This window comes from Papaver somniferum, chromosome 6 (assembly GCF_003573695.1).
Source record: "Papaver somniferum cultivar HN1 chromosome 6, ASM357369v1, whole genome shotgun sequence".
Classification (NCBI taxonomy): Eukaryota; Viridiplantae; Streptophyta; class Magnoliopsida; order Ranunculales; family Papaveraceae; genus Papaver; species Papaver somniferum.
Window position 1 is genome coordinate 131296854 of NC_039363.1, and position 72089 is coordinate 131368942.

The 72089-nt window shown below is 37.9% G+C and overlaps 2 protein-coding genes and 1 pseudogene across 3 annotated transcripts; 1 reads left to right on the plus strand and 2 right to left on the minus strand.

The window, feature by feature from the left end:
* Nucleotides 1–38155: 38155 nt before the first annotated feature.
* LOC113291501 (allene oxide synthase-like) lies at nucleotides 38156–45281 on the plus strand. Its single transcript, XM_026541026.1, has 6 exons — nucleotides 38156–38474; nucleotides 38562–38792; nucleotides 39097–39200; nucleotides 39449–39728; nucleotides 39870–39938; nucleotides 43362–45281. Exons 1-6 carry the CDS (start codon nucleotides 38280–38282, stop codon nucleotides 44937–44939), a joined length of 2457 nt encoding a protein of 818 aa, XP_026396811.1. The 5' UTR covers nucleotides 38156–38279; the 3' UTR covers nucleotides 44940–45281.
* On the minus strand, nucleotides 40561–42947 carry LOC113289327. 2 transcript variants are annotated; one of them, XM_026538560.1, is made up of 4 exons: nucleotides 42399–42947; nucleotides 41184–41524; nucleotides 40876–41098; nucleotides 40561–40666 (listed from the first exon to the last, which is right to left on the minus strand). In XM_026538560.1, exons 1-3 carry the CDS (start codon nucleotides 42859–42861, stop codon nucleotides 40880–40882), a joined length of 1023 nt encoding a protein of 340 aa, XP_026394345.1. In that variant the 5' UTR covers nucleotides 42862–42947; the 3' UTR covers nucleotides 40561–40666; nucleotides 40876–40879. The 2 variants fall into 2 exon arrangements, with proteins under 2 accessions (XP_026394345.1, XP_026394344.1); XM_026538559.1 differs by lacking the exon at nucleotides 40561–40666 and having other exon boundaries at nucleotides 40772–41098.
* Nucleotides 45282–50670: 5389 nt separating the features above from the next.
* Nucleotides 50671–50770, minus strand: LOC113292138 (annotated as a pseudogene).
* Between the last annotated feature and the right edge of the window lie 21319 nt (nucleotides 50771–72089).

Sequence of the window (72089 nt, forward strand, 5' to 3'; positions counted from 1 at the left end):
TGCGTACTCTACAAAAGGTTTGGTATTTATAGGTTACACAAGAACCAAATTTAAGGTTTCCAAGTTTGGTCCATTCCTGTGTGAAAATATACATGCACGTTCATAGACTTACCCTTATACCAAACGGTTGCGAAGAAGATATAGCACATATTTGCTTAATGAGTAAAAAACTCAGATCTAAAATAAATTTGTTCTCAAAAGAGAAAAATTTAGAGCACAACAGTTTGACACCCCTTTTTGGAAGAAAAAACCAAAACAAAAAAAATACTTATGCAACAAAAAGTGTTTGTAATTGATAAACCAACTAAGAACGATAAGAAGATAGCTGGAGATTCAGAAACACATTTTGTCATCAAGTATACTTGAAAAATATCTCACACAGTCAGGATTTTTATTGAGAGTGAGAATTCAACCTTGTGATTAATTGGCACAAGTATGAGCCTTGAGCTCATTAAATGAACGTTGCTTATGGTTAAGCCTCTTTTTCCTGATCTTTGGAGGAAAACCATTATGATGTGAAAAGTTATCATAAAACTTACTATCATCAAAGTATGACGCATAGTGTTGATTCTTACCTGAAGAATTTACAGAGGGACTTGTCAGCCTGTTGATGATATCTTTATATCCTTCATTATCCCTTTTAGATTGGCTTCCATTTTTCCATTGCTTCCTTCTTCTGGTACCTTTTTCACATCATGAACAACATAATATCCCTTCTTAATCGAAGAATATCCATAAGTTCTTCTTCGTCGATATGGCTTAGGAAGACTGTTATGTGTTTGAACATTTGAGGAACACACTGAACTGACTTTCCTGGTGGAGTACACAGGGTGAGTACTAAAACCAATAGGTTTAGACATACGAATGTAAGTTACACCTTTGAGAACTAAATCTAAGGTGTGTTGAAGACGAATAATAGAATTGTCATTCAACCTAGAATTTCTCTTTTGTTTACACGGCCCTTTTGAATTACAAAAGAGACACACTTTCTAATCACCTGAGTGATTAGCCAGAACAGTCTTAACACTATTTTCGGGAGAATTCTTCCTTTTGTGTGATGTGGGCTTCCATTTATTAAAAAAAGATACATGCACATCTTTTTCAATAGAAAGGGTTCCCAGTTTTGCTTCTGAACCAGTAATTTTTTCAGTTAAATCAGAAGCAGTTGGTATGGCGAACTCTTTTGAACACTCTTGAAATGAGAGTTTACTTAAGAGATGTTCAATTTTCAAAGAATCCTTTTGAGATTTTCCTCTTGAAGAATCTTTAAACGAGAGTCGCGCTCACATATCATACCAACAAGGACATTGACTTTGTGTTTCAACAGGTTGACATTATTAGCCTGGATTCTAAAAAGTTTTAGAATCACTTCACTCTCTTTGGCTGCATCCCTTTCAACTTCTGAGTCAGACTCGTCAGTAAGGTAGTCAGGGAAACACTTGTCAACGTATGTCTGTTTCTTTGGAACACTAGGTTCATCTATATTCAAGATTCACAAATCTTTCTCTTTAATAGACTTCATATAAACAAATTTTTTATTTCTAGCGATGCGTTTATCAGAGACAATATCGTCCATCCTCAGATCGCTACAAACATAGACTTATAAGGTCTTTAATGTGTTTGCCTGCTCTGATACCAATTGAAAGTGCGGGGGTCTAAAAACCACAGCCAATAATTCGTTTGGCAATCTGAGAGGACTTAATCCAATACACTTTCTAGAAAATCAACTAGACAGTCAGACTCAATCTAGAATAAAGTGTATCAAAGAGTTTAATATCTCTAACTCTTAATTCAATCCGCAATCAATAAATAGAAATATGCGACCCCGATTGCATATAAGAGTAATTACTTGAACGGTACCAAATACCAATGTTCAAGTGTCAATCAATGTAAATCAACAACCAAAGGTTGGATATTCTAATTGATTGATCTTAACGTACAACCTGTGATATTTCAATTATATAACAAAATATAATGCAGAAAAGAAATAACACAAACACCAGAATATTGTTAACGAGGAAACCGCAAATGCAGAAGAACCCCGGGACCTAGTCCAGATTGAACACTACATTGTATTAAGCCGCTACAGACACTAGCCTACTACCAATTAACTTAGGACTGGACTGTAGTTGATCCCTAATCAATCTCACACTGATTTAAGGGACAGTTGCGCTCCTTACGTCTCTGATCCCAGCAGTATACTACGCACTTGATTCCCTAAGCTAATCTCACCCACAACTAAGAGTTGCTACGACCCAAAGTCGAAGACTTGATAAACAAATCTGTCTCACACAGAAAAGTCTATAGGATTGAATAAATCTGTCTCCCACAGAAATACCCAAAAGTTTTTGTTCCTTATTTTGATAAATCAAGGTGAACATGAACCAATTGATAAACCAGACTTATATTCCCGAATAACAGCCTAGTATTATCAATCACCTCACAATAAACTTAATCGACTAGCGAAACAAGTTATTATGGAATCACAAACGATGAGACGAATGTGTTTGTGATTACTTTTATATCTTGCCTATCAGAGATATAAATCTCAAGCCAATTTTAAAATTGCACTCAATCACGATAGAAACAGCAAGATCATATCACGCAACTACAAAGAGAATAGTTGGGTCTGGCTTCACAATCCCAATGAAGTCTTGAAGTCGTTAACCTACAGGGTCTCGAGAAAAAACCTAAGGTTAAAGGAGAATCGACTCTAGTTATGCAAGTAGTAATACAAGGGAGGTGTAGGGATTAGGTTTCCCAGTTGCTAGAGTTCTCCTTTATATAGTTTTCAAATCAGGGTTTGCGATCCAAGTTACCTTGGTAACAAAGCCTTCAATATTCACAGTTAGATGAAAAACCTGATTCAACCAAGCTAATATCTTTCAACCGTTAGATCGAACTTAGCTTGTTACACACAAATGAAATATACCCTTATTTAGGTTTATGTAACCGTACCCAAACGTGTACACCATGTTGGTTCACAAATAGTTAATCGAGGTTAGCCATACGATTACTCTCATATCAACCTTATTCATCTTAACCATAACTAGTTCAAATGACTCAAATGAAACTAGTTAAAGAGTTTTTCAATTGCTATATTCTCATGGATTTATACAAGAACACAATTGAAGAAAAATCGGTTTGATTCACTCGAATTAATACATGAACATTATATCGACAGTTTGCAAAGATTGCATTCCTTATTGATAAATGTTTTAGGTTCATGTACAACCGATTTTAAAAAGTAACCACTAAAGTATGCGTACGGGTATGCGTCCTTAAGCAACCGGATTTGAGTTTGTTTTAGTTTTCAAACTCAGCAGGAATTCACGGACGTGAACTTTCCTCTAGTATGCGTACGAGTACGCGTACTTTAGGTAACCGGGTGAGTTTGGTTTTGGTTTTCAAACTCAGAGAAAATTCACGGACGTAAATTTCCGCCAGTATGCATACGGGTACGCATACTTACCCAGTCTCCTACAACCTTTTTGTATACACACAAGTATGCATACTTTAGGCTCCCGATTTTGGACTTATACACTAATGTGTGAACACACTATGCTTATATCCAAATATGGTTACAAGATTCTAAAATCTTTATTTCAATCATTGAAACATTCTTCTATAATGACAATAGCCATTTTCGCACATTATTAAAATCAAAACAATTTTCAAGATATTGAAATAATCATTATCGAAACATTCCAAGTATTGCACCAAATAATTGTATCACACAAACCATGTAAGATGTTACTTGGCAATTTTCTCATGATACAATATGAACTTGGTCGAAGCGAAATCTTTCTCATGATATATACTAGTCCAAGACATCTATAAATAGGCTAGAAATCAAGATTTATAGTTTTAATCACTAACATTGAAAAAGATGAGATAGAAACGCATGCGAGTTCGACTGAGCAGTGCTCTAACAAGTATAACGTCTATCTTTTGAAATTCGTATATAAGGCATCGACAAAATCGCATGATTGTGATTATGTATGCGTATGTGTGAAGATTTCGTCCTAGGAAACAATGTTTTATATTCGTTTAAAGGAAGTACAATTCATAAACTTATTTTATGAATCGAAAGGGAAATCACTAAGCTTATTGGTATTGTTATTCATTGCAAATCGTTGGTTTACCAATATGTGTGTTTAGTATAACCGTTCATAACTTATTTATGTATCCTGGTAAAACTATTCACACGGCCTGACTTTTGTATTGGTATGACTTTTATTAGTGAAACCGATCTTAAGTAATCACCTGAGATGGTATGATCGATTTAGTGTAATTGGTATGACCAACTCTAGACATTGGGGAACCGATACTAAGAGATGCAACCGATCACATGTAAGAGGGAATCGATCCTTGTAAGAGGTGCAACAAGTTTTTAGTAATTGGGGAACCGATGCTATGACTCATGCAACCGAATACAAGTTAGATACCATAAATATGTGGTAACTGATCCTAGTACCTAGTCAACCAAGTTTTGGAAAGCTAGTGTGACTAATCCTAGTACCCACATGGAGGTAGAATCGAAACTTGTTTTGGTAGAACCGTGAAACCCATTAATGGTGATTTGATAGGATAATCAATCACATAGTTCTTGGAAGTCAGATGAACTAATTCTAAACTTGTTTGGAAGTGTGGCAAATCGGTTCCAAGATTGAAAATATGAAAAAGGATTTCCAAAGTAAAGATGTCGACATACTTTGAACATGTGCAGTAACTCTTATCTTTTATTGTTCAAAGATATTCCTTAATAGCTAAAGGAGAATCCCGAATCGAAATAAATTGAGAATCTTTTAATTAAGGTTTTTAGTATTATATGCTTTTAATTTCCAGCAATTAACATGCATATCTTTAGAAAATAAAAATTGGTAATGTGCATTTACTAATTAGAGATTTTCTACTGATATTTCGGCCAATATTTGGACAAAGCATTTCCAGGAATTATGGAAACCGAAAATTTGGAAATATATTGCATATCTTGAGAGTATTTTCGGTTTTGAAAATTCCTTGGTGTCCAAACTTCCTTGATCTATAAATATTGAAGTTTGCATTTCGAGTAAACTAATCCTTAGAGCCAGCAAAACTACCTAGCTGTGTTGTTACTGGTGGAGTCGTCTATTCGGATTGGGAAGCTCTACGAGTACCGTTGGTGGGAAACTAGATAATTTTAGTTTATTATTAGTTTTCGATTGATTTGATTGACTAACAGTTTTTGAAGTTTGATTGCACCTAGTTTGTTTATGCTGGAGAATCTTCTCTTCTGATATAAGATTCGCTCAAACTTGATCGAATTATCGACGAGGATCGTAAGACTGTTTGTAGATCTAAAGACGTCTTGTGATAATCCATTGTTAACAGACTCCGTTCTATGTGTGTTTGATCACAAGAGATTCAAGTTGATTGTGTGGAGATGTTTATTGAAGATCTAAGAAGATTTGAATACGAAGAAGATTTCTGATTTGGGTTCATAATCTTTGGTGTGCACAAAACTTGATCGGCTGGTGATAAGTGCCTAAAATACATCAATTGAATATCGATTTCTTATGTTTTTCTTAGCTATTTTCCTTGTATTTTTGTATATTACCTTTGTTTTCTATTTTGTAGGTACTTTGGAGTCATGCGACAAGAAAGAAGGCGAAAAAAAAGGGTTCAATTTGCTATTTGGGAACCTTAAGCGTTGTCGCAGTCGAAGCATAGAAAGATGTACAACTCTAATCCGTCGAAAAGGTGAAATTAGTGAAGGCAGATGCATGAATTCCTACATGCATGCACTGGAACTACAACTACAGTAACTGAAAGCACCTATCATTCTATTCAGGGCCACCTCCCTCTAGGGCTGTTCATGGTCGGTTTTGGTTCGGTTTCTAGCGAAACCAAAACCGAAACCAATATTATTGGTTTCTAAAAATATAAACCAAACCAATCCATTAACCATTGGTTCGGTTTCCAAATGGTTCCAGTTGGTTTCGGTTTGTCCCAGTGGTTTTTGGTTAACCAATAATTATGTCAAACAAAAAAAAATACACAAATTTACAGATAAAAAAATCGTAGCTGCCGATAGTATTGGTTTACACAAATATACAGACAAAAAAAAAATCAAGAATAGTGTAAGCTTACTCTGATTCTAGAGATCAAAAGAAGATATATAATATATCTTAATTTAGTTATTGACAAATAAAAAAGAAGGAAGACGGGAAGAAAAAAGTCGAGTAGCAGCAGTTGTTGTTGGGGGTGGAGAAGGGAGGCGGCTGAGAGAAGGAGAAATAGAAAGAGGGAGAGTATCATAATGAAATATTAGATTTAGGGTTTCTATTTATCCTCTAAATCAATGGGTAGAATCTAATACTTTTAAATCGACGGTAGAAACTAAGTTTAAAAATTAATCGGTTCCCCAATGGTTTTTGGTTCGGTTTTCAGGTCAAACCAAAACCAAATCAGTAATGTCGGTTTTTCAACTTTTTTTACCAAACCAATCCAAATCTAAATGGTTTGGTTCGGTTTCTTACTTATTGGTCTGGTTCGGTCGGTTTCCAACGGTTAACCGACACCATGTTCAGCCCTACCTCCCTCCTTATAAAGCTAGATGCTGAAACTTGGGTTTAGTAATTCATTCCTATAGTTCACGACAACCATCTGGTCCATCTCCTTTCCAAGTCTTGCCATCATCTAGGATGTGTTCCGGTGGGTCTATTTGAGATGTTAGAACAGGTCATCGAAGTTAAGAAGGAAATGGAGCAGGTAATACGAAGTTGAAGTGGTTTTGAGTTTGTTTTCTACCGGGAAATCAGAGAAGGAAGTAAAATCTGTTGCCGCTCAAATTCAGGATGGAAGAGGAGATCAAAGAAAGGATAACAAGTCTGCCAAGAATGAGTTTTGCTCGAATTTAACTCTCGAGTGTTTGACAGAGTTTGAGGAAGAAATGACGCAGAGAAAATGAAGTTTTTCTGCCAATAAAAGAAGACATTGCTGCCATTGATCTCTGGTAGTGAATTCGAGTTCTTGTGAATGATTATAAATAAATGAATGGGTTTGCGTCAGATTCGTATTGTGCAGGTAAAGAGATGTGTATGGGATTAGGATTCAACAACAACTCAAATCTGTGTTATCAGTTTCAGGAAGATAAGGTGTTTGTGAAAACTTCTGAACCACTATTTCTTCTCATCTTCAACCGAACCACTACCAGTTTAGTATCATCAGGTGTGCTGAGTCTTTTCAATGGGTTACGGCAGTAGTTTCGAGTCAAGAGAAACACTGATGTTTGAGTTTTCTAATTTGTGCAATTCTGGCAGCGAGAAAGCAGTGAAGACCACCAGTTTTTTCTTGATTCTGTGCATCTCATGGCATTGGTTCAATGGCTATGTTTGAGGAGTTTCTGGAAAGGCTAGGACTTATATTTAGAAGTTGAGACATTAAACTGAGTTTGGGTCACGCGTTATTAGGGATTGAGTTCAGTTTTGAGCGACAAGTCAGGGAAAGAAGTGAGCTGGTTACGATTGATCTTGAGAAATGAATAGCATAGATTGAGACTTGTTTTAGAAGTGCAGATAAACAAGGAAAGTTGGTTGTCATCCGATTCGAAATTGCAGGTCTTGGAGAAGGTATAAAAGGGGATAAACCTAAAGCTACAGGAATCATCTCATACCCCCTGCTCGCACCCTTAGTTTCAGCGAGCTTTTGCTCGCTGAACAACCTCCATTCCATCCACCAGTTATGTATCCCGATTACCACCTGAATACATACATCATCTCTCCATCACCACCTGCATACAACCATCTCCCTCATCATCCACATCATATCATTACCACCTGTACCACCTGCATACCACCGCCAATCACTGCTGCAGTTCAGTTCCATCTTTCATTCACTACAACAACCTCCACCTGTTCACAGCAAATCCAACTCGCACCAACAACAGTATAACAGTACCACCTCCACAGTTCCAGTCCATACGCCGCCTCCGTATCATCCAGTCCACAATACCATTCCACCACCTGTTGCTGTTGCTGTTTTGGTTTTATGTTACAGTTTCATATTTTTATTTTATATCACCATGAACTCCAGTAGCTAAGAATCCTGATTAGGGACAACTTCAACGCCCGAAACTTGAATTCAAATTGATATTTAAAGTGTCTGTTTTCTTGCAATTTACCTTGTTATTGCTTATTCTCTACGGTACTAATATTATTTACGAATTAATTGTTACCATATCTCGGAATATCACCATATCACTTTCTGTTTTTATTTTTGCAAATTTTTTGTTCTCTGAGTGATTTGGTGGTCACTAACATCGAATTGTTATTACTGGTAGGATGAAATAGAGGATTGAGTTACTAAAAAAAAAAGACCAGACCAATCAGACCAACCGGAGTATATATGCATGGAAAAAAATTGAAAAAAAAAAATATGACACTTGGATAGCAATATGTGTGGGTTCTCCTTGTCTCTGTTGCATAAACAAGCGTGGAACGCAGGATCCACGGGAATTACCATGTAATCTGCGGACAAGAAACATGCGCTTGGATCCAAAAGATATAATCATGTTGTCGATTCAAAAAGAAAAAAAAAAGTGAGTGAAATATTTTTTTTTTATTGTTCAATTAATAAATCGACCGCTGGTTCCCTGGTATTTGCCAGCCGATTTGATCTAGAATTAAGATTGTCGACCGCTGGTTCCCGTATATATGCTAGCTGAGTTGATATTAGAATTCAGACCAGTATCTCAATCCATTATGATGCATAACTTCATCTTGGCGGTGACCTTCAGACATATATGGGAAACACCGTTCACTTTAGTCAACATCACAACCATCTATCTCTATATCCATCTTCTTAATCTATCCATGTGTGATTGTGGTTAGTTAGATTTCGAGTATTGTGGTTCGTTCGACTTTCTGGGTGGAGCTTTGTTTACTTATATATAATTTGGATTCGCATGTGGGTACTTCCTCCTGTAGTCATTTTGGATTTGTTCATAAATTCTTCACAGATAGTTGGAATTTGGAGTAAAAGGTTTTGTAGGTGCACCTCTTGTAAACCTTCACGAGACTATAACTCGTCCACTAGGGACATCTAGGGGTTTAAAGGCTTGTCATTTATGCTAAGAGTAACCGTAGCCTCGACGAAACGGAGTTGTTGTATTTTTGTTTTGTTTTGTTTTGTTTGCTCGAGGACAAGGAAAGATTAAGTGTGTGGGAATTTAATAAGTGCCTAAAATACATCAATTGAATATCGATTTCTTATGTTTTTCTTAGCTATTTTTCTTGTATTTTTGTATATTACCCTTGTTTTCTATTTTGTAGATACTTTGCAGTCATGCGACAAGAAAGAAGGCAACAAAGAAAAAAGGTTCAATTTGCTATTTGGGAACCTTAAGCGTTGGCTCAGTCAAAGCATAGAAAGATGTACAACTCTAATCCGTCGAAAAAGTGAAATTAGTGAAGGCAGATGCATGAATTCCTACAGGCATGCACTGGAACTACAACTGCAGTAACTGAAAGCACCTATCATTCTACTCAGGGCCACCTCCCTCCTTATAAAGCTAGCTGCTCAAACTTGGGTTTAGTAATTCATTCCTACAGTTCACCGCAACCAGCTCCTTGCCAAGACTTGCCATCAGCTAGACCGTGTTCCGGTGGGTCTATTCGAGATGTTAGAACATGTCATCGAAGTTAAGAAGGAGATGGAGCAGGTAATACGAAGTTGAAGTGGTTTTGAGTTTGTTTTCTACCGGGAAATCAGAGAAGGAAGTAAAATCTGTTGCCGTTCAAATTCAGGATGGAAGAGGAGATCAAAGAAAGGATAACAAGTCTGCCAAGAATGAGTTTTGCTCGAATTTAACTCTCGAGTGTTTGACAGAGTTTGAGAGGAAGAAATGACGTAGAGAAGATGAAGTTTTTCTGCCAATAAAAGAACACATTGCTGCCATTGATCTCTGGTAGTGAATTTGAGTTCTTGTGAATGATTATAAATAAATGAATGGGTTTGCGTTAGATTCATATTGTGCAGGGAAGGAGATGTGTATGGGATTAGGAATCAACAACAACTCAAATCTGTGTTATCATTTCAAGAAGATAAGGTGTTTGTGAAAAGCTCTGAACCACTATTTCTTCTCATATTCAACCGAACCACTACCAGTTTAATATCATCAGGTGTGCTGAGTCTTTGCAATGGGTTAGGGCAGTGGTTTCGAGTCAAGAGAAACACGGATGTTTGAGTTTTCGAATTTGTGCAATTTTGGCAGCGAGAAAGCAATGAAGACCACCAGTTTTTCCTTGATTCTGTGCAGCTCCTGGCATTGATTCAATGGCTATGTTTGAGGAGTTTCTGGCAAAGCTAGGACACATATTTAGAAGTCGAGACATTAAACTTTGGGTCGCAAGTTATTAGGGATTGAGTTCAGTTTTGAGCGACAAGTCAGGGAAAGAAGGTGAGCTGGTTACGATTGATCTTGAGCAATAAATGGCGTATATTGAGACTTGTTTTAGAAGTGCAGATAAACAAGGAAAGTTGGTTGTCATCCGATTCGAAATTGCAGGTCTTGGAGAAGGTATAAAAGGGGCTAAACCTAAAGCTACAAGAATCATCTCATACGCCCTGCTCGCAACCCTAGTTTCAGCGAGCTGAACAACCTCCATTCCATCCACCAGTTCTGTATCCCCATTACCACCTGCATACATACATCATATCTCCATCACCACCTGCATACATCCATCTCCCTCACCATCCAAAACATATCATTACCACCTGTACCACCTGCACCACCTGCATACCACCGCCAATCGCTGCTGCAGTTCAGTTGCATCTTTCATTCACTACAACAACCTCCACCTGTTCGCAGCAACTCCAACTCGCACCAACAGTAGTACAACAGTACCACCTCCACAGTTCCAGTCCATACGCCGCCTCCGTATCATCCAGTCCACAATACCATTCCACCACCTGTTGTTGTTGTTGCTGTTTTGGTTTGCTGTTACAGTTTCATATTTTTATTTTATATCACCATGAACTCCAGTAGCTAAGAATCCTAATTAGGGACAACTTCAACGTCCGAAACTTGAATTCAAATTGATATTTAAAGCCTGTTTTCTTGCAATTTACCTTGTTATTGTTTATTCTCTAAGTTACCAATATTGTTTACGAATTATTTCTCAATCGTTTAAGTTGCAAATTGAATGGTTGTTTGGTGATTTATAATGCTAGTTGAGACCTCTTCGACCCGTAATTGTCTAGAGAATCTTGATACAAGTAGCAATACGTGGATGTTGATGATGGGATTTTGTTAAATATTCATCTGTAGAGATTGACACTAGTAGATGAGTCGAGCCTATGTATTTGTCACTAGGAATAGCCTATTTCAAAGAACTTAAACCATTTGTTTAAGTCACACCTAGAGTGTGTACTTCTAAGAAACTTGGCAAGTAGAATCCGGTAGTCGAGCGCTTCCGTGTCCGGTGAACTTAGGAGATATAACGGAATAGTTGAGTGTACTAATTATTCTAGGGTTATTAGTAATGGGTACTTTGCAGAAACATAGCTATGTCATTAAGATTCCAGTTTCTTGACTGAGAAATAGTCCTTGATCATTCTTATCCTCATATTTGCATTAATATTCAGAAATTGAATTAACAACTTTAGCTCCATTCTCCCTTAGGAACGAACCTGCTTGTCATTGTACTACTAGTTAGTGTAAGAGAAGTAAGGAATTTATTTTTGCGAGTTCGACACCTCGTCAGCTGGGGATCCAACTATAATCGAATTATCTTTGTGATAACCTTGATTGATTAGTTGAGTGATCGGCATCAATACGTTTCTTTGTGATTCGAAGTATTGATTGCATAGTCTAAACAATTACTTTGGTAATTGTTAAGAGATTGATCTAAGAACCTGACAATGGAGTTTATTGGGATAAATGGAAGAGACTTTTGTCAAACTCATATCACTTGTTTAAAAAGAATTGTTACCGAACAAATTTGTTGTTCCTTTACTGTTTGGAATACGAACCAAAGGAATTGTTCCAAGTGCGTGACTTATTGAAAGTTGGAGGCGCAGGGATACATATGGAACTAGGTGAACTATAGGTTTAGTTGCTTGTTCTCAACTATACGAAGTTGGTTTAGATTTTGTATAGCGGCTTAATCCTGAGAGTATTCAATTCTGGATAAGGTCCCGAGGTTTTTCTGCATTTGCGGTTTCCTCGTTAACAAAATCTTGCTGTGTCTTTTATTTTTCTATTTCCGCAATTATAATTGTTTTTATTATAATTAGAAGTAAAATACGCAAATGTTAGTTCCTATTTACTTGATAGAAATCCTATTGTGTTTGGTTAAGTACGAACCTATTATCAAGTAAACATACTTCGTTGTTGTATTGTCTCGATCTTGTATCTATAGTAAATCACACAAGGTATCTTGTTGTCGTATTGTCTCGATCTTGTATACATAGACGATCACATGAAGTATGAACCGATTAGTTGTATTGTCTCGACTCAGTCCATAGACAATCATTTTCGGAGAAAGGACTTATAGGTGGAATTTTTTTAGATTGAGGTATATTTGGGTACCCTCGTCTTTTCAATTGGTATCAGAGCAGGAAAACACGAAAAAGTTCTAACAATCTGTGTTTAGTGCGGTCCAACCTATAAGAATTGATTCTATGTCTGATTCAGTTAACGTTATGCAAGAGTTTGAATACTCAAAAGTTGAAGATGTTACCAATTAGTTGACCCATGATCCAGGAGTTACGAATATCAAGAGTACATCTGAGTCGTTCTCTGATGGAAAAGAAGATGCTGATAAAAGTTGGTAAAACTCCTAAAGCCTATAAAGTCTCTGTCTACAAAAGTGCTGATATTAAAGACAGAGTCAAATCTTCTTAAAAATGAGATCAGAGATAAAGAAATTCAACTGAATATTCTATGCAAAGAGAATATGGATCTCACTGTCAAATTAGAAGCTCTTAAGTCTCTTACTCAAGATAAAGAGACACATCCTATGACTCTGACTAATGAGTCTGTTATAATTTCTTCTGATGAAGAAACCAAAGGTCCTTGTTCGACTTTGAGAGATTGTGATAACAAAACTTGTTTGATCACATCCGAAATATATCATGATGATGGTAGTTCACCCAACTACATCAAGTCAGAAGATGATGAGAAATCAGCTTCTACATCTAGTGATGATCAGACGAAATCTTGTTCAAAGGAAACTTTGAACCGATTCCGTGAACGTGATCTTAAGGAATACAACTTTCAGTCACTTGACATGAAACTTATACTTCTTCAAAATACGATGGTAAAGATATTGAAAGAAGTTTCTTGTCTTACAAAACTGAAAGATCATTCCTCAGTAGAAAGACAGAATATATCACAACCCGACAAGGTCAACTCAAAAGAATCAGAAGAAAGAGTTTATAATCGCTTATGGAAAAAGGTTCCTCCTCACCCATATCGAAACAATTCTTGTTTTGATGAAGAACGGCTCCAGGAGAAAGGGAAAGAGAGAATCTCTGCCAAAGGAAACAATCAGAAATTTCCGATAATTGTTTCAGACAATCATACTGATGTGCATCATAAGGAAATCCTTAGAATGAGAAAATCTTATGAAAATCTCATTGATAGAATTAAGAGAGATTTATCTATCCCTGAAAATTCTCACACATATTATCCACATGATCATATCTCTAGAGTTAGAAAAAATCATTATCCTGGGATAAAATATTTTGGGCAGAAATTCCAAAAGAGAAGCACGAACTATACTTCTGATACACGATGTGAGCTAGAAAAAGCTTACTTCGGTACAACCTAGTTGTATGGAGATTGTTCAAACCCATCCTATTCGTGCTCATAATTTTAGATGGGAAAAGCATATAAAAATCAAGGGAACATGTTCATGGTAGCTTCTATTACCAGTAATAAGAGATATTTAAAGAATATCTCTATTTCAATAAAAAGAGAAGTTCGAAAAATATTTTGTGTAGTTTCGGAAACCCTGTTTTTATGAACTAAATATATTCTTATCAAAATAAGAAAAATCTTCTCTTAGGTATTTTTTCTTCCCTTGGTAAAACTTTTTTATAAGCATGTCTCCTATAACTCGCAGTGTTACAAGGAGTAATAAAAGGGAAGCACGAAAGATGAGAAACTGTCAAGGATTCGTCTCAAAACGAAGAATCAGGAAGATTATCTCTAGAATCGTATCTAATCATAACTCTGATAGATCTCAAGAAGAGTCATGTCTTTTTGCTTTCAATAATTCAGATCTTACCAAGTGGTTTCCCACAGATGGTATGTGTGAAGTTATGCATGGGTTTGAAGAACTCATAGGAAATCTTTATACTTTGGTTCAAGATCGTGATGGACTAAAAGTTAAAATAAAAGAGATGAAAAATGAGCTTGCAGTCTTGAAGCTTCAAAGTGAAAATCTTAAGAAACATGAAGTGGTTGCAGAAAAGTCTCTTAAGACATGCTTAAAAAGTTCGAACACTGAAGAAACCTCAGTGAACAACAAGAGCACCACTAGAGATTAAGTTATATGCTGTAATACTCAATCCAGGAAAATAGACATCATTTTTTGATTTCTTTCAATAAATTGTATAAGGTCTATTATGAATAAAACTATCTTAATTATGAATAAAATTATTAGTTTATAATTTTTCTTGTGATAGTTTTTCGATTACATAGCCTGTGCTTGAATGCTTTATTTTATTGCTATGTATGTTTATGGGATGTTTGATTTCGGTTTTCATAACCTTGGTATTCGATCTTATATGATGTGTGAGCCCTTATGGTTTGGGTGACTTTCTGGTTTAGCAGGATTAAGTTCTATCCCATGTTGGTTTGCATTATCAAAGGATCATAAGGGGTTCGTATTGAAACTAATATGTGAAAAAGTCACAATATGTTGAATCGTTTTTGGTTTAGCATAATAGCATATGTGTTTCGGGGTTTCAACTTTTGCATTGCAATAGTTAAAACCGATTTTCAACCTTTCTCTGGTAAAGGTTGATCCTTGTTGTTGTTCTTTTGTCTTGCGAGAGGATGACAACACAACGGGGGAGAGTTCTAAATTGAACTTTCGCTTAATGATATATCTTTCTGGGGTGAAGAGGATGCGGAGCTTGAGGTAAAAAATTTGTTAGTTAATCGTTTTCCTGTTTAAGAAAAGCCTGATTTTATTGCATATATTTATTGCTTTTGCTTAACAAAATTTCAGTACAATTGATGTTTATTCCATTATTTGTGTATGGATGTGTGTGTGATTCAATTTTTTCCGGTTAAGAAAAACTATTGTTATCTTGCTTTATTGTTTGGTATCAATTTTTTAGGCTTATAAAATTTCGGTGTTATTGCGGTACTATAATGTCTATGTTTGTGTCAACTACTTCCGGTTGAGGTAAATAATTATGCAAGTTGATTTATTTGGTTTGTATGAATTGTTTATGGATTAACAAAAAGGTTTTCGGGTTGAATTGTTTAGTCCAATTTGGTTCCGGATAAGAGAAACTAAGTTAATTCTGATCTTAGTTAGACTTATCAAAGTGGAGGTTTCGGTTATTCAAGTCTAATCGAATGCCTTAACAAGAAATGCTAGTTAACTAACCTAGTACTTGTCTTGTTTAAAAGTGAAAGGTCTAAGTTATTATTTGAATAATTAGAACCTGATGAGAAAAATAGATTTAATTCTGATCTTTATTTTGGTCTTATCGAACAAGCATTGTATTTGTGCAATCGGTTTAGCAAAGAACTAAGGTGCTTAGTCGATTTTTGATTTGCTAAACTATTAGGGAAAATTGCTTCGGGAAATTGTTTCCTTGGTAACATATCAAAACAAAATTACTTTGTAGTTTCGATTTTGATATTGGTTATCTAAAATGGTGTGAGGAACCCTCGTGCTTAACTCTTATAGGTTTTGCAAGTCTTTTGAGATTTGTAAGATCCTTTCGGTTTACTTTATTCTCGTACTTTTGTCATTTTGTGACAAAAAGGGGAGAAATATATGGAGTAAACAAGTGATTTGGTATCACTAAGGAAAGGACATTGGTGCTTAAACGTTATATCTAACGAAAGAGTAAAGAATAGACTAAGGGGGAGTAACATATCATATTGACACTTGTGGTTATCTTAACTACAAAGGGAATAACGAAGACGTGCGGATTAAAAATCTACCTATCTTATCTTTAGGGGGAGTATTAACTTTGTTATTATAATGTCAACGACGGCATTTATGGATTGAATTTATACAAGGTATTCTGTTGTTGAAACTTGGAATCAAGCGTATGTGTAATGAATTCTTGTAATTTGTTTATCCATATGTTGTAAGTTTTTGTCACTAAAATGGACAAAGGGGGAGATTGTTAGAATATTGCTCGGTTGAACCCACCAAGCGTTGGTATGTCAAGTTTGGTTGTCATATTTTAGTGAATCAAAACTCATTTAAAGAGTCGCTTGATTATTTACTAGAGTCAGCTTCGTATAGGTTAGCTGGAAAGTATTAGGATATGAGACTTACAAGTATTACGTGAAGACTTGAAGAATGAGAAGAAGTAAAGATCTACAACGACGACATCATCATTCCTCTTGAGGTTAGTGATATTTGACTTGAACTGTTTCATTCCCTAACATATCTTTCAAGTCGTGCATATTAAAAACATAACTGCTAAGCTGCGAATGATTATACTCTAGTTACACATAGTATTAAGGAATTACAATACAAAGTATAACGTCTATCTTTTGAACTTCGTATATAAGACATCGACATAATCATATGAATGCTATTGTGATTATGTATGGGTATGGGTGAATATTTCGTCCTAGGAAACAATGTTTTACATTCTTTTAAAGGAAGTACAATTCATAAACTTGTTTATGAATCGAAAAGGAAATCGATAGGATTATTGGTATTGTTATTCAATTGCAAATCTTTGGATTACCAATATGTGTGTTTAGTATAACCGTTCATAACTTGTTTATGTATCTTGGTAAAACTATTCACAAGGCCTGAATTTTGTATTGGTGTGACCTTTATTAGTGAAACCGATCTTAAGTAATCGCCTAAGATGGTATGATCGATTTGGTGTAATTGGTATGACCAACTCTAGACATTGGGGAACCGATCCTAGTAATAGGTGCAACCGATCACATGTAAGAGGGAATCGATCCTTGTAAGAGGTGCAACAAGCTTTTAGTAATTGGGGAACCGATCCTATGACTTGTGCAACCGAATACAAGTTAGATACCATAAATATGTGGTAACTAATCCTAGTACCCAGTCAACCAATTTTTGGAAAGCTAGTGTGACTAATCCTTGTACCCACATGGAGGTAGAACCGAAACTTGTTTTGGTAGAACCAGTAAAACCCATTAATGGTGATTAGATAGGATAATCAATCACATAGTTCTTGGAAGTCAGATGAACCAATTCTAAACTTGTTTGGAAGTGTCGAAAATCGGTTCGAAGATTGTAAATATGAAAAAGGATTTACAAAGTAAAGATGTCAACATACTTTGAACATGTGCAGTAACTCTTATCTTTTATTGTTCAAAGATATTCCTTAATAGCTAAAGGAGGATCCCGGATCGAAATAAATTGAGAATCTTTTAATTAATGTTTTTAGTTTTATATGCTTTTAATTTCCAGCAATTAAAATACATATCTTTAGAAAATAAAAATTGGTAATGTGCATTTACTAATTGGAGATTTTCTACTGAGATTTCGGTCAATATTTGGACAAAGCATTTCCAGGAATTATGGAAACCGAAAATTTGTAAATATATTGCATATCTGGAGAACATTTTCGGTTTTGGAAATTCCTTGGTTTCCAAACTTCCTTCGTATTTAAATATTGAAGTTTGCATTTCGAGTAAACTAATCCCCAGAGCCAGCAAAACTACCTAGTTGTGTTGTTACTGATGGAGCCGTCTATTCGGAGAGGAAAGTACCCTAATTAGGCGAAATCTCTTACGAGCGCTCATTTTAAATACTTCTCTCGGATTGGGAAGCTCTACGAGTACCGTTGGTGGGAAACTAGATAATTGCAGTTTATTATTAGTTTTAGATTGATTTGATTGGCTAACAATTTTTGAACTTTGATTGCACCTAGTTTGTTTATGCTTGAGAATCTTCTAATCTGATATAATTTACTCAAACTAGATCAAAATATCGACGGGGATCATTAGAATGTTTATAGATCTAAAGACGTCTTGTGATAATCCATTGTTAACAGACTACGTTCTGTGTATGATTGATCACAAGAGATTCAAGTTGATTGTGTGCAGGTGTTTATTGAAGATCTAAGAAGATTTGAAGACGAAAAAGATTTTTTATTTGGGTACATAATCTTTGGCGTGCAGAAAACTTGATTTGCTGGGGATCCAGCTATAATCGAATTATCTTTGTGATAACCTTGATTGATTAGTTGAGTAGATCGGAATCAATACGGTTTTTTGTGATTGGAAGTATTGATTGCATAGTATAAAAAATTACTTTGGTAATTGTTAAGAGATTGATCTAAGAACCTGACAAAGGAGTTTATTGGGATAAACGGAAGAGACTTTTATCAAACTCATATCACTTGTTTAAAAATAGTTGTTACCGAACAGATTTGTTGTTCCTTTACTGTTTGGAATACGAACCAAAGGAATTGTTCCAAGTGCGTGACTTATTGAAAGTTGGAGGCGCAGGGATACATATGGAACTAGGTGAACTATAGGTTTAGTTGCTTGTTCTCAACTATACGAAGTTGATTTAGATTTTGTATAGCGGCTTAATCCTGAGAGTATTCAATTCTGGATAAGGTCCCGAGGTTTTTCTGCATTTGCGGTTTCCTCGTTAACAAAATCTTGCTGTGTCTTTTATTTTTCTATTTCCGCAATTATAATTGTTTTTATTATAATTAGAAGTAAAATACGCAAATGTTAGTTCCTATTTACTTGATAGAAATCCTATTGTGTTTGGTTAAGTACGAACCTATTATCAAGTAAACATACTTCGTTGTTGTATTGTCTCGATCTTGTATCTATAGTAAATCACACAAGGTATCTTGTTGTCGTATTGTCTCGATCTGTATACATAGACGATCACATGAAGTATGAACCGATTAGTTGTATTGTCTCGACTCAGTCCATAGACAATCATTTTCGGAGAAAGGACTTATAGGTGGAATTTTTTAGATTGAGGTATATTTGGGTACCCTCGTCTTTTCAATTGGTATCAGAGCAGGAAAACACGAAAAAGTTCTAACAATCTGTGTTTAGTGCGGTCCAACCTATAAGAATTGATTCTATGTCTGATTCAGTTAACGTTATGCAAGAGTTTGAATACTCAAAAGTTGAAGATGTTACCAATTAGTTGACCCATGATCCAGGAGTTACGAATATCAAGAGTACATCTGAGTCGTTCTCTGATGGAAAAGAAGATGCTGATAAAAGTTGGTAAAACTCCTAAAGCCTATAAAGTCTCTGTCTACAAAAGTGCTGATATTAAAGACAGAGTCAAATCTTCTTAAAAATGAGATCAGAGATAAAGAATTCAACTGAATATTCTATGCAAAGAGAATATGGATCTCACTGTCAAATTAGAAGCTCTTAAGTCTCTTACTCAAGATAAAGAGACACATCCTATGACTCTGACTAATGAGTCTGTTATAATTTCTTCTGATGAAGAAACCAAAGGTCCTTGTTCGACTTTGAGAGATTGTGATAACAAAACTTGTTTGATCACATCCGAAATATCATGATGATGGTAGTTCACCCAACTACATCAAGTCAGAAGATGATGAGAAATCAGCTTCTACATCTAGTGATGATCAGACGAAATCTTGTTCAAAGGAAACTTTGAACCGATTCCGTGAACGTGATCTTAAGGAATACAACTTTCAGTCACTTGACATGAAACTTATACTTCTTCAAAATACGATGGTAAAGATATTGAAAGAAGTTTCTTGTCTTACAAAACTGAAAGATCATTCCTCAGTAGAAAGACAGAATATATCACAACCCGACAAGGTCAACTCAAAAGAATCAGAAGAAAGAGTTTATAATCGCTTATGGAAAAAGTTTCCTCCTCACCCATATCGAAACAATTCTTGTTTTGATGAAGAACGACTCCAGGAGAAAGGGAAAGAGAGAATCTCTGCCAAAGGAAACAATCAGAAATTTCCGATAATTGTTTCAGACAATCATACTGATGTGCATCATAAGGAAATCCTTAGAATGAGAAAATCTTATGAAAATCTCATTGATAGAATTAAGAGAGATTTATCTATCCCTGAAAATTCTCACATCGGTACATATTATCCACATGATCATATCTCTAGAGTTAGAAAAAATCATTATCCTGGGATAAAATATTTTGGGCAGAAATTCCAAAAGAGAAGCACGAACTATGCTTCTGATACACGATGTGAGCTAGAAAAAGCTTACTTCGGTACAACCTAGCTGTATGGAGATTGTTCAAACCCATCCTATTCGTGCTCATAATTTTAGATGGGAAAAGCATATAAAAATCAAGGGAACATGTTCATGGTAGCTTCTATTACCAGTAATAAGAGATATTTAAAGAATATCTCTATTTCAATAAAAAGAGAAGTTCGAAAAATATTTTGTGTAGTTTCGGAAACCCTGTTTTTATGAACTAAATATTCTTATCAAAATAAGAAAAATCTTCTCTTAGGTATTTTTCTTCCCTTGGTAAAACTTTTTATAAGCATGTCTCCTATAACTCGCAGTGTTACAAGGAGTAATAAAAGGGAAGCACGAAAGATGAGAAACTGTCAAGGATTCGTCTCAAAACGAAGAATCAGGAAGATTATCTCTAGAATCGTATCTAATCATAACTCTGATAGATCTCAAGAAGAGTCATGTCTTTTTGCTTTCAATAATTCAGATCTTACCAAGTGGTTTCCCACAGATGGTATGTGTGAAGTTATGCATGGGTTTGAAGAACTCATAGGAAATCTTTTTACTTTGGTTCAAGATCGTGATGGACTAAAAGTTAAAATAAAAGAGATGAAAAATGAGCTTGCAGTCTTGAAGCTTCAAAGTGAAAATCTTAAGAAACATGAAGTGGTTGCAGAAAAGTCTCTTAAGGCATGCTTAAAAAGTTCGAACACTGAAGAAACCTCAGTGAACAACAAGAGCACCACTAGAGATTAAGTTATATGCTGTAATACTCAATCCAGGAAAATAGACATCATTTTTTGATTTCTTTCAATAAATTGTATAAGGTCTATTATGAATAAAACTATCTTAATTATGAATAAAATTATTAGTTTATAATTTTTCTTGTGATAGTTTTTCGATTACATAGCCTGTGCTTGAATGCGTTATTTTATTGCTATGTATGTTTATGGGATGTTTGATTTCGGTTTTCATAACCTTGGTATTCGATCTTATATGATGTGTGAGCCCTTATGGTTTGGGTGACTTTCTGGTTTAGCAGGATTAAGTTCTAGCCCATGTTGGTTTGCATTATCAAAGGATCATAAGGGGTTCGTATTGAAACTAATATGTGAAAAAGTCACAATATGTTGAATCGTTTTTGGTTTAGCATAATGGCATATGTGTTTCGGGGTTTCAACTTTTGCATTGCAATAGTTAAAACCGATTTTCAACCTTTCTCTGGTAAAGGTTGATCCTTGTTGTTGTTCTTTTGTCTTGCGAGAGGATGACAACACAACGGGGGAGAGTTCTAAATTGAACTTTCGCTTAATGATATATCTTTCTGGGGTGAAGAGGATGCGGAGCTTGAGGTAAAAAATTTGTTAGTTAATCGTTTTCCTGTTTAAGAAAAGCCTGATTTTATTGCATATATTTATTGCTTTTGCTTAACAAAATTTCAGTACAATTGATGTTTATTCCATTATTTGTGTATGGATGTGTGTGTGATTCAATTTTTTCCGGTTAAGAAAAACTATTGTTATCTTGCTTTATTGTTTGGTATCAATTTTTTAGGCTTATAAAATTTCGGTGTTATTGCGGTACTATAATGTCTATGTTTGTGTCAACTACTTCCGGTTGAGGTAAATAATTATGCAAGTTGATTTATTTGGTTTGTATGAATTGTTTATGGATTAACAAAAAGGCTTTCGGGTTGAATTGTTTAGTCCAATTTGGTTCCGGATAAGAGAAACTAAGTTAATTCTGATCTTAGTTAGACTTATCAAAGTGGAGGTTTCGGTTATTCAAGTCTAATCGAATGCCTTAACAAGAAATGCTAGTTAACTAACCTAGTACTTGTCTTGTTTAAAAGTGAAAGGTCTAAGTTATTATTTGAATAATTAGAACCTGATGAGAAAAATAGATTTAATTCTGATCTTTATTTTGGTCTTATCGAACAAGCAATTGTATTTGTGCAATCGGTTTAGCAAAGAACTAAGGTGCTTAGTCGATTTTTGATTTGCTAAACTATTAGGGAAAATTGCTTCGGGAAATTGTTTCCTTAGTAACATATCAAAACAAAATTACTTTGTAGTTTCGATTTTGATATTGGTTATCTAAAATGGTGTGAGGAACCCTCGTGCTTAACTCTTATAGGTTTTGCAAGTCTTTTGAGATTTGTAAGATCCTTTCGGTTTATACTTTATTTTCTCGTACTTTTGTCATTTTGTGACAAAAAGGGGAGAAATATATGGAGTAAACAAGTGATTTGGTATCACTAAGGAAAGGACATTGGTGCTTAAACGTTATATCTAACGAAAGAGTAAAGAATAGACTAAGGGGGAGTAACATATCATATTGACACTTGTGGTTATCTTAACTACAAAGGGAATAACGAAGACGTGCGGATTAAAAATCTACCTATCTTATCTTTAGGGGGAGTATTAACTTTGTTATTATAATGTCAACGACGGCATTTATGGATTGAATTTATACAAGGTATTCTGTTGTTGAAACTTGGAATCAAGCGTATGTGTAATGAATTCTTGTAATTTGTTTATCCATATGTTGTAAGATTTTTGTCACTAAAATGGACAAAGGGGGAGATTGTTAGAATATTGCTCGGTTGAACCCACCAAGCGTTGGTATGTCAAGTTTGGTTGTCATATTTTAGTGAATCAAAACTCATTTAAAGAGTCGCTTGATTATTTACTAGAGTCAGCTTCGTATAGGTTAGCTGGAAAGTATTAGGATATGAGACTTACAAGTATTACGTGAAGACTTGAAGAATGAGAAGAAGTAAAGATCTACAACGACGACATCATCATTCCTCTTGAGGTTAGTGATATTTGACTTGAACTGTTTCATTCCCTAACGTATCTTTCAAGTCGTGCATATTAAAAACATAACTGCTAAGCTGAGAATGATTATACTCTAGTTACACATAGTATTAAGGAATTACAATACAAAGTATAACGTCTATCTTTTGAACTTCGTATATAAGACATCGACATAATCATATGAATGCTATTGTGATTATGTATGGGTATGGGTGAATATTTCGTCCTAGGAAACAATGTTTTACATTCTTTTAAAGGAAGTACAATTCATAAACTTGTTTATGAATCGAAAAGGAAATCGATAGGATTATTGGTATTGTTATTCAATTGCAAATCTTTGGATTACCAATATGTGTGTTTAGTATAACCGTTCATAACTTGTTTATGTATCTTGGTAAAACTATTCACAAGGCCTGAATTTTGTATTGGTGTGACCTTTATTAGTGAAACCGATCTTAAGTAATCGCCTAAGATGGTATGATCGATTTGGTGTAATTGGTATGACCAACTCTAGACATTGGGGAACCGATCCTAGTAATAGGTGCAACCGATCACATGTAAGAGGGAATCGATCCTTGTAAGAGGTGCAACAAGCTTTTAGTAATTGGGGAACCGATCCTATGACTTGTGCAACCGAATACAAGTTAGATACCATAAATATGTGGTAACTAATCCTAGTACCCAGTCAACCAATTTTTGGAAAGCTAGTGTGACTAATCCTAGTACCCACATGGAGGTAGAACCGAAACTTGTTTTGGTAGAACCAGTAAAACCCATTAATGGTGATTAGATAGGATAATCAATCACATAGTTCTTGGAAGTCAGATGAACCAATTCTAAACTTGTTTGGAAGTGTCGAAAATCGGTTCCAAGATTGTAAATATGAAAAAGGATTTACAAAGTAAAGATGTCAACATACTTTGAACATGTGCAGTAACTCTTATCTTTTATTGTTCAAAGATATTCCTTAATAGCTAAAGGAGGATCCCGGATTGAAATAAATTGAGAATCTTTTAATTAATGTTTTTAGTTTTATATGCTTTTAATTTCCAGCAATTAAAATACATATCTTTAGAAAATAAAAATTGGTAATGTGCATTTACTAATTGGAGATTTTCTACTGAGATTTCGGTCAATATTTGGACAAAGCATTTCCAGGAATTATGGAAACCGAAAATTTGTAAATATATTGCATAGCTGGAGAACATTTTCGGTTTTGGAAATTCCTTGGTTTCCAAACTTCCTTCGTATTTAAATATTGAAGTTTGCATTTCGAGTAAACTAATCCCCAGAGCCAGCAAAACTACCTAGTTGTGTTGTTACTGATGGAGCCGTCTATTCGGAGAGGAAAGTACCCTAATTAGGCGAAATCTCTTACGAGCGCTCATTTTAAATACTTCTCTCGGATTGGGAAGCTCTACGAGTACCGTTGGTGGGAAACTAGATAATTGCAGTTTATTATTAGTTTTAGATTGATTTGATTGGCTAACAATTTTTGAACTTTGATTGCACCTAGTTTGTTTATGCTTGAGAATCTTCTAATCTGATATAATATTTACTCAAACTAGATCAAAATATCGACGGGGATCATTAGAATGTTTATAGATCTAAAGACGTCTTGTGATAATCCATTGTTAACAGACTACGTTCTGTGTATGATTGATCACAAGAGATTCAAGTTGATTGTGTGCAGGTGTTTATTGAAGATCTAAGAAGATTTGAAGACGAAAAAGATTTTTTATTTGGGTACATAATCTTTGGCGTGCAGAAAACTTGATTTGCTGGGGATCCAGCTATAATCGAATTATCTTTGTGATAACCTTGATTGATTAGTTGAGTAGATCGGAATCAATACGGTTTTTTGTGATTGGAAGTATTGATTGCATAGTATAAAAAATTACTTTGGTAATTGTTAAGAGATTGATCTAAGAACCTGACAAAGGAGTTTATTGGGATAAACGGAAGAGACTTTTATCAAACTCATATCACTTGTTTAAAAATAGTTGTTACCGAACAGATTTGTTGTTCCTTTACTGTTTGGAATACGAACCAAAGGAATTGTTCCACGTGCGTGACTTATTGCAAGTTGTGGGCATATGGATACAGATGGAACTAGATGAACTACAGGTTTAGTTGCTTGGTCTCAACTATACGAAGTTGGTTTAGATTTTGTATAGCGGCTTAATCCTGAGAGTATTCAATTCTGGACAAGGTCCCGAGGTTTTTCTGCATTTGCGGTTTCCTCGTTAACAAAATCTTGATGTGTCTTTTACTTTTCTATTTCCGCAATTATAATTGTTTTTATTAATTAGAAGTAAAATACACAAACGCTAATTCATATTTACTTGATAGCAATCCTATTGTGTTTGGTTAAGTCCAAACCTATTATCAAGTAAACATACTTCGTTGTTGTATTTTATCGATCTTGTATCCATAGTCAATCACACAAGTTATCTTGTTGTTGTATTGTCTCGATCTCGTATCCACAGACGATCACACAAAGTGTGAACCGATTAGTTGTATTGTCTCGACTCAGTACATAGACAATCACTTTCGGAGAAAAGACCTATAGGTGGAATTTTTTTAGATTGAGGTATATTTGGGTACCCCCGTCTTTTCATTATCTTTGGGAGGCAGATTGGTTTAAAGTCTTCAATTGAGTTGAAGCGACTCTTAGGATGTAAAGGACGTCATCTAAGGGAATCAATTGCGCTGAGACCAGTTGGGATTGAAGAGGCGTAAGGAGCGCGACTGCAACCGAATTGCTATGACGATTTAATTCGGTCTCAACTACATTCTGGTTCGAAGTTCTGATAGGATTCTAGAGTCTGTAGCGGTTTTCTTGCATGCACCAAGATTATAGCTTGTCCAAGTGTGTTTTCTTCCAGTAAATCCCATATCGTCAAGTCCCATAGTTTGAATAATAGAATTGACACAACCATCTCTTGGAAAAGAAGTATAAGTAATAAGATGAATATTCAGATCACCTAAAAGAATCCATGGCTGATGTATATTCTTACCTAACTCCTTTATTAATTTCCACTGAGCTTTCTTTTTTTGTAGGATCGCAGTAACCATTCAGGCTAACTTGGATCACTTTGAATTAGAGGATGTATTATCTTCACAACCAAGAATTTCTCAGCTAAAACCATCTTTCCACATTAAATCTAGACCACCAGAGAGACCCTCAGCTTGTAAATATCTTATGTTAGGAGAACTGTAAGAAACTAATAATATCCTTAATTTAGTCTCATTTAGTTTTTTTTCACATAAGAAAATAATATATGGATTTCAAGTTCTGTCTAAATATCTTAGATGGTCTTGTGTTGGTATTTTAAGACCTTGAGCATTCCAAGAAATAATCTTCATGTTGTTATGACTACTAAGGATCAGAAGACAAAATATGATCAAAAAGTGACTAGCGCACCTCCTAATGCAAACAAGTTTTATAAATCTAATAATAAATATATGAGAACTAGAGGAAAAATGAAGCAAGAGTTTTAACAGGATGAGTAAATATGCGGTTTGATGATTCACAGTTGAAAACATAAATTTAGCAAAGAAAGTTTGACAGTAAGCGGAAGTAAAAACTACTTAAAAAATACACGAAAATGCAAGAATTGACTAAATAAATTAAATTGTAAATGTAGGATGAAAGAATGAATACCTGATTCTCCTTGTCTGTATAAGCTGTTTTATTATCTATAGAAGTGACCTTGTGAGTTTTTTGGATGGATGCATTGGTACCGAAGATGTTATTGTGAGAAGAGGTTTCAGCATCAGAGGAGGAATCATTCACTTCATCATTAATTCTGTGTCTTTTCCCTAGCCTATAGTCTTCACAAAATTTTTCATAGCATTTTTGAGAAAGAAGTCCATATTAATATGTATGCCATCTTTAGGAGGTACAAAGTCTGTATTTTTAACAAACTTCTTTTGATTCTTTTTGCAGGCAGGTACAACATTGGTGGAGATAGTTGTAATGTTCTCTCTAATATTATTGATGTTTCCAAAAAAGTATGGCTTCTCATGAGTCTAGAGCAAGAAATTTGCAGCATATTTACAAGCACCTTTAGAGTGGCTGATCACATAATATTCTGGACAGATACTTCTAGGTTGTCTTTCATAAAAAGAATTCTATCATTTGGTAATACCTCTATTGGTTATCCACTTAACACCTTTTCTTAATGGCATTGAAAGATAAATGTTGACACACACTTTAACAGGATCGCTGCCCACTGGTATTGTATCCTTAGGCTCAATCCCCGTAATTAATCTCATAGCTTCACAAATCTTAGTTACAGACGCTACATACATGTATTCTGGCAAAAACTACTTAAGCTGAATCCAAAATTGCTGAAATCCCCAGTGCTTATCAGTATAAATCATACCTGAGATGTAGTCATGAACAACAAGAAGATGTTTATTAATACTCCAGAGTCTTTCTTCGATCACTTTGTTTAGGAGATCCCACTTGCTAAATTTGAAAATCATCATGTTTGGTTCAACTTCGACGATCTTCTCCTCTTCTGCTGTCACGAATGGCCAAATAAAAGTGATAAAATTCTCAACCATCTGGTAGTTCATCCTTCATCTATAATAACTTTGCATATAACACTATCTTCTCAGTTAGATTCTTCTTCATCTACGCTGTTGTTATCTTGCTGAAAAACCACAACCTTATTAGAGTCACCAAGATACAAAGTAGCCTGTTTAAACTTATTGATCCCAACTTGATTGGAATTTTCTTCTGCTATTTTTTGATGTTGAAAGTTTTTCTGTGACAATGGTAATATAACTAAAGAATATATTTCACACAGGAATAAGATTTAAGGTTTTGAGAAGATAATTGATATGAATACAATAAGATTTTTGACTATTATCACATAAACTAATTGATTGAGTATTTTTGTTTGTTTGCCAAGTAACACAACTGGCTAATAACTAACTCACAAGAATTAGGGAACTAACTTTCCGTTTGAAACTGAAATTTTGAAATTTGAATTTTTTTTAGTTACCTGGATAGTGAGATTTCCTATTTATTTGACTCGACGAGTTGAAAAAATGATGTAACCTCTTCCTCAAAAGATCACAGATACCATTGATACCAATATAGACCAAAACATTTAGCTAAAGCTTGAAGACATACTCAGCAAACGCTTCGATCACTACATAATAGAAGGAAAACACCATTGGAGATAAATCAAATTGCATACACATAATAGAGAGGCAAGAAACGCATAATAGAAGGAAAACACCATTGGAGATAAATCAAATTGCATACACATAATAGAGAGGCAAGAAACGCTAAGCTTTCATAGAAAAATGAAAAACAGGTTTATAAAATGATGAAAATTTGATTTACGAAACTCTAAAGATGATTTAAAAGGATTAGAAATGAAAATACTTACTAAAAGTAATTAAAATGTGGAGAGAATCAAAAACAAGTAACAAAAATTAACAAGATATTAAGAAAAGAGGGAGTATATAGTATGTTGGCTGGTATTGCCTACCCTTGGTTTTAGGTTGAGGCTAACTTTCATCGAGCCATGGCATAACCCCTAATTCTGTACATGCTCATAACTCATGACTGCTGATATGGAGTACCAGTTTACTGGTAAGAGTACCAAAATTCATATAAAACAAACTAGAAAATCTTCTGTCTTATATGAATTTTGGTGCCCTTCAAACGATCCGACGCCCCACTAACAATGCTGCTCATAACTACTCAATAATGTTTCAAATTGGAAACAAAAGATTAGTTCGAGACTCCGAGATGACATTGAACTACATTGAGCTATGTACGACTCCATCTTTCTCTTCCCCACCAAGTCTTTCTGCCTCTCTTGAATTTTCCCGTCCACTTCTAGCCGTTCTTCTTGTCTTCTTGCCCTCAACAGCTCCATTAACGGCTAGTTCTTGCCGGCCTTACCGGATTTCCATGCCGGACATCACCCTATTCTAGTTCTCTTCTTCTCTTTGCTTCTGTTTGTTCTTTCATCATGAATTACACTACTGTCTCAAGTTTTTCAGGAATTACGAACACCACAGATATCACTAACATCTCCGAAATCACAAAAATCACAAACATTACAAGCATACCAAGACTCCCTATCATTACAGCTAACATCATGGTCTCAACAATTCACTACGATCCCTGTTATTGGCTTCATCTTCAATGACTATGGGAGGAGAATCTCCTATCAATCTTTTGATAATCAGATATCCAACATCATAATCACAGGGCTTCACACAACACTCATTCTTATCTACTCCTGGATGGAAACCAGAGATTCTACCCTTTCCTTCTTCTCTTGTATTCACACATCTAAGCTTAACCATATATCTTACACTCTACTCAACCATCTAATTCCTACACCCAATTTCTACAAACCCAATTTCATCATCACAACCTTCAACATTTTCAAATCAACAAAAATTCCATTCAAACAAAACAACCCAACGCCAGAACAATCATAAGAGCTAACCATAAATACCATTTCAATAGAAAAATCCATAAACAGAACCAAATTTGTCTAAGTAAACATCCAACCATCAAACAACAAATTCCTTGCACTCAGAGATGCAATATCCAGAACATAAACGAAACCATAACCAAATGTCATCTAATTACCAAAAAAAAACCCATGGATTAGACAAAGAAGAAGAAGGATGGATCAATCGCTTACTGAGGAGAGCTTTGAGTCATTCTCTGAGTTCCTTGACTATCGCTCCGAGTCAAATAAAATCTAGGTGCAACACTCTTCTTTACAGGCTCTGGAGATTGGAATTCATCTTTGTCAGCATTATCACCAGCAACATCCCCTTCTGGATCATCTATCGAAGCTTCAAGTGCAGTTGTAGATGCACTCCTTTCAGGTACAAAATCAGATTGAATTGGATGAGCATCTGGACTGGTGGCCGGTCTGGTACCTGGATCTCCAAATCCTGCAAAAATAGCACGCCCTATTCTTCCAGTAGCAGGACACAGAGCATCCATAACCGGAAACCGCATGGGCTCATCTTTATGCAAAGGCTGACCAGCTAAATGACGAACAATTCTCCTTTCTCTAGCATCAAGAGTAATGGATTGATACCCAATCCGACTAACCCCAGATACCAGGAATCGATCAGCCACTACAGAAACACCTTCATGAACTTCAAAGGGTCCATATATGGGATGAAAAGCATACAACACCCAATGTTCATATACACCCATTCGAGGATGTGTTGCAGACTTGGGCATACCAGTTACATAAAAATCATAAGTACTCTCCTTCCCTATCGAAATTCCTTGAATTGCATTCTCTGCTGCATGTTGAGCACTTCTGCCAAATCCAAAATTGGAATGCACATCTGCAAATGGGCTACTTGTATCTTGACCAATGGGTGCAGGTTTGGGTTGATTGAAATGTCGACGAAGACGATCCACTGGAGAATCCATCAGCAATTCATGCATAATAACACCTGGTGGCCTATCTTCTCGCAAATTCTCCTCCAACTTCACTTCAATATTGTGTTGTAAATCCTCAAAATACCAGGAGAAATCTGCTTCATACTCAGGAGATTCACATCCCTGCGGAAAAGGAATTCCATACGACAACCGGGTTATACAATGCTCTCGAGGATACCAATGGATTTTTGGCTTTCCCTCAACCTCGAGCAATTTTCGTTTTCCCTTTCGATCATCACCAGTTCCTATATTAGCCATTGTGATTGGAAGAATCAACGAATTAAAAATTCTGGAATTGCAGTGAAAGGAAGATCAACAAAGCAAATGGAAAAACCGTTATCTTCAACAAAGGAAACTATAAAGAATAAAGGGGACAATTTTTTGGGGTCTATTATCAATAACTGGCGACGGTTTCCAAAACGAAACCTCTTCCGTATCCAACACTTCTAACCCTATACTTGTCGCTTCTTTTTTCCCCATTCAAGAGCACCAGTACCTACAGCGTACGAAATTCATTCTCTTTAAGTTTAGGCCAACTAACCCATTCTGTGAATATCCGACAGATGAAAACTGGAAGGAGGATCATTTTACACTTGGCAACATGGAAAATTCGGCGCCAATATCTGCTCTCCTCTACTTCTCACGTACCAATCACTCGAGTACGACCCAGCTAGCAGTATTCCCGACTCAGCTAGCAATATGCCTGACTCAAAACTTTCTCAAGGCTGACTTGCGTCTCTCAAAAAAGGTTTCCATTGGCCACGAACCACCCTGCAAAAGATATAGACAACCCGCGTATGTCAGGCTAAGTATCTTCTTCTCTCTAATAATACACACTAGCTTCCAAATGCCTACGCATGCTCACCATGCAAATTTTGATTATATTGAGCAACCTGTGCAATCCAATAAAAAGTACAGGAAATTTTTTTACCTTAAATTTAATACGATATGCTCTAGTACTTTTTGCTTCGTCAGGTCACTCTCACAAGGCTTACCAGTAGTCAGCTACACCAAATATCTCAGTCAAGATAACCAGAACAAGCATTGGACTCTCTGGGATAGCACATGGATCATGTACTTCTCCTCAGAATGGATTAGGACTCTACAGCCTCATCAGTATTCCACCCAACAAAGAATCCAAAGACATATAAATTTTAAATCCTACTCCACAGAGATTCACACTTATCACCTTCTACAAAACCACAAAAAGTACTTTCAGAGCATCATACACATATATCACAAAATTCAAATTAAAGTGCTGATATCTAGTACTTCTATTACCATCACTCTATTCTTCACCTTCACAACCACTCTCATTGCTAAACCTCATCCCATGGCCTCCTCTTCAGGAACTAAACCTTCTGATCTAGTTCCTAACCTGGTTGATCAAATGAATTCATCCCTGAATATCCCTGAAGACCTCTTTCCTAAAGTCTTTATCAATGCTGAGAATACTCTTCCAAAAAAAAAGAAGGCTGGAAATGGGTCTTTATTGGCAGATACTGTAGTAAGATCTCTCATGATACTAGAACAATTTCAAGATTCATCAATTCAAACTGGGAGCTTAGAAGAAATGCTGAAGTTAATCTTTGGAAGAAAAGAAGAAACTACTACTCAATCAAGCTTTGAAGCATAGAGGACTATAAAGTTTTTAGGAAAGGAGGAACTAGAGGAATATTTGACAAACTCATTATGCTAAAAGAAGTACCTCCATCTAGTCCTGACTTCATTGATGAAGCAAAATTCTACAAGGTTTGGATTTGGGCTTTAGTAAAAAGAATCCCAAAGCACATAATACCTGACATCAAAAATATCATGAAACCTGCTGGAATTTACCAAGATTCAAGGAAATCTTATGAAAGAGATGATGATGAAAAGAATCTGGAAGTCCTCCTAACCATTGATGTCACCAGAGCTCTGAAATATGGTATTGATGCTTATGAGAACCCTACTACATCCTACTGGCTTGAAATGGCCTATGCTCTTCATGGTATTTCTTTATGCAAAGTTTGCAGAATTCTTGATCATCCTGGCCCCTTTTTTGAGGAAAAAGAAATGCAACCTCAAAACATCCCTCAGCATAACCATCCTTCAAATCTTAACAACCAATACCCCTCAACCTCAAATTCCCCTAACGACTGTCACACACCCAACAATTCCATCACCAGTAGCCCCCAAACTCCCATCAAGACTAGACACTACTCTGACAAGGATGTTCCAGATACATTTTCCATCAAAATGAGGATAGCCCAAAGACAGATTCTTCTTAAAAACAGCTGTGAAGAACTTGATGGTCCTGAGGACTATATCATCTTCAAAGCTGGCCTGCACCAACCTATTAGTGGAGAAATTCCTACTACTAATTCTGAAGTCCTTTCTTGCCAAAAGAAACACAAAAACCTCATTGAAAGCAATAAACACAAAGAGAGATTGCAGAAGAAAAAACGCATCCATATCAAAACTGCAGCTAGAAAGCTGAACTATCCTAATGCTGCTGGAGTGGAATCCTCCTTTACTCCTGAATACTCCTTCCTAAAAGTTAATAATCCACATCAATACCCAATCTTAAATGTTTCTTTCCCAAATGCCTTTGACAATGGTCCCTCCTTATCTGAAATTCAACAACAAATCAATGAGGACTTCAACAAACAGAAACAACTGCTTTGGGAAAGAAAAGAAAAGGAGTTCAAACTCAAGGATGTGGATACAAACCTACATCCTCAATTAATTGACCCAAAAAGGAAACTTCTGCATCCAGAGAATACTTCTGGAAATCATCTTCTTACCTGAGAACAAACTCAGCCTTCAAAAAGGAGCAATACTCAATTGATGCAAATGGAAGAGGGCCAACAAAAAGACTTGACTACTGGTAGCCTTGAGGGAGCAAATTCTTTCACTCCAATCCAGGTATACTACTCAAAGCTCAACTTCAGCTACCAAAATATACAAGTGTTTTACATAAAAACTTCCATTGCTAGGCATGTTTTCATCATCATTAGCCAAATCACGCACATCTGCATTATCCTAATTAGTAACCTCTATAAAAGTTACACCATCATCATATTCACATATCCAAATGTTTCATACTTCTGGCAATTTCATTCTGCTCTAGCTTGGAACTGTCAAGGTCTAGGACAACCACATACCATAAAAAACCTGAATAATATGTTAAATCAGTATAACCTGACATAATTTTACTTTCAAAAACTAAACAACAATCCAAGAAACTAAAAACTACCCTTAGAAAAATAGGAGTCACAAATTTTTGGTTTGTATAACCTAGAGGAAAATCCAATACTGCTGGATGGCTTGTGTTAGCTTAAAAAACTAATCTAAATGTCACTATAGAGGATTTCTCTAATTATACCATATTAATGCTACTGTTGTTCCTATAGATGGAGAACCCTGGCTTTTCACAGGTTATTATGGCAGCCCTTATACCACTTTAAATAAATTAAACTCTTGGAAAATGATAGAAAACGCTCATTCTCATAATGCTCTCCCTTGGTTGATAATGGGTGACATGAATTTTGTTTTGCATGATTTTAATTCAGCCAACACTCTATTGATTCAACTGAGGCTAACACTTTTCTGGAAAAAATAGAGGAAGCTAATCTTACTGATCTAGGTTTTACTGAATGTCCTTTCACCTGGAAAGACAGAAGAGTTGGCAACCAGTTAACTGAACAAAGATTAGACAGAGGCCTTGCTTATGAAAGATGGCTTGATATCCACCCAAACTCAACCATCTCAAATTTCCCTGCCATTGACTCTGACCATAACCCCATTCTTCTCAATACCAACCCTACTTGGAAACAAGGTCACATCCCCTTCAAATTTTTTGGTCCTTGGCTTGATCACAAAGATTGCAAAGAAATCATAGCTGAATGCTGGAAGGCTCACCAAAAAGGGTCCCTAGCTATTAAAATTGCTAGAAAATTTATAGATGTAAAAATCAAGCTAAAGAGATGGAACAAAGAGGTTTATGGCAATATCAAGACCCAACTTGAAGAAAGCATCAAGCAGTTGGATTGGATTACCAAAAATATCTTCACCAACAATAGAGGAAATGCTATAAGAGAAGCTAAAAATCAGGTGGAACATTGGCAAGACATTCAAGAAAAGTTCTGGAAGACTAAAAGCAGGGACCAACTCATCAATATTGGGGACAAAAACACCAATTTTTTCCACCTTTCTTCCAAGAAAAGATATAGAAGAAACAAAATTGTCTCCATCCAACATGAAAATGGTACCTGGCTTCATAACAGTAAAGATGTTCATCTCTGTTTCACAAACCACTTTGCCAATATGGCTACAGCTGAACCAATAACTATCAACAATTCCCTTATAGACCTCATACCTACTACCATCACCACCAATGAGAATACCAACCTTCTAAAAATTCATGATGCCATGGAAATAAAAAACATTCTCTTCAGTATGGATGGAGAAAAATCCCCAGGACCCAATGGTTTTCCGCCAAACTTCTTTCAAGCTAACTGGGAGGTTATAGGGGAAGACATCACCAACATGTTTCAAACTTTCTTCACTTCTGGTTTCATTCTTAAAGAGATGAACTCCACATTTATTTCCCTCATTCCTAAAATTGATAACCCTACTAATCCTGCTCAGTTCAGACCTATCTCCCTATGTTACACCACCTACAAAATTATATCCAAACTGCTTGCTCAAAGGCTCAAACCTCTTCTACCTAAGCTCATTTCTCCCTTTCAATCTGCTTTTATCCATGACAGACAAATCTCTGACAATATTCCCATTGCTCATGAACTTATACATCATATGAACACCAGGCAAGTGAAAAAAGGAGAAAATGGTACCATGAGAATTAAAAAAGATATGGCTAAAGCTTTTGACATAGTTAACTGGGACTTCCTGATCCAGGTGATGAAACAGATTGGATTCAGCAACCAATTGTGTAACCTCATCCACCAATGCATCTCTACTACCAGTCTTGCTATCCTCATTAATAGCACTTCAGGAAATTTCTTCAAAGCTACTAGAGGGCTCAGGCAAGGAGATCCCTTATCCCCCTACCTTTTTCTCTTATGTATGGTTGCACTTTCTAGGTATCTAATCTCAGCTGAAACTCAAGGTCTCATACATGGAATCAAACTATGTAATAATGCTCCTGCTATCAACCATCTCCTCTTTGCTGATGACTGTGTGATCTTTTGCAAAGCTAACTTGTCAGAATGCAACAATCTTATCAAGATTTTCCAAGATTTTGGACAATCCTCTGGGCAACTAATCAACTTTTCAAAATCTGGGATTTTCTTCAGTAAAAACACCTTTCCAAATATGGTTGTTGCTATTAGTGAAGCCATGCAGGTTCAAAGAATTAGCAGCACTGACAAGTATTTGGGCTCACCTCTCTTCACCAACAGAAGCAAGATTCAAGCTTTTAAACCTTGTGTGGATAAACTCAGACAAAAGTTTGCTGGATGGAAAACCAATCTTTTAACAGTTGGCAAAGTTACCTTAATCCAAACAGTTACTTCCACTTCAAGTGTTTACCAAATGAACTATTTCAAGATTCCAAAAGGTACCTGCAAAGAGCTAAATGCTATCCAAAGGGATTTCTTATGGAACAAGGAACAAATAAATCTAAAGGATTATTCTACATTGCTTGGGATGCTGTCAACAAACCTAAGGAGCTAGGTGTCTTAGGCTTCAAAAACATGGAATTCTTCAACCTAGCTATGATCTCAAGAATAGCATGGAGATTAGTCACAGAGCCAAACTCTCTCTGGAGCAATACTATGAAAGCTTCTCACTATCCTAACCAAGAGATCATCAGAATAGACACCAAACCAAAAGAAACTGACTCTTGGATATGGAAAGGAATCCTAGAAGGCATATCCTGCATTCAGAAAAATTACATTTGGAGGATAGGAAATGGAACAAAAATCCATATCTGGGAGGACAGATGGATTGAAGGCTCACATGGCATTCTTCAAAAGCCTCCCCTTTTCCCACCTGATCTCATAACTGTCAATCAACTTTTCAATATGCATGGAGAGTGGGATCTAAATCTCCTAGCTCTTTGGTTCACTCATGATACCCAAAACTTTATTATCAACACCCATCATAAACCTGATACTAAAGATACCATAACTTGGAGTCTGACTAATATAGGGAAATTTTCTGTCAAATCCCTGTATGATAAGCAAATCAATGATAAGTATGAAAATGATGCCATAATTGCCCCTTGGATGCAGATATGGAACTTAGGAACTACTCCAGCTATTCATCTTTTCACCTGGAAGTGCGCTCATGACATTCTGCCTACTAATGCTAAGACTGCCAGCATCTTGCATTACATAGATCATATCTTCTCCTTATGCAAAAACTCCTCTGAAGATATCACTCATGTCCTTCTCGCTTGCCCTGCGGCCTCTGATGTCTGGGCTCACCTCTTCGGGGAGAATCACCAACTCTTCACAAATTATAGATCCTTTCATGAGTGGTTCAACAGCTGGTTCTCTCAAAATAACCCCATAGCTAACTGGAATGCTACCTTTGCTACCATTTGCTGGTTCATCTGGAAAGCTAGATGTGATCAAATCTTTAGGAATATTCAACCTTCTGCTTCTAAAACGGTTATGAAGATCACCCAACATCTTTGTACCTATAACAGGGTTCATCACAATCCTGGTCATATCCTAAATGATCTCTTCTACCATATGGAGCAAAATGTTCAGAACACAAGCTCCACCAGCCAGAACAAAAATCTTGAGGGAAATCTTGGCATCACTATTAGCATACATATTCTACATGTAAAAAATGAGTTAGCTAATAGTGATATACAACCATATACTAACTTCGCTCTCTTGGCTCTATCCTTTACAGGTCAATGCATGGGAGCTGGGAATATCAAAGACACCACAACAGGTCTCAACATCTCAGACAAAGCAGGCAGATGAGCTCAACTAGCACTGAACTGGGGAAAAGAGCCGCACCAACAACATGTAGATTATGCAGAAGAAGAAGAAGAAATTCTACAAAACATTCAATCACTCTATCAAACTCAAGTGCAGGAAAGATTCCAAGAAAATCATCTTCAAAATACTGACAGAAGAATCGAACCAATTGACTTTGTCTTGGGGAGGTTAACCAAGAGAACCTCTCAACAAAATACAACTACAGCCAATTTAGCTAGGATAGCTAGTAACTCTACTTATTTCCAAAATTTCAACTGGAAAGACACTAATCTTCAGTCTCTTTTTACTGCTTTACAGTATCCTACAAACAACTCTACTACTATGGATCACTGCAATCTTCGCAACAATAATAACATTAGTAATCTCCTTTTGTTGGATCATCCTGCTACCAGTCCTGGTACGGATGATGCCATAGTTGTAACGCGGGGTGGATAGCTCGATTGAGCCCTCTACTCTTTTTTTCTATAAAAAAAAAAAGTTTGAGACTCGAGTCAATATGAACTCATAACTTAGTAGACTTTAGTAGAGTAGTTCTATTTTCCTCCTCCTGCAGTCTTTTCTTATCTGCAAAAAAAAGAAAAGAAAAATAAATATCTTAAATTCAGTTTCAATTTTACAGAACCTGAAAATAATCATTCATGGCGACCCGCTTAGCAGCAAATCCAATCGGACTTAACAGAACCCGCCCATTTTATCAAGTTCAGCCCCCATCATCTCAAGCAACTCTACAGCGAAGCAACTTTCTTCATCTACAATCTAACACCACAAATCACACTCGTGTACTTCGAAGATTAGCTTGTCAGAAAAATCCAAACCCTAATCCAATCGAATCGGTTAGTTTTCTGCCCAGAACTGAGTAATCAATTACAACCATTTTTTTGTAGTCTTAATTATTTTGTTTATTTCCATCCATTATGTAGGAAAATCCAGTTGATGGGCCGAAATCAGTGGAGGAGAGTAAAGTCAACGAAGCCACGAGCTCGAAAGCTGAAAATTCAGGTTCTGTTGAATTTCCAAACAAGGGAATTAATAGACGGATAGCTGCAGTGACTAGTGTTGCAGCACTGGGATTTTTTGTATCAGGAAGACTAGATGTTGGTGGTGCTGGCACCTTAAAGGACCTTTCAAAGGCTGCCATACCTTATGAAACGGTTAGTTGATCGTTTGTCAGTTGATTAAAACATTCATTGTGAATATTTTAGCTTAATGCAGTTATATTGTTGTTGTGCTGTTGAGTTAAAGATTAGGTTAGTTAGTTGGCTACTATTTGAAATTTGGAACATATAAATTGGCTGAGAGTTCTTAAGCAACAGCACATTTGTTATTGTGATTTTTTTAGCATGAGTAAATATTTCGTAGTAGCCTCATTAGACCGTACATCTCTCTCAAAGCATCAGTAGGTTTGCTTATATTGCAAACTGAGGGTTGGCATCAATTTGTTGACTTGTTTTTTAGGCTATCTCGAATGGGATGCCTACGGTTGTTGAGTTCTATGCTGATTGGTGTGAAGTCTGCAGAGAACTAGCTCCAGATGTGTACAAAGTTGAGCAGCAGTACAAGTAATGTGCTTCTAACTCGTGTAATTTCTAGTAATAATGTCCGTACTGTTTTTGTTTTGAGAATCAAAATGGTGTTGCCTCTTGAAGCATTGGTTATAATGGTCTGCAGACAAATCTGTGGATGAATTACTAGTTTTTAGGAGGAAGTTGTGGATGGAGTACTACTTCAGATATTAACATGGTATTTTAGTATGAAGTTGTGATTTGAGTACTGCTTTAGATATTAACATGGTATTGTTTTTGTACAGGGATCGTGTAAATTTTGTTATGTTGAATGTGGATAACACTAAATGGGAACAGGAGCTAGACGAGTTTGGGGTTGAGGGTATTCCCCATTTTGCATTTTTGGATAGAAATGGAAATGAAGAGGGCAATGTTGTGGGAAAGCTACCAAGACAATATTTGGTTGACAATGTTGATGCTCTTGCTAAAGGGGAAGCTTCAATACCCCATGCTAGGGCTGTAGGACAGTTCTCTAGTGCTGAAGCAAGGAAGGTGCATCGAATTTCTGATCCTAGAAGCCATGGTTAAACGGAATACTAGCCATAGGCCTTACTGTCGCGGGTGATTACATGTATAAAGGTACTAATACTATGCCTCTCTATCTCTCTCTATTGGGCTCATGAATTCAGCTAAATTGGGGTCTCTACTTAAATGTCTTTTCCGCAGGTTGATGATCGATTCTTTGGGAATTCAGCTGCTGATTGTAGTTTGCTGGCCTTGGAGGATACACACCATGTGTTTCATCTCGATGTCATGCTTTCTCAATGAGATTTAGTCCGACGTTGTAATTACATATACTTGGGAGATATTCTTTCTGCTGTAACTCCTCTCGAGCATTAATATACATGAGAGAAGTCTTGGTGGTACCTCAGTAATTGTTATCAACATCTGCTGTTTACATACATGTATAAGAAACTGAAATTATTTCCTTCGAATTTTATTTTTTTCTTGAACCAAAAACATCATTAAGTTGTTACTACAGTTTTTTTTGGCTTCGACTTCATTGGCGTTCTAGTTTTTGCTCAACTTTCAATGGCAAAACTTTTTATCACAGTTTTTCTACCCACCAACTTATTGTAATCGACTTCAAATCTGTAATGTAACTTACATCCCATAGTTTTTCTACTGAATATGTTTTACATTACTTTCCGAAGTGTGGAACAGAGAAGATTGGGACTGGCCAAACTGACTAGATCTGTTTAGGCGAGTGTGGCCAAAAACTTCGTGGCTGAAATCTCAATTGTAAAAATAGGTGCCTAAGCTCAAACTCTGACATGAATTCCGAGCATATTCAAATTTCATGGTTGGAGCTGCCAAAGCCAACAACATGGCGGCATGGGAGGACACTCACTGATGGAAGAAAGATTTGAGAGACCCGTTCCATGCTGGCTCCCCTTTATTGCAAATTGGAGAATGGATATGAATGACCAAGGATCATACAAGTCATCAAACTCTGCATATTCCTGATTAAAGTTATATCCAATTTTAATTGTCATTAGAAAATAAAACGCTATCTAAGGATCACACAACTTATTTGATTTAGTCATCATTTTGCCTTGGATATTGCCTACATAAAAGGTATCTCTCACTATTTCTCTGTAGGAAAGGATTACAAAAAATTAAAAAAATCGAGTTCATAAATTACTAGAAACAGATGTACAGTAAAGCTTACAAGTTCAATATTTATCGGCAACAGGTCTAGATGGGAAAAGCCTGAGGAGAAATGTTATCAAAGACCACAGGCAAAGCACACCAAGAACTTGGAAACAAACCAACATTGCAACCAAGGCGCCACTTCTCTCCAGTAATTCAGGGGACGCAGCAGCTCCTCTCATTGAGAACATCAACCTCTCAACGAAATGCGCAGCTTTGCTCAACTGATAAAGTCTGTATATCTGCAAAAGCATAAACTCAAGAAATCGGTACAATTGCTAATTAGGTTTCGCAAACTGGAAAAATTCCAGAAAAGCTCAAATGTACCTCAAAAATGATAGGAACCAGAGGCCAAGAAGACGACCCCTGCTTGTCTAGATGTGTTTCAAATGCGAACTGAGCAGCACAGCCAACTAGAAATGGAAGCACTGCAACCAAGGCTGGCAAGCCTAGCACTGGCCAAGATACAAACACGGTTAACAGGGGAGCGAACACCTTTAGTCCCATGGTTAAGAAAGCAGAAGTCAAGTATCCTCTGAGTCCAGTAATCAGACCCCATCGCTTTGGACTAAATTCTAGATATGGCTTCTTGACTTGATCAGTTATGAAAAGAAATGCAGCGAAACCAGTATAAAACATGGCCTCTGATGAAAAAGATATCACGATTTCTGCAATTGTCATAGAAAGAGTGCAACGGATAGAAGTTAAAAACAACAAATCAAAATACTGCATTCCCAATCAAAATCTTTATGAGACAACTGGTTAAATGGCACATGCATATTAATAGGTTAACCGCAAACTATAATATGGACGAAAGCATAATTGACGTTAATGGTGTCTATAATCTTGCTAACAAGCACGCGGAATGGGATACTAAATTTTAATACTGTTGAGCGTTCTGAGACCACCAGATACTAATTAATCTCTTCTACATCAAGCAACAGATTGTATGTGATTTTGAGTCATTCCCGTAAAAACAGTTAATACCTCCCAAAATAAAATTACATTTTGTATGTTAGAGTTTACACTATCTTAGTCCTTACATCTTTTTAGCACTCAAACCAAACAGAAGATCAAAAACTCGGAAAACTATTCTAATTGTTCTCGAGCATCCAATACAATAGTTATTCAGGGATTTTTAATGAAATTCTACCATTTTTGTAATCCTAGCTTTAGAAAGAATGAAAACTCCACCAATACGTATTTTTTTCTCAGAAATAAATATTAATATATTTGTCATTTTAAGGTTTCCTCAGCCAAATTCCAGAACTTTTATTGATGGTCACAGATTAGTACCCAGAAGAAGTGCAAAAGCAAAAAAAAAAAATCCCAAACCAAACCTTCATCTGACACAATCTTATTCTAAATCATCGGCACACTATATACAGTAAGCACTAGAAGCCTTAAGAATTACATGAATATTAGGTTAATCAGTAGTGATACAAATCAATATTTGACAAGTATTAAGCTAAATTACAGCAAATTAAAACCATTTCCAACAAAAAAACAAAAGTTAATAATTCATTGAGGGTTCAAAAGTACCTGCAAGTATCTCATCCTTAAGAAGAGCATCAAAGAAACCGCTTAGGAAAAACTGTGGAAGCACTAAAGAAGAAATCAAGGCAACTGGAGCTAAAACCCATAAAAACGAAGAACCAATATCATCTTTAAAAGGAGATGAAACCAATTTCCCTTCTTGTACAGACTGATGAGTTAACCCATAAAATGAAATTGAACCAGATTTACCACTGTATGGTTCTGGTTTATCGTCAAATTTACTACTCGTTCCAATTATTGAACCATTTGTCGTCAAATTCTTATCAGAATTCGATGCTTTTGCGACAACTCTCAGTAATCTCGATTTGGACAATGAAATTGGGTTATATGTTTTAGTATCTAATCGAATTCGTTGATTGTTGTTAATCGAATGAGAAAAGAAAGGATTGATCGATAATCTTTTAGGGTTCGGAATGGGACGCAAACTACAAACGGACTGTAACTCCATTGTTGTCGGTTCTCCAACACTTCCGACCACTTGCGGACTTAAACCCTAAACCCCTTTTTTCTGTTGGCACCAGAGGCGCAGATTATGGATGCTGTATTGCTGTGTGTATGTGGGTTAAAACACAAGACGAGCTACATTTTACAAGAAACGGGCCGGTCTGGATGGTTACTCGGGCCTCTCAGATATCTCACCCCGTAGATTGTCCAGCCATTCTCTAGCGGGAACACTGGTGACAACAAAGAAGATGGGGTATCCTGGGACTACTCTCCAACTGAACTTCAGTGACCTAAATGAAATGTTGCTTGCTGTTAAACCAAAAAAGAAATTCTTTTGCTTGCTGTTAGTTGCAAACAACTCTTATTAGTCTGTTAGTTAGAGCGCATCTAGATGATTATGTGACCCCAAAAAATTCTAGAACCATAGAAAAAGAATAGTTAAAATATTGTTACACTCTATATAAGGACAAACATAATGGCATCCATTGTGCTAATTACGAGTAACACTGGCACTGGTTAGTCCATCACTTTGCAAACTCAGTATTATCCTCCGACTCTTTGTTAGATTTAAGCTGTCCATCCATGTCTGAATCCCCTCTCCTTGAAGACCCTCCACCATCATCCAGTAGGAGCACTGGCCAAGAAGCTGGTGGTGGTCTTCCATTGCGAGAGATCCCAGGTGATTATGGACTCCCTTTTTTTGGTCCTTTATTTGATCGACTTTGCTTTTTCTACTGTCAAGGTCAAGAAAAATACTTCAAGTCTCGAATTCAGAAATATCAATCCACCGTACTTCGAGCCAATATGCCACCAGGTCCCTTCATTTCATCAAACTCTAAGGTGATTGCCCTTCTTGATTCCAAGAGCTTTCCAATCCTTTTCGATGTCTCTAAGGTAGAGAAGAAAGATGTTTTCACTGGTACGTACATACCTTCCACCAAACTAACCGGTGGTTACAGAGTCCTTGCATATCTCGATCCGTCTGAACCGAATCATTCCAAGCTTAAACAGCTACTGCTCTCCCTTATTCATTCACGTAGCGAGTTTATAATTCCAGAGTTTAGAAAAAGTTTCGGTGAGTTGTTCGATACTCTTGACAGTAATATTGCTGCCAAAGGTAAGGCCAACTTTGATGCTCCAACTGGTGGTCTAAATGAGAAGACATGTTTTAACTTCCTAGCTCGTTCCTTGCTCTCAACAAACCCCGATGAAACAGAGCTCGGTAGTGGCGGTGCAGCATTGAGATCCCTTATATGGCTTTTTTTCACAATCCATCCAATTGTTTCAGTTGGCTTACCTTGTTTTATAGAAGATCCACTTTTCCACATCATTCGTCTGCCTCCATGTATGATAAAGTGCTGTTATCAGAAGCTATACAATTTCTTCTACAAACATGCTAGTGGGTTTCTCGATGAAGGTGAGAAGATGGGTATAAAAAGAGACGAAGTCTGCCATAATATTCTTTTTATTGTGTGCTTTAATGCCTTCAGCGGAATGAAGGTCCATTTCCCAAACATCATAAAATGGGTCAGTCGCTTAGATACAAAGGTACAGAAGCAGTTAATAGACGAGATAAGATCAGCAGTAAAGTCCAGTGACGGAAACGTGACGATGAAAGACATAGAAGAGATGCCACTGGTGAAGTCAGTGATTTATGAAGTTATGAGGATAGATCCAGCAGTGCCGTACCAGTATGCTAAAGCCAAAAAAGACTTGGTGATAGAAAGCCATGAATCATCGTTTGAAGTTAAACAAGGGGAGATGTTGTTTGGGTATCAGCCAATCGTGACCAAAGATCCTAAGATCTTCGAGAGAGCTGAAGAATTTGTAGCAGACAGGTTTGTAGGAGCCGAGGGAGAGAAGCTCTTGAAGTATGTGGTGTGGTCTAATGGACCTGAGACTGAAGGTCCAACGGTGGACAACAAACAGTGTGCAGGGAAGGATCTAGTGGTGTTGTTCTCAAGGCTTTTAGTGGTGGAGTTATTTCTCCGGTATGACTCATTTAAGGTTGAACTAGGATCCTCACTACTGTGTCCTCAAGTTACGTTCACTTCTCTTACGAAAGCCAGTGCTGAGGGTTAGGATAAAAGCAAAAAATACGGGGAACTTTTTCTTGCCTACTGGGTTCCGTTTTGCTGCGCTAATAAGGAGGAGGACAGATCATTATAGAGCTGTCGTTACCATGTCTTACGGATTTATGCCATATTTGCTTTGTTTGTAATCGCATTCTTGGTGGGCCGGCATTTTACATATTTTTGTGGCTTATCTTTATGGCTGGCTTTGCCTTATAATTCTTTCCCTAAATGTAAAGGCATGTTTAGCTGTGTTTGTTCTGAAAATAAACAGTTTGACGTTTGGTAAACCGTAAACGATAATATGTAAAGTATTGTGAAAATAATAAACGGATAAGTTTTATTTGGTAAATTGTATTATTGAAATGCTATTTGGTATGATTACTAACGAACATAATAAGCAAGTTATGAAAATTATTTTTAAGTAAGCACGCATGCAATGATGACACAATTTTCATTTATTTTGCGTGCATGTAATATCTCTAAATTATTTTGAATTCGGAAATGCTAATGGGCTCCCTATTCTCCACCTTCCTATTTACCTCCCTATTCACCTCCCTATAATCTAAGTCTCACATCCATATCGAGATCCGTATTCAGGTTCAGGTGGGGTTCACCATTCCCTTAATGTGGAGTTTAGATTGTAGGGAGGAGAATAGGGAGTCAAATAGCATTGCCGTTTTGAATCCGTTTGAGTTATTTTTTTCTTTTATCAAAAAGTTTCAAGGATGATGTATTCGGAAGGGAGACTCCAAACTCAAATCGTGTATTTGTATTATGCATAACAAAAGGTTGAATTCATAAAGCTGATGCGAGTAAACCACGACTATTTTTCAAGGAAAACTGATGTTAAAAATCTGCGGAACAAATAAAATCTTATGACAATGATTTTCAACCAACTTACAAAAATATGTTAAATTATTGAAATTATTATTTTTAGCACCCAAAAACCCCTTGATGGGACAATGTATTTTATTATTGTGACTACTCGTTTTCCCGTAGTCTACGTAATATATACAGCTCGGAGGATCTGATGCTAAATAGTATCGATACCTCTGTTGAACTGACAATGCTAAGTAATAAAAGATGTGTAAGATCAAAATAATAACGAAGAACACACATATAATGTAAAAGCTTCTAAGTTATCATGAGACACAAGAGATTACGTGGTTCGACATTTGTCTACATCCACGGGGTAACGAGTGATTGTTTTATATTAAGTTGTGGTGGTTACAAAGATCTTAAATGCTTCCCAAAGTAATAGAGAGAACTCAAGTTGAAGTAATACTTAAGTTCTAAACATTAAAGAGGTATAAGCTTAAGACTAGGTCTTCTCTCCTAGATATTGAATGCCTTTAGTTTGTTGGTGAGGCTTGGTATTTATAGCCCCTTCTGCTCCAGGCATATCTTTGCTGCATCTGGGTCCATCGTCTGCTGATATACCTTTCGTACCAATGGTATACCTTTCGTCCATCGTCTGCTGATATACCTTTCGTATTCAGCCACCTCAGATGGCCCACGTTCCTTCGGGAACTACCCAACCTTAGTACAGGTTGTATGTTCTCACCGCCAGCTTCTGCCAATCGGGTTCTGCCACGCCTTCTCTCTCCACGTTCCTTGGTTCATGCGTGTAGATAAGATATTAGTGCATTTAATGCTGATTAGATGCGTCATCTACCTCTGTCCCTTCGCCATCTTCCTCTTTGTAGACTAGGCTTTTACTCTTCTCATCTCAACCATCTAGGTCTTCTTTCTTGGGACGAGATAAAGTAGATCTGCAGAGGTATCCTTTGCTACTCAGGATTCTCTGTTTAGCGAAGGATGCACAGTTGAATTTGTATGCGGCCACTAAGATCGTGACACGTGCTCCACAGAATATTGGTATTCACGGTATGCCCCTTTTCTTTCATATTCCACCATTTGGTAGATGTGGAAGAAAAACTTCTGTTACGCCGCCATTTCTGCACGTACCGATTGGGTGGTCCCTACATGTCCTTTCATGCAATAACTTCCCCTTGAATTTCGGGACATCCAAATTTTTGGATTCTCCAGCCGCCTATAAGAAGGGAACAAAGAGAAGGAATTTTTATTAATTCCCTTTCTTCTTCTTCTTCGAACTGTCGCTCTCCATCTCTTTCATTGAGATTCTTTTCTGCTGCTAACTGCTCCCTCTTCCTTTTGATTCTTCGCGTGCTTTGACTCCACAGTTGATCGTACAAGTAAGTGATACTTGTCTTTTAGTTTTGATCTTCTTCATGCTTGGCCCTGTTGTCTCCTTTTTTGACTAGGGGATTTGATGTTGATGTTATACTTGCATGTGAGAATTTTTGTTCTTTTTTACTTGCTCGTACTGTATGGGAACTTGGGTTTTGTTCCATTTTGATCTTTGATGATGATTTCACCATGATCTTTCCTTGCCTGCAATCTTTATTTTCGTCATGTATGATGTTCATTTTCGCCTTATGATGTGTTCAAACTGTTTTCTTTGGTTGGTTTAGTAAACCCATACCCAAAGTGTGCCAGTTTTTTCCCTTTTTCTTCTTTGGGAATGAACTGTGATTTTCTTCTGCCATTGTTGATGAAGATGTTCTTCCTGTTGGTGTTAGGCATTATGATGCTCCCGAAGAAGCCTACGCGTAAAGTGATAGACACATTTTTGTATCCGATTTGTCTCGATTCTATATATTGTTAGGGATCATTTTTGTACTTATTATGGTGTTTTATTTATTTGTAGGTATTTTTGGCCAATAAACATTTTTGGAAAAAATTGGCTCGAAGAGTTGTCGGAAAGCACCCGGAGGACATTTGCTATTCAGACTCTTACTTTGGATAAGGGGTAACCTAATTACTAAGGGGCATCCCATTTCCAGGCAGTTTCTAATCGCACCCCTATTCTGGATAAGGGGCAACCATCTTCAACATTTCAAAAATCAGGTTTTTGGCGGGAAAATAGTGCAGTGAAGAACAGTTTTGGCAATCGTGATTTGGAGGAGTTTGAGGTCGATTAAACCTCTGATTTTCATAGGATAGACTCCTTATGGGTCTAGGAATATGATATGGGTGTTTAAATCGATTAGACTGCGCTCAATCGACGGATTTTTCTCACAACAGAAAATATGGAAAGTCACGTGTGTGACCTGTTTTAGGGAATTTTAGAGAGATTAAAGCGCTGTAAACCTTCCCAAAGATTTGTATCCATCTAAGGAAGAGTTTAGAATAAAAAGTAAAGCTCAGAAACGCGTAGAAATTCTAAAACAAGAAATTGCCGCAACTTGGCCGTGAAGAGAAAGAAAGAGATTTTGGAAGATTTGGGAGAGATTTAATCGGTACTTTTGATATAAATAGATGTCTTGGGTCATATAGAAGAGGTTTCGAGAGTTTGGGAACCTAAGGAGAGTCAGAGAAGAAGAAATCAAAGTTTTACCAAACTCTGTTTCTGCTGCTGCTGCTGCTGAAGAAGAAGAACGCGAAGAACATTAAGCTGTGCAGGGCAGTCGTATTGTAGGGTCTTAAATTCAGCGTCAAAGCAACAGTTTTTCTGTAACAGTTCCATTGTAACAGCTGTTTTGCAACACCAATACACTGTTGCAAACAGTCTGTGTTATTACTTTTCACTCTTTTAATCATCTTTTGAGCAACAAACACATATTTTGAAATCATGATTAATATGAGGAGCTAAACCCCATTGCTGAGGCGATAGAGGAAGCTATTTTTCCAACAAAAAGTGATATATTCTATTTTATCTTTTTATTTGCAATAATTATATGATTATTTGCCTTGAACTATTATTGAATATGATTTTTATTTGAGTGATTGTGATCTATTTTGATGGAGTATGCTTAGTTTTAAGACTTTTGATGCTTCATACTTGGTATTTATAATTATTATTTTGAAAATCTACTTGTTGCAATATTTTAGAATCAAATTAAACAAGAAAATTGCATAAATATAAGTATTGGTTTAATCACTTTGAACTTGGAAAATAGTGGAATCTTAGCCTCAGTGTTTCTTTTAGTATTGATATCATCTTTGATTGAGTTTGCTATAATTTTTAGTGAGTTTTCTATTTTAATATTAGAATTTAAGTCTAATTAATATCCTTCACAAGTCTGAGAATCGAACCACTTTTACCACTATCTACAAATCACATCAATTTTTGGCGCCGCCGACTTGTTTTTAGGGTTTTAGATTTATTTTTCTTTATTTTATTTATTATTTTTGTCCTTTTTTATGTTTTTGGGTATTTATCTTGTGTCTACAGGTTTTGGATCATAAAGAAAATTGAGCCAAGGAGTTTGGTGATTTCATAAAGACTTGGAGCTAAAGATTAAAGCAAAAAGAACAGAAAAGAAGACAATTTTATTTTAGGGTTTGTTTATTTTATTTAAAAAAAAAACTGTATTAGGGTTTATTATTTTTGTAATTTTTCTTTATTTTTTTGGACTTTTGGACTTTGGGACATTATTTTTTTTTACCCTACGGAAGGGTACTTTAAATATAAACTGTTTGCAGAGAAGGAGGACAATTACGATATTGTCTCTGCACCTTGGGTTCGTACACTAGACATCGGAGTCAGTGGCCCGAGTCGACTACAACCGATTCATCCCCCGTCTGGAACGGGAGGTAAGATTCTAAACACTCGCGAATCCCCTGTCAGCGAGTTACTGGACTCCTTCGTATGCATATATGTTGAGGACTGAATACGACATTTATTTTTCTAGTAAAGGGCAAGGCCTGGCCATACAAGATAAGGGTTCGGATTTCATCACCGTTCTCTTCTTGCCCGCTTTAGGAACACGTAACCTACGCGAACCTAAGCCTAAAATTTTGACTAGAACGAGACCGATAGGGTAACGAGCTTAACAGGAAAGTCATTCGAAAAATATTGGTTACTCTTTTAAGCATACTTCGAAGTTCTTGACGGTTTCTGTAAGTTGAATGCGTGACTGCGCCGCCTTGTAATACCGGTGAGGCCTTGGGTATCAAAGCTCCACCGAGCTTCCCTCGCCTCTATTCAACTTACGTTAACTCGGATTGATTCCAGAGGGGTTTGCTTAAATTGTAACGAATTCCCGTTCGAAGGATTAGAAGCTGGTCTAGAAACAATCTAAGTGGAGCCATCATGCTTTTTGTTTGCTAGAAATCAATAGGTTTGATTTGGTTGAGTCGGCCTTGATCTGTGTTTGCTTACCCTTCCAATTTAGAAAATTCTATTGTATGCCTGAACGTAAAAGAGACGCACTAGGTAGATTTGTTAAAGAGAAACCTAGTAGTTCGAAGCGTCTCGATTACCTTAATCTAGAAAGTCCGGCTTTTGAAGAGTCTGTTTTTGAACGTTCTTTGACTGAGGAGAGATGTTGCTCCGATAGCGCCAGAAATGGCAACTTTGAAAGCTTTGTTGAATCCAACTAGGACTACCCGTCCTTCGTGTATTAAGTTAGCTGAAACGGAGGCACCCTATGAACTGAAACCTGGGACCTTACAGATGCTCCCAATCTTTTTAGGGAAAGAAAATGAAAACCCTTATTACCATGTTAGGGATTTTGAGGAAATTTGTAGTACTCTAAGAATTAGAGGCTTAGATGATGATGCTTTGAAACTTAGGTTATTCCCATTTTCCCTGAAAGATAAGGCCAAGTCGTGGCTGTATAGTTTGGACTCCGAGTCAATTGAGACATATGAACAACTTACATCTGCCTTTTTCAATAAGTTTTTCCCTAGGCACAAAACATCGTCTATTAGGACGCAAATATGCACATTTTCACAACAAGAGGGAGAATCTTTATATAGGTATTTGGAAAGGTTCAATGATTTATTATCCCAGTGTCCTCATCATGGTTTAGAAAAGGTTAGGCTAGTTCAGATCCTTTATGAGGGTTTAGATTATTCCACAACGACCATGGTTGAGTCTCTATGCACTGGTGGATTTGAAAACCAAACTGTTGATGCGGCGATGGAATTTTTTAATGAAATCGCCGAAAAAACCCAGCAATGGGAAAATAGTAGGGCACCCCAGAAAACAATTCTTTTAAGTAGAGGAAACGTTAATAGGGTAGAAGGAGGCTATGAATCAGATGCCAAAATTGCTGCTATAGCAAAAAGGTTAGAAGCCTTAGAAGTGGGCCAGACTAGTGGTAGAGTGGAGCCTTTTTGGGAAGGCCAGAATATTGAAGAGCAGGCCAATGCTCTTTATAATAACACTAGATTTGATAACCGTCAAAAGATTGACCCATATTCAGAAACCTATAATCCTGGTTGGAGAAACCATCCGAACCTTTCGTGGTCTAAGGGCCAAAGTCAAGGTCAGTTTAGTAATTCTAATGCTCCCCCAGGTTTTGGCTATACTAAGAATCCTTCAGGACTAGCTCAGTTTCAGAATCAGTCAGATAAGAAAATCCTAAGTTTAGAGGAATCTCTCGCCTTGTTAACTCAGCAAACTGCAAAATTCCAGTTATCCGTAGAACAGAGTCTACAAGCTAGTAACAGGATAGGACAAGAAAATAGTCAGGCTATTTCCGAGTTAAAAACCCAGGTTGGTCTGATAAGTGATTCTTTGAGAGAAAAAGGTAAGTTTCCTAGTCAAACACAACCCAACCCTAGAGGAGTTCATGAATTAGGTGCAAAACCATCGAATCAATTGAATGTTGTTAGAACCCTTAGAAGTGGTAGAGTTGTAGACAATAAGGTAACCATGCCCGATAGTGAACATACTGTAGTTCACCCCTCAGGATCTCACCTCTCAGGACCAGTAGCTGAAGAGACTGATAAAGTTTCTGATGATGTGAATTCGGTTCCTGAAAGGTCTGATTTTAGGCCTAGAGCCCCATTTCCTCAGCTATTAGTACCAACAAAGAAGGAATCGAACTTTAATGACATAGTGGAGGTTTTTAAGCAAGTTACCATAAACCTTCCCTTATTAGATGCAATTAGGCAAATTCCTGCTTATGCCAAGTTCCTTAAGGATATGTGTACGCGAAAGCGAAAACTTAGCGTCCATAAGAAAGCCTTTTTAGCTAGTCACGTAAGTTCAATCATTCAGAACACCACAACTCCAAAGTACAAAGACCCAGGTTCTCCTACCATTGCTTGCACAATAGGTAACTTCCGGGTAGAAAAAGCTTTACTTGACTTAGGAGCCAGTGTGAACTTACTGCCATTCCATGTATACTTACAGCTAGGACTTGGTGAAATGAAACCTACTCAGATGACACTGCAGTTAGCTGATAGGTCTGTTAAAATCCCTCGAGGTGTTATCGAGGATGTTCTTATTGAGGTCGACAAGTTTATTTATCCAGTGGATTTCGTGGTCCTAGATACCCAACCTGTCCCTGACCCAGAGAACCAGATACCTGTGATTTTAGGTCGCCCATTTTTAGCTACGTCTAATGCGATCATTAACTGTCGAAATGGTGATGAGTTTATCTTTTGGTAATATGACTATGGAGATGAACATTTTTAATGTCAGTAAGCAACCTCATGAGCTAGATGACACATGTGTTGAGGAGGTGAACATGATAGAAGCCTTAGTTCAGGAGTCATTACCAAACATCTTGTCTGAAGACCCATTAGAAAGTTGTCTATCCCATTTTGGTTTAGATTTTGACGACGATAGCACTATTGAACAGGTGAATGCTCTATTAGATTCTACCCCTGTGTTAGACACTGATAGATGGAAAGCTAGGTTCGAACCGTTACCAGTTTCTGAGACTACCCTAATTCCTTCTTTAGAAGAGCCCCCAAAGTTGGACCTTAAACCACTACCCGATACTCTAAAGTATGTGTTTTTAGGCCCATCTGAGACTTTACCTGTGATTGTAGCTTCCAATTTGGATAGTGATCAGGAAAGTAGGCTAGTAAATGTACTTCAAGACAATAAGGAAGCTTTAGGGTGGACTATAGCAACATTAAGGGTATAAGTCCTGTGTGTATGCATCAGATTCATTTAGAGGAAGACTCCAAACCTTCTAGGGAGATGCAACGTCGACTGAACCCTAACATGAAAGAGGTAGTTCGAAAAGAGGTGCTTAAGTTGTTAGATGCGGGTATTATTTACCCAATTTCAGACAGTAAGTGGGTCAGCCCTGTTCAGGTTGTCCCCAAGAAATCAGGTATCACTGTAGTCCAGAATGATAATATGAATTAATCCCAACCCGAGTGACCACGGGATGGCGTGTGTGTATTGACTATAGGAAATTGAACAAGGTCACAAGGAAGGATCACTTTCCCCTTCCTTTTATCGACCAAATGCTAGAGCGATTAGCTGGACATAGTCACTATTGCTTCTTAGATGGCTACTCCGGTTATAATCAGATCGTTATTGCCCCAGAAGACCAAGAGAAAACCACTTTTACCTGTCCCTTTGGTACCTTTGCGTATAGACGCATGCCTTTCGGGCTATGTAATGCCCCTGCAACTTTTCAGCGTTGTATGATGAGCATATTTTCTGATATGGTAGAACGGTTCTTAGAGGTCTTTATGGATGATTTTTCAGTGTTTGGTTCATCTTTCGATGAGTGCTTGCATCATTTGACATTAGTGTTGACTAGGTGTAAGGAAAAAAATTTAGTGCTTAATTGGGAAAAATGCCATTTCATGGTTAAATCAGGAATTGTATTAGGGCACATCGTCTCTTCAAAGGGTATAGAGGTAGACAAAGCCAAAGTTGACCTTATTAAGACTTTACAGGTCCCAAAAACCGTAAAAGATATTAGGTCATTCCTAGGGCATGCAGGTTTTTACCGTCGATTCATTAAGGATTTTAGCTTGATTTCTAGACCTCTTTGCAATTTGCTTGCAAAAGATGTTAAGTTGTCTTTGATGATGCTTGTTTAGAGGCTTTTGAGAGCTTAAAACTTTATTCACTACTGCCCCGATAGTCCAGGCACCTAACTGGAACCTACCCTTTGAGATTATGTGTGATTCTTCAAATTATGCTATAGGCGTCATTTTAGGACAACGAGAAAACAAATTACTTCATGTGATTTATTATGCTAGCAAAACTCTGAATGATGCCCAAATGAACTACACAACTACCGAGAAGAAACTTTTAGCCATCGTGTTTAACTTGGATAAGTTTAGGTCCTACCTATTAGGTTCTAAGATCATAATCTATACAGATCATGCTGCTTTGAAATACCTTTTATCTAAGAAGGATACCAAACCTAGATTGATTAGATGGATCCTATTGTTACAGGAATTTCCCCAGACATTAGATAAAAAAAGGGTGCAGAAAATGTAGTAGCAGACCACTTGTCTAGGCAAGTTGTTAGTTCTCCTAGTGATTCCCTTCCTATAAGGGATAGCTTTCCTGATGAACAATTGTTCTATGTTTCCCAGTCACCTTGGTATGCAAATATAGTGAATTATCTTGTTACTGGTCGAACCCCTCAACATTGGGGTAAGCAAGATCGTTCTAGGTTTTTAGCCGAGGTTAAGCATTTCTTTTGGGACGATCCTTATCTGTTTAAGTATTGTCCGGACCAGATTATTAGGAGATGTGTATCTGAGAGTGACTAGTCTAGTATTATCTCCTTTTGTCATGAACATGCATGTGGGGTCATTTTAGTGCTAAGAAGACTGCTGCTAAGATTTTGCAGTGTGGATTTTACTGGCCTTCGTTGTTTAAAGATTCCCATAGTCATTGTGTTTCTTTTGAGCGTTGCCGGAAGTTAGGTACCATTTCCCGTAGAAATATGATGCCTATGAACCCTATTTTAGTGATTGGGGTCTTTGATGTGTGGGGCATTGATTTTATGGGTCCATTTCCCATTTCGTTTGGTTATCTTTACATACTTGTCGCTGTAGACTATGTATCTAAGTGGGTTGAGGCGGTTCCGTGTAAAACGAATGACCACAGGGTCGTAGTCCATTTTTTGAAAGAGAATATACTTACACGTTTTGGTACGCCGCGAGATATAATTAGTGATGGAGGTTCACACTTTTGTAATAGACCGTTTTCTCTTTTAATGAAACAATACGGTATTACCCATAAAGTAGCAACCCCATATCACCCTCAGACTAGTGGTCAGGTAGAGGTTTCCAATAGGAATTAAACGTATTCTAGAGAAAACAGTTAATCCAAATAGGACAGACTGGTCGTCGAGGCTTACTGATGCGTTATGGGCTTACCGTACTGCGTTTAAGACACCCATTGGAACGTCACCTTATCGTTTAGTGTTTGGAAAGGCATGTCACCTGCCTGTTGAGTTAGAGCATCGAGCCTATTGGGCTATTAAGAACTTAAATTTTTCACTTGACAAGGCATGAGCTCAAAGGAATATCCAGCTCAATGAGTTGGACGAGATTCGTAGAGATGCATACGATAGTGCTAAGGAGTATAAGAACAAAATGAAACTTGTGCATGATAGGAATATTTTAAGAAAGTCATTTTCTCCAGGTCAAAAAGTTCTTCTGTATGACACTCGTTTGCATCTATTCCCCGGGAAGTTGCGCTCTCGGTGGACCGGTTCTTTTGTGGTCCGTACTGTTTTTCCTCATGGCGCTGTTGAGATTGAGACACCATATGGTAGTAGTTCTTCGAAGGTTAACGGTCAGCGATTGAAGCCCTTTTTAGAGCCTTTTCCTACAGGTGATGTTGAGGAGGTCCCTCTGGAGGACCCTGTTTACCTCGATTGACCATCGAGGCGATTTTGTATGTTGTATAATATTTTTGTAGGTTTTTGGTTACACTTCACCCAGGTACTATCTTTCCGACTTCTCTCTTTACTATTTCCTCATGTTACTTATATTTTTGGTACTGTTCTTTGATTAGAAACATTGAGGACAATGTTAGATTTAAGTTTGGGGGTGGGGTAGAACTTTTTGTTACCTTTTCGTTGCAATAAATAAACTCTAGAGCCTAGAAATTTATCCCTATTAAGGATGGCACTAACCAATCTATAGTGGATGGATGCATTTTGGTTGTAGGAGTTGAGGAACCAATCTGACTAGATGGCAACATCTAAAGAGTCTATCCATAAAAGCACAAAGCTCTGGTGTTAGAAATAGCATGATAGTTTCACCATATCTCGTTGAGTCCTTTTCACTTCTGTTTTTATTTTGTTTTGTTTTTAAACTATGTTTCTCTAAGTGATTAGGTGGGGATCACGATTCAAGTTGTTACCAGTGCTAGGGTGAATTAGAGTGATTGAGATTAAAAAAAAAAAAAAAAAAAAAAGACCAGACCGTCAGAATAAATTCAATAAAGTCGACCACTGGAACCCTTGTATATGCCAGTTGTGTTGACCTAGAGTTAGGATTATCGACCACTGGTACCCTTGTATATGCCAGTATGTTGATATTAGTCAGACCGGTATCTCAGTCCATTAGGATAGGTTCATTTTGGCGGAGGCCTTCAGACAGATATGAGAAACACCGTTCACCTAGTAAACATCAAAACCATATATGTTTTTCTATATCCATCTTCTTGATCTATCCATGTGATTAGTTTTGACTCCGAATATTGATGTCCATAGTGCGACTATCTGAGTAGAGCTCTGTCACTTCATATGAATTTTAGTATGCTTGAGTGCAAACTCGTGTACAACAATTGGAATTTCGCATCAGGGTACTTCCTCCTGTAGTCAATAAGTATGCCAACCAAGGAGATTCTTTAGTGCCTTCCAAGTTTATGTGTAGATAGCTAGGGTCAGGAGTATAAAGGTTTTGTGGGTATACCTCTGATAAGCCCTCCGGAGACAACACTCCGCCACTAAAGACACCTAGGGGTTTAAAGGCTTATTGCATACGCTAAATGTAATCGATGATGCCTGCGACAGTGAGTTAGGATTTTATTTCTATTTTATTTTTGCTCGAGGACTAGCAAATAATAGGTTTGGGGGTATTTGATAAACACATTTTTGTGTCCGATTTGTCTCAATTCTATATATTGTTAGGGCTCATTTTTGTACTTATTACGGTGTTTTATTTATTTGTAGGTATTTTTGGCCAATAAACATTTTTGGAAAAAATTGGCTCGAAAAGTTGTCGGAAAGCACCCGGAGGACATTTGCTATTCGGACTCTCACTTTGGATAAGGGGTAACCTAATTACTAAGGGGCATCCCATTTCCAGGCAGTTGCTAATCGAACCCCTACTCTAGATAAGGGGCAACCATCTTCAACATTTCAAAAATCAGGTTTTTGGCGGGAAAATAGTGCAGTGAAGAACAGTTTTGGCAATCGTTATTTGGAGGAGTTTGAGGTCGATTAAACCTCTGATTTTCATAGGATAGACTCCTTATGGGTCTAGGAATCTGATATGGGTGTTTAAATCGATTAGACTGGGCTCAATCGACGGATTTTTCTCACAACAGAAAATATGGAAAGTCACGTGTGTGACCTGTTTTAGGGAATTTTAGAGAGATTAAAGCGCTGTAAACCTTCCCAAAGATTTGTATCTATCTAAGGAAGAGTTTAGAATAAAAAGGAAAGCTCAGAAATGCGTAGAAATTCTAAAACAAGAAATTGCCGCAACTTGGCCGTGAAAAGAAGGAAAGAGATTTTGGAAGATTTGGGAGAGATTTAATCGGTATTTTTGATATAAATAGATGTCTTGGGTCATATAGAAGAGGTGTCGAGAGTTTGGGAACCTAAGGAGAGTCAGAGAAGAAGAAATCAGAGCTTTACCAAACTATGTTTCTGCTGCTACTGAAGAACGCGAAGAACATTGACGCACAGTAAACAGTCGCAGAACAGTGTCGTTGTTTAACATCTGAAGAACATTAAGCTATGCAGGGCAGTCGTATTCTAGGGTCTTAAAATCAGCGACAAAGCAACAGTTTTTCTGTAACAGTTTCATTGTAACAGCTGTTTTGCAACACCAATACACTGTTGCAAACAGTCTGTGTTATTACTTTTCACTCTTTTAATCATCTTTTGAGCAACAAACACATATTTTGAGATCATGATTAATATGAGGAGCTAAACCCCATCGTTGAGGCGATAGAGGAAGCTATTTTTCCAACAAAAAGTGGTATATTCTATTTTATCTTTTTATTTGGAATAATTATATGATTATTTTCCTTGAACTATTATTGAATATGATTTTTATATGAGTGATTGTGATCTATTTTGATGGAGTATACTTAGTTTTAAGACTTTTGATGCTTCATACTTGGTATTTACAATTATTACTTTTGAAAATCTACTTGTTGCAATATTTTAGAATCAAATTAAATAAGAAAAATGCATAAATATAAGTATTGGTTTAATCACTTTGAACTTGGAAAATAGTGGAATCTTAGCCTCAGTGTTTCTTTTAGTATTGATATCATCTTTGATTGAGTTTGCTATAATTTTTAGTGAGTTTTCTATTTTAATATTAGAATTTAAGTCTAATTAATATCCTTCACAAGTCTGAGAATCGAACCACTTTTACCACTATCTACAAATCACATCATAAAGGTCCGAAGATATCTCCGTCGACGGATCCTCCTCCGTGAATGGATCATCCTGATGTTACGCCATCCCCTCCTCCTGGGGACTCTGAGGTGCCTGCTGGTACTGAGGTGGCTACGGTCCCTGAGGAGGTCGTGGATTTTAATGTTGAAGGATTTGTTATCGAGGATATTCCACCTCCTCCTCCTCATTATGAGCTGCAAAGGCTGACGCTTCGTGATGAAGATAGTTATTCCCATCTGACTTTGGATGAGATTGCTAAGTCTTTTCGTCTTCACAAGTTTGAGATTTCTTTTGTCAATGGACCTGATGTTCTCACCTAGTATCTTATTCGAGATTTTCCTTACGATGAGAATAATCTTCTGATTAGTGTTGGCTAATTGGCCGCAGGTATGCTCCTCCCTTTGTTTAGTAGAAAGGATCCTTTCTATTATGACGTATTTTCTACCAGGGATGATCCGACAAATAAGACTCAGGTCCGAGGAGTTATCCAGTATACTGGTAATTACTGGCGTGCCCTTAGTGAGAGTTGGTATCGTAGCAAGGGAAAGACTACTTTGAAGTCCTATGACCCCTTTGCTTAAGGGAGGTCTACAGGAGGATTATACCCCTGCCAACTTCAATGCTACATATGCCGATGCTATTCTGAAAAGCAACCTTCTTCCTTGGAGTATTGGCCCTCGTCGCATTCATGTTACTGCTAGGAAGATTAGGGAGGGTAACAGCCTTCGCTTGCTGGAGGAGATCGATAAGACTGGTTTGACTATCATCCCTTATTCTTCTAGGCTGACTTTTGTCGAAGTCTGACCGCATCCGTCTTGATCATGATGATCGATGGGCTCGTACTCCTCTTCGTGTAGTTGGTCCTTGGGCCTATGGTTTCACCACTGCAGATCCCTCTGTTCCTCGTTCAACTTGTTCTTTGCCCGAGAAGTATGATGGGTATCGTCCTTGGATTTTTAATCCTGTTGCTTCTCATGAGGTACCTTTGCTTTTGATATCTTCGTCTGCTTTGATATCTTTGTCTGCTTAGGTGTCTTTGGCTGTTTTCTGATGGTTTTCTTTTGCAGTATGCCTCTACTTCTTCTGCTGGGACTGCTCCAGGATCTGCATGTAACTCTGTAGCTACAAGGTCTATGAAGAGAAAAGCTTTGGTTGAAACGCCTGCGGAGGTAAGGATCATTATCATACCTTTGTGCTTGTGATTTCCTTAGTGCCTTGCCCCTGATTCTTAGCTGACGCGTGTGTTTCTTTATAGTCTTCCCATAGGAAGGGTAAATTGAAGACTGTTATTGATCTTGATGCTTTGGATGAGGATTCTAAGGTTGCTGGCGAAGTACCAGGTGATGAGGACATGGAGGATATCGAGGATATTGACCTCAACCCTCACTTGGATGATATTGAGTAGGATTTTGCCAAAGATAACCCTAGTCCTGTCTGAACTGCCTCAGTTGAGGGCGAGAACCTTCTTGTTGGTACTGGTGCTCAGTTGGTCAAGCCTGTTAGCGTTCAAGCCCCTGCTCCTACACTTTCTTTGAAGACGCCTTCGTTTTCTGCCCCTAGCAAAGCTTTTCCCGCTATTTCTTCCACTGCTGGGGCTGCTGTTGTGGCTTCTAAGAGTATCCCCTCGTCTCCTTCTACCTCCTTTCAATCGAGTGGTTCATTTTCCAAGGTTGTTACCCCTACGGTGAAGGCTGGTAGCTCAGATTCTCAGCCGAAGAAGAAGGTTGTGATTTCACTAGCTAGCTTCTCCTTCAACGCTGCTCCTGCTTCACTAGGGAGTACTGAGTTTGTCTCTACTACCCATGTTAGCAAAGCTATTGTACCCCCACCTTCGTCACCAGACTAGACCTTACTAGGTAATCTTCCTTCTGCCGGTGACATGGATTTGGGCGGTTCTCAAGCTCTTCTATCTGTTCCTAGCTCATCCACCATGTCGTCTCTTCGTCTTGGTGAGGGTTCAGCCGTCGTGCCCCATGTTCGTGCTCAAACGAACGAGGGAGTTTTCGCTGAATCTAGCCAAGGTAAGCTGTCGGAGAGCTTGAGCTTAGGCAGTTCTGATGATGTTATTCTTGAAGCCATTCTGCGGGACTCCAAGGGTCCTTTTTCCATTGGAGTTGATCATCATCATCTTGGTAGTTATTTAGAGATATCTTTACAGCTGGATGTGCTATCTTCCCAGTATCGTGCAGCTAAAGACTCGTTCTTTGACCCTGGTTGTCTTCGCTCCAGTCAGAGCTTTGGTGAGATCCGAAGGGGTAGCATCCAAGAGATGGAGGCTTTCATGGATACCTACGCCGATTTTCTCCCTCGTCTTTCAACATTCTCAGTAAGTGATTCTCATCTTATTTCTTTTCTTCTTAATTTGATCCCCTGACCGCTCTTACATTCCTTCCTTCGCAGCTTTGCAAGCAGATCGATGTTGGCTACACCTTATTCAAGGTTTATAGAGCTAAGTGTACTCATTTGAGTGCCCTGTTGGAATGTGCTCGTCAAGAATATGCGCTTGCTATTGCACAACAGCCTTCGTCAAGTGATGCTGCTTTTGTTGCTATGATATCTTCGTTGGAGGATGATCTGAGGAAGACTCAGAGGTCTCTGGAAGCTTGTTTATTGGCTCTCGAGAGAGCTAATAATTCTACCAAGGTTGCTGAGGATGGTCGCAAAGATTCTGATACTGCCTTAGCCGATGAGTCCTCTAAAGCCATAGGTTTGTTTCTTCTTCTCCTTATTTTTTTCTTTATTTTCGGTTGCATAGTCCTAAGACAACCTTCGTCTGCCATCCGTTGTCTCTAGTGAACTTACATATCTCTAAGATCATGTGGCCAAGTTAACCTCCAACGTTTGGTATTATCAAAAGAAGTATGATAGGCTGATGAACGTAACTTTCCATAATGAGGCCCAACTTTCCCTTGAGTCTTCCCATAATGCAGACTTAGTGAAGCAGATGGCTTTGCTTCGTAAGGAGTGTGACGAAGCCCTTAGATGGAAGGAGAGTCTCATTTTAAAGAAAAAGTAGGATATTGCCTTAGTCGAGAAACGTCTCTCAGCCCAAGAAATTATTCTCAAGAAGTATCATGCCGATTTTGAAGATGCTTGTGCTTCCTTAGCTAAGGTTACTTCGGAGCGTAATGTCTTAACTTCTGAGGTCTGTTCTCTTAAGAAAAAACTTGTCGATGCCAACTCCGTGCCTTCTTCCACGTCTCATGCATCCTTAGTAAAAAGGTTTGAAGAGTTAGAGAGTGTGTACCAAGCTTTATTATTTGAGAATGCTTCGCTCCGGATAGATGTTGATGATCTCCGGACGGAAAGGGATACCCTTGTGGAAGATCTTGACGCGGCTGAGATGGATCTTGCTGAGGCTCAACATAGTTTAGAAGAATCCCTTAGCCATGCCGGAGGTAGCTTAGGATAATTATTTTTTTCCGTAGCATCCTTTGTGTCTTTAACTGCTTTTTCTTGTTGCCGATACCCTTCGTATCCGCAGGTCTCCAGGAGCAGTTGGTGGGTGCCAATGCCAAGATTAGACGCCTGGTCAGATATATGCGTTGGAAATATCTCGCCAGTTTGATGCTGCTGCTAAGTTTAAAGCTGAGGCACTTTAGCAAGCTAATGGTCAGCTTAGTGCTTAGATCAGGGAGCTCCGTCAGAAGTCGGCTTCGGATTTAGAGGTTCAACCTTCTGAGATGAAGGCGCAACTCGAGCGTTCTGCCATTGACTACATTAATGATGATTTTAAGGAGGCTGAGCTTCAAGCTGAGGGAGTTGTCTTCCCTCGTCTTCCTTATCCATGAGCTTTTCATGTTTTATTTTCCTTCCAAATGAACTTCTTTTTTGTATTATGCCCTCAGCTGAGGGGCCTTTGCTGTCTTGAAACAACTCTTTGTCACGGTCTGAACCTTCGTCATCTGCAACTTTTGAGACATATTAGTCGTATTTTGGTAACACTATTATGGCACCTTTATTATTATTATTATATGAGCATATGTAGACGTATTGTGTCTAATTGTTTGCACATTCGAGTCATCACAAGGTGCTAAGGTATGTTTAACCTTTGGTGGAACATTCATCATCCTACCCAAGTATCCTTTGGACATAAGGTACCGTGGTGACGAGGGCTCCTACGTGGGTAATAATTTTCCTATAACCCTACGCGTTCAGCACGATGGCTCCTACATGGGTAATAATTTTCCTTTTAGTGGGATTCATTTTCCCTTAGGATCTGAGATTGACATATGCTCAGTTATGTCGTGCCTTGCCTCATCGTCAATTCTGACGGATGGTGTCTATTCTAACCCAGTTTGTATTTAATCAACATGTACTTTTTCTTAGCAGAAAGTTTCTTTCATTGATTAGTTAGGTTTATAATACCTTTGATCAGGGATAGAACATGGTGGGCCATCGCCCCTTCCCTTCTTCTTCTGAGTAATAACCATTCTCTTACAAGTAATACTTCTTTAGGTACATTGCATTCCAAGGGTGTTGCAATACTTCTTCTTTGAGGTTCCTTAAGTAGTATGAACCCTTCCCGGCAATATCGTGTATGATGTAGGATCCGTCCCATGTCGGAGCTAATTTTCCCCACTCTTTCTTCCTTTGATATGGTGGTATTTGACGTAGTACGTATTCTTCGACCACAAAGTTTCTAGGAATTACCCGTTTGTTGTATTCACGAGCCAACTTTCGTTGGTAGTTCACCATCCTTTGCAAAGACACTTCCCGCCTTTCTTCAAGGTCATCAAGCTTTTCTAGCATAAGATCCGTTGTTAGGTTCATTTCCCATGCCTCTATCTTCGTTGTTGGCAGTATTATCTTTGTTGGGATGAGTGCTTCGGCTCCGTAGGTTAATAAGAACGAAGTTTCTCCCGTGGCCGTATTTCTCGTAGTACGGTAGGCCAATAGGACATTGTGCAGCTGCTCGCACCATCTTTTCTTGTATGCCCCCCCCCATCTTCTTTTTTAAGTTCATTGCTATCGTCTTGTTAGTGGCCTCCGCTTGTCCATTGCTCTTAGGATATATTGGAGTAGACTTTTTTTTCTCTGAATGTTGAAAGCGTTAAATAGCATGTCTATGGCGGCTGGTATCCCGAACTGTTTTCCATTGTCAGAGACTATGGCGGCTGGTATCCCGAACCTGCAGATGATTTGCTCAAACAAGAATTTAAAGACATCCGTGTCCCTAATTCTTGCCAAAGCCCTTGCTTCCACCCATTTGGTGAAATAATCCATAGATACTATAAGGTATATTCTTTTCGATGTCCCCTCTATCAAGGGTCCAACAATGTCAAATCCCCATTTGGCGAATGGCCATGGGATGATGACCGAGTTAAGCTCCGTCGTTGGTGCTTTAATCTTCCTGGCAAAGCGTCGGCATCTTTCGCAACGCCTCGCTACGTTCTTTGCATCTTCGTCCATGCTTAGCCAATAATATCCTTGCATTTTGGATTTGATTGCCAAATACCTTATTCCACTATGATTGCCAGCTTCTCTGCTGTGTATATCATGCAGTATTCTTCTACCTTCGGTTTGTGAGAGGCACCACATCAAAGGTCCAAGAAATAACCTTCTATACAGTATTCCATCTTGTAGGTTGTACATTGCTTCCTTTGATTCTAGTTTTCGAGCTTCTTTGACATCTGCGGGTAGGGTACCTTTGTCAAGGTATTGGTGAATTGGAATTCTCCAATCGTCCTCCGCTTCGTCTTCGTTGCTTCCGTCTGACATGAATTGATCTTTGTTAGACTCGTTGGCTTCGTTATCTGGTTCTTCCATTCATTCATCTTCTTTTTCTTTATCTTCTTCCCTCATGGCCCTGGTCTAGACGGCCAAGGTTTCCTCAACTGCTGAGGTTAGTCCTTCTATTGAAGGTTCATAAATTCTCCCAGTTTGGACAGAGTTAGTGTTTCTTTCTCTCAGCATTGATGATATAAATGCTAAGGCATCTGCGTGTCTGTTGTCTTTTCGGCAGATGTCTGAATGTGACCTTGTTGATCTTTGAAGCATGCTCCTGTGCTAGCTTTAGGTACGAAGATAGTATTGGATTCAGAGTTTGGTATTTGAGCTCTATTTGTCTAATGACCAATTGTGAATCACTAGTCAAACGAACATCTGATAAGCCCAGCTCTTGTGCTAAGCGTAGGCCGTGTATGACTGCCTCATATTCCGTGATGTTGTTAGTGTATTGTTCGAATTCTAACCTGAATGCATAGATGAGTCGGTCTCCGGTAGGGGTTGTTATTACAATCCCTATACCTGCACCTTCTCCGTTAGAGGAGCCATCTACGAATATTTCCCATCTTCGTGAATTTTGCGGTTCCAAAAGGTCTTCTGGTTCCGGCTTGTCTTCCTCTATTCCTGGGATGTCGTCTACCTCTGCTTCGTCATTTAGAGGTAGGTCTGCTAAGAAGTCTGCTACGATTTGTGACTTCTCCGCTTTCCTGGTTTCGAAGATTATGTGAAACTGTTTGATCATGGCATTCCATTTTTCCACTCTTCCAATTTTCTCCGTGCTGTCGAGGATTTGACTTATCTGAGCCTTTGTGAAAACTAGGATGGTGGGTGCATCGAAATATATCCTTAGATTTTGTGTTGCCACTACTAAGGCATATATGAGTTGTTCCACCTTGGTGTAATTACGCTCCGCTGAACTGAGTGTCTTGCTGATGTAGTATACGGGCTTTTCTCCTTGCCCTTGGTATCGTACCAATACTGCGCTCACAGTGTAGCTTGTTGCTGCTAGGTATAGGGTGAGTATTTCACCTGGCTCCGGTTTCTGCAGGATGGGTAATGATGCCAAGTACTCTTTGATCTTGTGAAAAGCTTGTTCGCATTCTTCGGTCCATGTAAACCTGCTTCCTTTCCTTAGCGTATCAAAAAATGCTTTGCATTTATCTGACGACCTTGATATGAATCTTCCGATGGAAGCTAAAATTCCATTTAGCTTTTGTACTCCTTTTAGAGTCTGTGGATATGGCATCTCCATTATTTCTCTGACCCTTTCGTGGTCTACTTCGATTCCTCGTTTGGTCACCAAGTAACCCAAGAATTTTCCTGAGGTAACTCCGAACGTGCATTTATCCGGGTTCACCTTCATGTGGAAGTTCACATGGCTTAAAATATCTCCCTTAGGTCTGAGATATGGTTTTTTTGCTTCTTTGCTCTTGACGAGCATGTCGTCTACGTAGACCTCCAGTATTTTGCCTATCCATGGCTTGAAGATTTTGTCTACTAATCGTCGGTATGTTTCCCCCGCGTTCTTTAGTCCAAAAGGAATCCTTGTATAGAAATACATGCCTCGTGGGGTAAAGAACGCAGTATGCTCCTGATCTTCTTCCGCAAGGGCTATTTGGTTGTATCTGAGTATCCATCCATCTAAGATAGCATTTGGTGGCCTTCAGTTGCGTTGACCAGCTGGTCAATATTTAGCAGTGGGTAGCTATCTTTGGGGCACGCTTTGTTGAGATTACTAAAGTCGATGCAAATGCGTATGCCTCCGTTCTTCTTAGGAACAATGGCCATGTTGGATATCCACGTGGGATATTTGACTTCTCGTATGAATCCAGCTATAAGTAGCTTTTGCAACTCTTTTTCTACCCCTTCGTGGTAGATGTCCGCCACCTTACGTATGCGTTGCTTAAACGGTGGTATTTCCGGTCTGAGCCGAAGGTAGTGTGAGACCAAATTCGGATCAATTCCTGGCATGTCTTCCATTGGCCATGCAAAGACTTATGCGCACTCTTTTAGTAACCTTTGTAGTTGCACCTCCTCTTCCTCTTCAATTAAAGTTCCGATGTTGAGCATCTTCGGTTATGCATCCGTTCCGATGTTGATTTTCTTCGTTGGTTCCACCAGTGAGTAGATTTGTTGCTGAGGTCGTTGAGGAGTGCTTTTATGTAATTGTAATTTGGCGGAGACATATGCTCCTGGAGTGGCGAAGGTATTTGTCTCCGGTGCTGAGATAGCTTTGGGTACTAAGCAGGCTCCGTCCTGTACTTCCTTGGTGTTTTCCTTGCGTTTTTTTCCTTCGTGTTGTTGAGCAGCAGTTCTTTCTTCGTTGAGTATGATTTCCGCTAGATTGCATTGCCTTGCGTCTTGTTGGTCGCCTTTGATTTCCATTTCACCCATATGTAGGAAAGTGTAGGTATTGGTGATATGTCTAAGTTGTTCCTCGCAATCTATGGACCCATAGACTGCCCATGATTACATTGTAGAGATAAGGTGCTTCCACCACACAGAAGCGTGTGTTGGTTACTAAGGGTCCTACATGTACCTGCAAGACAATTTCCCCCTTTGGTCTAGAGACTGCTCCATTAAAACCATATATTGTGCAAGTGGAAGAATCCATTTGCTCTGCTGTCAAACCCATGCGTAGGTAGGGTTCGTAAAATAACACATTTAACGAACTGCCCCCATCCACGAGGACCTTCGTAACATTCCATCCGTGTATTGGAAGAACGATCACTAGTGGATCGTTGTGCATTTCAACCTCATGGTTGATGTCCTTTGTTGAGAATGTTAATGACGTGGCCATCCATTCCTCCCAAGTGCTAGTAGGTGGTCCACTTAGCTTGAAAACCTCATGGGATTCTATCTTCTTTCTGTTTCGAGCTAACTCGAGGATGTCTTCGAGCATTTCTTCTTGACCTCAGCTGGAGAAAGTGATCATGTTGATGTATTTGCCGTCCTGAGGTAGTTCCTCCCTTTTCTTTGGGGTTTCCTATGTCTCCGCTGGCTGTAACTGTACGTACTCCATGAATTTGCCTTCGTCGATGAATCTTTGGATCACATTTCGTAGGTGGTAGCATGTATCAGTGGTATGGCCGTAATATTGGTGGTACGCACAATACTCCTTGGCCTCCTTCATTTTTTCTGGCTGCTTTCCCCTAGTATTAGGGTAAGGAAAGCCTGGCTTTGCTCCCTCCTTGCTTAGGATGTGAGAGAAAGTTTTATTTAGCTTCATGTAGATTTTATACATAAATTCTTCTCTTCCTTTGCCTCTTTTTCCATCTCCATGTTTGGATCGTTTGTCTCGAGAGCTAGTTCTGCCCCGACTTCATTTTATCGCTTAGGTACCTCCGGAATTGGCTCCAGAGAGTTAGTTCGCTGCGGAGTTGTTGTCGTCTTTGCTTGTGCCCTGGGGTTGTCCTTTTGGATTTCTTCGAGTATGATGTAACGATCTTGGACAACCCTGATCTCTCCTTCGAAATAGAGGGCTCTGTTGTGAAGCTCCACGAAGATGGATGAGGTTCTATCAAGTCCGTACTTATAGCAATTAATACTAATTTATGGATTGACTTTCCCAATTGCTTGGCATGTCTTTTGCCACCTGTTTGTATATTGCATCAACATTTCCCGGGGTCCATAGCTAAAGCAAATAGCCTATCTAACCCTTCCTTTGTTGATTTGTTGTACATGTATCCAAGAACACCGTATAAAATTGCTCAAAGGAGTCAATTGAGTTTGCTGGTAAGTTGTCATACCAGGCTAGTGCTTATCCCGTTAAGCTTGCTGGGAAGTACCTACAAAGTACCACCTCATTTCTTTCCCAATGGGCAAGGACACGAGTGTAATACCGTAGGTGAGCTGCAAGATCTGAGGTACCGTTGTATTCTTGGAACGTAGGTACTGGGCATTTCGGAGGGATGGATTCCCTTAAAATGCGAAAAGATAGTGGGGACGTGGTTGCCTCTTGTAGCACTTGTTCTAGTCTTGCGCCTGCATGGCCAGTTTTTAGGACTTGGATCTCCCTCTGCATTTTCTCCATTTGCTCCATGACCATGTTCACATTGTGAAATCTTTAGAAAATGCCTCGTCGTAGTAGGACTGAGAGGGTTTGTATGTTGAATCCGTTTTGTCTGGATCGTGGTGCGCTCTCCTGTCTCCCTTAGGTTGATTCGTCTCTGGTGGGTTGAGATCCACCCTTCGTCGTCCTGAGATAGCTCCGTTATCACGCCTCTATTGCGGAGGGTGAGTTTGGGAACCTTCTATTTTATGTCCAGCATGCCTTTGAGGTTCTGGTTCTCTTGGTCCATCTCGTGCATTGCATCTTCGTTTTCCTTGTTACGGAGTAACAAAGCTTCTATTTGTGCCGCCATTTGGTTTTCGTTGTGGGCTCCTCCTCCCTGAGGAGTGCTGTCGGATGGATCTTCAGAGTTTTCCACTCCTTTGTCTACAATTGGCGCGTCTGTATCTATCTGAATTGGGGTTAGACTTCCCAACCCTCGTCCTGTAGGAGCTAAAGTTTTGGGTAGCCTTGCGTTGGCCGCAGGTGGCTTTGTAGTGGTAGCATGCTCCGATAACAGCATGTCGTAGATTGGTTGAGCTCCCGATGTCTTCCCCATCCCTTCAGCAGGAATAGGTGATTTGTTAGCTATTGTTCTTCTTGCTATTTCGCTTTGTCTGTCCTCCGCTGATAGGCACATTTTTGTGTCCGATTTGTCTCGATTCTATATATTGTTAGGGCTCATTTTTGTACTTATTATGGTGTTTTATTTATTTGTAGATATTTTTTGCCAATAAACATTTTTGGAAAAAAATTGGCTCGAAAAGTTGGTAAAATCACCCCGGAAGACACCTATTGTGCGGACTCTCAGTTTGGATAAGGGGCACTCAATTGATAAGGGGCACCTCACAGCTACTTGCACCCCATACCTGCTATTTACACACCGTGGCTAATGGCACCCTATTCTGGTTAGGGGGATTCCCATCTTCATCACAGTTTTGGCGGGAAAACACGTCTTCCACCTGCGAACTTCTGCATAACTTCCTGGGTCGATTTTGACGACATTTTATCAGGTTTTATTTGTTGATATGGGTTGGTTGGGCCTGGTCTGGTCAAACAGGGATGGTATAGTATTTAGATACGCAGAAAAACAAGTTTCCAGGCATATCTAGGCGAATCAGGCCATCAGGGAAAGTGAAAGTATATCAGGTTTATTTTGTTGGCTTGGTAAATTACGTGAAACTTGGGAGAGTGTATTAACGGCTGGGATTATATTCTGCTATTTGGGAAGAGTTTGGATGAGAAAGGAAGTTGCGTGAAAGAAAACAGAGGTGGAGAATATCACGGGTTATTCGGCGTGTCTTAGGAAGTTATCTGGTGGATTTGGAGAATATCTTCCCTTGGAGATTTAATTCTATCATTAAGAGAGTCGATACCAACTCAGTTGACGCATAAAAAAAGAATAAAAAGGGAAGAAAACTCTGAAACTTGTTGTGGAGATAAACCAAGATTTTGGGGGAGATTCAATCGAGCTGTGGCCTATAAAAGGAGAGGGGATAAGTCATATAAGAGGTACGAATCCTTTCAGAGAAGTTTAGAACACCACAGAGATCCAGAGATCGATTTGCAATAAAATACCTTATTCTGCTGCTGCTGGTGAAGAGGAAGAACACGAAGAACATTGACACACAAGCAACTGTCACAGCAAACTATCGTTGTTTCACAACAGTACCTATGTGTCGTTCATCACAGATGTTGCATCAGGTCTTTAACTACTATTTCTCCCTGTAACAGTGATTCTGCAACACCAGCAAACTGTTGCGAATCGTCTGTATTATCACTTTTCATCTTTTTAATCATCTTTTGAGCGATAAACAATTATTTTGAGATCATGATTAATATGAGGAGTTAAACCCCATTGCTGATGCGATAGAGGAAGATATTTTTCCAACAAAAAGCGGTACAATCTATTTTATTTAACTTATTGCAATTATTATTATAATTATTTGCCTTGAACTATTATTGAATATGATTTTTATTTGAGTGATTGTGATCTATTTTGATGGAGTATGCTTAGTTTATAAACTTTTGATGCTTCATACTTGGTATTTACAATTATTACTTTTGAAAATCTATTAGTTGCAATATTTTAGAATCAAATTAAACGAGAAAATTGCATGAATATAAATATTTGGACCAAATCACTTTGAACTTGGAAAATAGTGGAATTTTAGCCTCAGTGTTCTTTTAATATTGATACCAACTTTGTCGGTGTTTGTTACAATTATTAGCGAGTTTTCTATTTAGTTTTGAATTTAAGTCTAAAGTTATCTTTCACAAGTTCGAGAATCGAATCACTTTTTACCACTATCTACAAATCACATCATCCGCTTCATTCCTTTGATTTGCTTGAGACGGCTTTTGGGATCTCCATCTGGTGATTGCTGGTCGTGAGCTTGTTGGTACATCATTTGGTTTCTGCATACCTTCAGCTTTTGTCATCCTGCGGTCACAGAAAAAGCGAAGAAATCTGCTACTTGGGTACCTTCGTTAAAAGTATCAATTAATGCTCTGACACAGAAGACGGCTAAGCAGCTTTTTCAAAAAAATGACTAAAATAATGTCTTTGACAGACGGGTATTAAATGTTTATGACACCCTTGGAAAAGACAACCTTAAACGTTGAAAACCAATGAGAAAGCGTGTCAGCTCTTGCAAAAAACAAGGCTATTAAATGCGTTAGAAGATCTTTTTTCCTTAAAATTTCACTGAGATTCCTCTGTCAGTCAAAGGTTCTCAGATCTGAAATATGCTCTGTTAAAAAAGGCTGTTATAGTATAAAACAAAGATTTTGGCGCTTTGCGAGTACGCTTTTGAAAAGTTTTATATAGATCTGTAACAGGGTACTTTTTTCGAGCCTATGAACTCAAAAAACATACACAAACAATGGATGAACAAATCACTAGAGAATGAGATTCATCGCTTTGGAACACAGATCCCTTCGTTTCAGAAGATGCATAAGTTAAAGGTAAAACTGTGTCTAAACTCAAGCTCGTGAGCAAAACACGGTGGGCGCCAAACTGTGACTACTCGTTTTCCCGTAGTCTACGTAATGTATAGAGCTCTGAGGATCTGATGCTAAATAGTATCGATACCTCTGTTGAACTGACAATGCTAAGTAATAAAAGATGTGCACGATCACAATAATAACGAAGAACACAAATATCATGTAAAAGCTTCTAAGTTATCATGAGACACAAGAGATTGCGTGGTTCGACATTTGTCTACATCCACGAGGTAATGAGTGATTGTTTTGTATTAAGTTGTGGTGGTTACAAAGATCTTAAATGCTTCCCAAAGTAATTGAGAGAACTCAAGTTGAAGTAAATACTTAAGTTCTAAACATTAAAGAGGTTTAAGCTTAAGACTAGATCTTCTCTCCTAGATATTGAATGCCTTTAGTTTGTTAGTGAGGCTTGGTATTTATTTCCTCTTCTGCTCCAGGTATATCTTTGCTGCCTCTGGGTCTATCGTCTGCTGATATATATTTCGTACCAATGGTACCTTCGTCCACCGCGTACCTTCTCCAGTAGTATTCCGCCACCTCAGATGGCCCACGTTCCTTCGGGAACTACCCAACCTTAGTACAGGTTGTACGTTCGTTCACCGCCAGCTTCTGCCAATCGGGTTCTGCCACGCCTTCTCTCTCCACGTGCCTTGGTTCATGCGTGTAGATAAGAGATTTGTGCATTTAATGCTGATTAGATGCGTCATCTACCTCTGTCCCTTCGCCAGCTTCCTCTTTGTAGACTAGGCTTTTACTCTTCTCATCTCAACCGTCTAGGTCTTCTTTCTTGGGACGAGATAAAGTAGATCTGCGAGGTATCCTTTGCGACAATTATTTTAGAAAAATTATTAATTTAAAGAAGTTATAGTGTAGGTATTCTTTCATAGTTTTAATAGGTTTTTATGGTGGTTCATAGTTTGCCACTTTGGTGAAATTACTTTATTAACCCAGTTCAACTTAAAACATACAACCAAAA

Excerpts from the sequence above, each read along its gene's own strand:
- LOC113291501 (XM_026541026.1), top strand. The coding sequence starts at position 38,280 with ATGGCGACCCGCTTAGCAGCAAATCCAATCGGACTTAACAGAACCCGC. Across the intron at positions 39,201-39,448 it reads AAAGTTGAGCAGCAGTACAA|GGATCGTGTAAATTTTGTTA; the intron begins GTAATGTGCTTC and ends GTTTTTGTACAG. Across the intron at positions 39,729-39,869 it reads CTGATCCTAGAAGCCATGGT|GTTGATGATCGATTCTTTGG; the intron begins TAAACGGAATAC and ends TCTTTTCCGCAG.
- LOC113289327 (XM_026538560.1), bottom strand. The coding sequence starts at position 42,861 with ATGGAGTTACAGTCCGTTTGTAGTTTGCGTCCCATTCCGAACCCTAAA. Across the intron at positions 41,525-42,398 it reads TAAGGATGAGATACTTGCAG|AAATCGTGATATCTTTTTCA; the intron begins GTACTTTTGAAC and ends TGACAATTGCAG. Across the intron at positions 41,099-41,183 it reads TGGTTCCTATCATTTTTGAG|ATATACAGACTTTATCAGTT; the intron begins GTACATTTGAGC and ends ATGCTTTTGCAG.